Source organism: Cenococcum geophilum, assembly GCF_001692895.1.
Source record: "Cenococcum geophilum 1.58 unplaced genomic scaffold K441scaffold_7, whole genome shotgun sequence".
NCBI lineage: Eukaryota > Fungi > Ascomycota > Dothideomycetes > Gloniales > Gloniaceae > Cenococcum > Cenococcum geophilum.
The window spans coordinates 2,129,362-2,200,958 of record NW_027137565.1 but is presented as its reverse complement, the minus strand read 5'-3'; the positions used below and the strand labels follow the sequence as shown (position 1 = coordinate 2,200,958).

The following is a 71,597-nucleotide window of genomic DNA, read 5'->3' as shown; positions in this document are numbered from 1 at the left end:
GTATACTAAGGGTATAAATAATATGCGAGTAGACGCTCTAAGTTAAAAAGCTAAACTATAAAATAATGAAAAGTTATTAGGGGCTTTACTACGAAAAGACATAGATGGATTAATTAGGTATAACTATCCAAAAATTGTAGCAACTTAAGAAGGTAATAAACTAGAGAAAGTTTACAAGATACTAAAAAGCTTTTAGGTATAGAGAATTCTAAAAGCATAGCTAAAAGATCTATAGACGGATATATACGAAAATTGAGAAGTAAAGTATATCCTAAGAAGTATAGCAGAGTAGTTTATAGAGGACTTCTATAAGGGACTAACTTAAGGATATAATGGGGCTACGGGCTTAGTGTTAAGACTCTAGGAGGAGTATATTATTAATAGAATTTAGGGCTTAGCGCGAAAAGTTATAAAGGAATATTTAAATTGCTAAAGGAATAAACTAATAAGGTATAAGCTATATGGAGGGCTATAACCTATTAAAATACTAGAGAGACCATAGGAGGTTATATTATAGGACTTTATTATTAAGTTACTAAAGTTAAGAGATCCTATTACCAGATAAGATTATAATGTAATCTTAGTAATAGTAAATAAGCTTATAAAGTGGGGATACTTTATAGCATATATAGAAGAAATTTTAGCGGAAGATGTTGCTAGAATTTATATTAAAGAAGTGTTTGCAAGATATAGAGCACTAAGTAAAATTATATTGGATAGAGATCTAAGATTTATAGCAGTATTCTGGGAGGTATTTTTGGCGGAATAAGGAGTTTAAGTAGTAACTTTTACCGTATATTATTTATAGACAGACGGTTAAACGAAAAGATTAAATTAGACGCTAGAATAGTATTTAAGGCATTATATTAATTATGCATAGAATAATTAGGTATTGCTATTACTAGTTATATAGTTTATATATAATATAATACCTTAAGAAGAAACAGGCATATTACTATTTAAGGCAAATTATAGATATAAGCTAAGAATATCGTTGTTACTATAGTAAGTAAAGAAAATAAGTAGTATAGCTAAAGAAAGAATAAAGACGTTAATAAATCTTTATATAGACCTTATAGAATTAATAAAGAAATAATAAAAGAGAATAAAAAGGTACTATAATACTAGGAGATCTAAGGGACTAGATCTTAAGGAGGGAGATAAAGTATAGCTACTATATAAAAATCTTAAGAGTTAACGACTAAGTAAGAAGTTAGACTACGTTAGACTAGGACCTTTTAAAATTACGTAAAGGATTTCACCAGTTATATTTAAATTAAACCTACTAGCTAAAATAAAGATCTACCCTATATAGTATATTGTAATACTAGAGCTAGTATATAGGAATATTAAGCCACTAGTCTACAAAGCAGACATGTATAGAGGATAAGAAGAAAATAAATAGTAAGTTTTAAAGATTATTAGTTATAAGGACATTAATAATAAAATATAGTACGAGGTTAAGTAAATAGGCTATACTAAGACTACCTAGGAACTACTAGAAAATTTAAAGAACGCTATAAGAAAGGTATAGGAGTATTGGAAGAAATTAGGTTAGGCAGTATTAATAAAAAAGGATTACTAAAGAATAAGTTACCTAAGGGGGACCTAAGAAGAGCAGTTGCCGAACTACTTAGATCTATTTCCTTCTCTATTAGAAGAGAATCCGTTCTCTTATTACCAAGTTCCTATAAACCTTATTCTATAAGTTTCTACTCCTTAAAACGGACCTTTTTACGAACCTTCTTAAGATAGATTAACCAAGCGAATACCACAAGACGAGATTTAAGGGCCCGTTGTTAAGCATTGGCAGCCTCTTATTTAGTATTACGGAAATAGCGCAACTCCGCCAAAGTAACAGACAGTTTATTATCTAGCTACGTAGCAGTAGATTAAATATAAAACCCTAAAACAAATTAATTAGGGAACTAGACGGCTATTAAAAGTAATAGGTTGCGTATATTTAGTATTAGAAGTAGAGCGAACGTTATAGGACGAATAAATATTTACTTTAGTGCACTTTAAGTAAGAGAACGGTTGTCGCGAAGATAGACTTACTAACGTAATATAAACTAATTTCTTTTTTAAATAACGAGAATATGGAGACGGTATAATCTTACTAAGAGATAATATTATAGCAATAGTGTGAGCACGACGTTGGGCATATAAGAAAGAAATTACTTTAGGCATAATAAGTAATAATATTAACTAAATTAATTAGACGGATATTATACCTCTAGTAAATAACTTAGAGATATTTTAAATCTTTAAGGATAAAGATAAAGAGGAGGGAGATAGTATTATAGATGCTTTAAGTATAATATTATAACTACTTAGGGAAGAGTCGGAAGAAGCTAGTTAGTTAATTTAGGCACGGTCTAAGATGGAGCTAGTAAAACTATATAACGAGGAATAGTAACTAAGGTTATATAATATACTATATATTAAATAAGAGAAATAAAAGGAACTTACGTACCTTATATATAAGACGTATATTATATATAAGAAGGATTTTATAAGAGTATGGTTATATATTTAAGGACCCTTAGTCCCTACTTAGATAGTTCCTTCCTTATAGTAATTCTTAGAATATAATTAGAGTTAATCTATTAGGCAACTACTCCACTAGTTATTATTACGTTGTTAACTTTTATACTTACATTTCCTACACACCTAGCCTATTAATGAGCCTATCGTAGTTCCTGCTATAAGGTTCCGTTACAATACTCCTCCTAAAGTCTTAACACTAAACCCGTGGCTCTATTATATTCTTAAGTTATTCCTTTATAGAAATCTTCTATAAATTATTTTGCTATACTTCTTAGGATATACTTTACTTCTTAGTTTTTATATATATCCGTCTATAGATCTTTTAGCTATACTTTTAGAATTCTTTATACCTAAAAGCTTTTTAGTAACTTATAAACTCTTTCTAGTTCTTCCTAAGTTATTATAATTTTTAGATAATTATACCTAATCAATCCATCAGTGTCTTTTCGTAGTAAAGCCCCTAATAGCTTTTCATCGTTTTATAGTTTAGCCTTTTAACTTAGAGCGTCTACTTATATATTATCTATACCCTTAATATATTAAATCTCAAAATAGTATTCTATAAGCATCTCTGCCCATCTAACCTATCTTTAATTAAGTTTCTTTATTATTAGGAATCCCGTTAGGTTCTTATAATCTATCTTAACTATAAATAGTTTCTTTATACCTTATAAGAATGCTTTTTATTTCTTAAGTACTATAACTATACCTAATAACTCCTTGTTATAAATGTTATAGTTTAACTCTAATAGTATTATCTTTTAACTATAGTATGCCACTAGGTGCTATCTATTTTAATATTTTTATATAAAGCACGCCCCTAGTATAAAGTCTAATATATTTATTTCTATAACTATCTCTAATCCTAGTTAATAGATCTTAAGAACTAGCTCCTAGGTAAATAACTCTTTAACTTTTTTAAATAATTCCTACTGTTCCTTTCCCTATACCTATAGTTCTTCTTTCTTTATTAATCGCGTAAATAGTTTAATATCCTTTAACTATTGCGCTATAAACTTTCTATAGTAATTATAAAACCCTAAAAATAATCTTAACTGCGTAATGTTCTCTAGTTCTTACTAATTTACTATAACCTTAATCTTTTTCGGATCTATACTAAGTTAGCCTAGTTTAATAATAAATTTAATAAAATTAGTCTTCTTAGTAAAGAACTTATATTTTTTAATTGCTATTAGTATCTGTTCTTCTTATAGTCTCTTTAAAACCTATTTAACATATTCCTTATATTCTTCCTTAGTTATTAAATAGATAATAATATTATTAAAATATACCATAATAAATTTATCTAAGTGTTCTCTTAATATATTGTTAATACGCTTTTAAAATATTACTAGCGCGTTTATAAGCCTAAATTATATAACTAATAGTTTATATAGTCCTTTCTTTAACCTAAAGGCTACCTTTTATTTATTTCCTTCTTTAATTCTAATCTAATAGTACGCCTATCTTAGATCTATCTTCGTAAAGATTTATACGTTACCTATCCTATCTTAGATTTTGCTAATTAAGGGTAAAGGATATTTATCCTTTTAAGTAATGCTGTTTAACTGCCTATAGTTAATATATAGTTTTAGTTTACCATTTTTCTTTAGTATAAACAGTACTGGATAACCCGTTAATAACTATAATAGTCTAATATATCCCTTTTATAAGTTTTCTTAAACAAACTCTTTTAATACTCTACCTTCTTTTTTAGTAAGCTTATAGATTAGAAAGAACCTTAGACTTATTTCTAGTTCTAACTCTATTTTATAGTCCTATGCTATATAATTTAACAGCTTTTTACTTTTTAGTAACTATAGTTTCTTGCTATACTTATAGTATCTCTTTAGTACGTAACTTAGTCCTTTCTCTATTTCTTTATAGGTTGCTTCTACTTAGTACTATACTAACTTAGTTTATTGTTATATCTTATAGCATTAAGTATTTTTAATATCGACTTAACCTATAACCTAATTAATCTTTAGATTGTATTCCTGTAACTAAGGCATTCCTAGTACTGCCTTATTATTCCCTAATAGTAATATATTAAAAGACATTTTAATCTATCTCCTTTTAATAGTTAACTAAATAGGTCCTGTTTTAAGATTAATAATGCCTCCTCCGTAGGCTATCGGATCTCCTAAAATTATCACTAATAGGTAAGAGTACTCCTTTTTCCTATATAGTAATCCTATTCTTTTAACTGCTACTAGCAAGATATGGTTCCTTATTACTCCACTATTTATTAGTGCCTCGAACTATTAATCTTGCTATTTAATTTATAAATTTAAGTGTTATCCTTAAATTCCTTTAAGGGTTTAAGGCTCTACTACTAGTTCCCCCTAGTCCTATAGGCCTCTACTTTTCCTAACTATTAGCTGCTTAATCCTATTTATACTTAGTCTACCTTTAGCTAATACTTAGTTCGCTTTTTATCTTTAATATACTATAGACACGTGTTCTCTAGGCACTCCTACTACTATTATCCGTCTAAGTATTCTTCTATAAGGAATCTTCCTGGTTAAAGTATTAAGTCCCCTTAGCTTTATACTTCTATTAGGTGCTAACTATATATATACCTAGCGTTTCGATATTTCGCCTTATCTAATAACTAATGCATCCTTACTAGGTATTTTCGATGTTTATCCTTAGGTGCTCTATATATATTATATATATTATCCACGTACGCTATCTATACCAATATGTAGTATGCTTAGTGTTTTAGGTTAACTCTTAGCTTGTCTTCGTCCTTAAGTTTAAACCTTTCTTATATTAATCTAAGCGTTACAACTTTATTTACAGGTACTATAATTTGCCTCTTGCTTCTCTAGTCCTCTAATTACTCCTCTAGATTCTTTAATATTATAATTAAGGCCCCTTTAATATGACTTATAGCCTTTTCTATAATTAGGTGGTCTTAGATAACTTTTTCGTCTAACCACATATAGAAATCTTCCCACTTATTATTGTGTTATTGCCTATACTATTTTTAATACAGTTGCTGGAGTGTATACGGCTTATCTATAAGGAAGTATCTTCTTATTACTACGTCGTAACAGCCCTTTATATGTCGTTCTTCGAACCTAGTAGGGATCCCTAGATCCTCTTTGTTTTCCAGTTTAGTAAGCCACTTAGCTCTTAGTGTACCTATCCTAGGCCTATTAGTGATTCTTTATACAGGTGCTCTGTCCCTTATATAACCTAGTATACTAGATCTCTTATCTAGTTTCTAATCTTGCTATACAATAATTCTTTATCTAAATTCCTCTATAGTTTCTTTTAGTTTATATCTTACGCTTAGATCCTTAAAGTCTTCGTACTTCTTAATCTTAGTATTAATATTTTAATCTTTAGGCTAAACACTACGTTTTCCTAGTAAGTCTTCTAGGTCTATATATCTGTCTCCTAGTCTAACTACTATTTATATTACGGATTCTCTAATCCCTTGTCCTTTGTTTATAGGTGTCCTTATTTATACTCTAAATTCTTAGTCCCTTAGATTCTTTAATCCTAAGCCTACTTCTAACTTAAGCTTAGCTGTAGCCTTAGTCTAACTAGGCTTAGGTATTCTCATCTTATCTTAAGAGTCTTAAATCTTACTTATCTTATCTTAAGAGTCTTATGCCTGTAGGAAACTCTATCCCGAGCTTATTTATATATCTTTAAACTAGGCTACTACTCTATTCTATCGGTTTCTATCCGTTATGGGTCCTTAAGCTTACCTTATCTCGTCTTAAGAGTCTTAGTTATCTCTTATCTCATCTTAAGAATCTTAAGCCTTTAGCCTTTTGCCTTTATTAAGTGCCGAAGTAGTTCGCTGTCCTACTTCTCTTGCGTCTTATAAAGCGATAGATATCGTATCTAGTAGGGTCTTAATCCCTACTAATGTTCCCTATTCTATAGTGGAATTATCTTCTACCTCTTATGTAATATCTTTAAGGTCTATATGCTCCTAGTAAGCCGCCCTTATCGCCTTATCGTTATAGAATGTTTTGCCTATATTGAATTTATCGTCCTTAATATCCAATCTGCGAACTAGTTTGTTAGTTCCTTTATATTTTAAGGATTTTGGCTCCTATAGCTAATAGCTTACGCCGTACTTAGCGTCTTTATGAATTTGGTATATATTATTATAACAAAATGCAAAACTTCTAATTAAACACTCTTTTGTTCCTTGTAGTATACTATCGTCCCTCTATATATATATATCTTCTGCCGTTAGTCTAGTTCCCTTTATTACATAGTATCTCTAACTATCTTTATAATCCCTCGCGAAGTAATCTTGTTTCCCATAATTTATATAAGCTCCGTTTTTAAACCATTAACTTTACTATAGAGTCCGCCTAAACGTCTTCTGCTATTAAGATCCCTGGTTTAGTCTCTATTCCTTAGTCCTATAATTACTAGATCCTTAACCTTTAGGTTTTTATAGTTTCTTACTCTATCTCTTATAGGCTTCTTTAGTACTACTTAGGTCCATTAGCTCTACGCTATATTATAGTTTTTAACTTAGCTTTAGTCGTTATGTACTCTACGCCTTATATAACTATAGAACTCTATCCTAGCCTCTTTTAGCCTATTCCCTTTAGTAGATCCAATTATTAATCTTAATTACTTAATCTATTAGTTCCCGTAGGGTATCCGCATCTTCTATTAGAATAATTACGTCCTAGACTTTAGCCTTAAGTCCTTATTTATACTATACTATAAGCGCCCTATTATTCTACTCTACTTGCGTAGCTAGCGTTTAGAACTATATTGTATACTTAATTACTAAGGTTCATTGCGTAATATCTTAAAGTTTTCTTTCTGCCGTGGTTACTGCCTCTAGGTCTCCAAATATCTATATAAGTCGCTCTACGAACCCTTCCTAGCTTAAGAATATAAACCGCACCTCTTAATTAGTAGTTGTTATTCCGTTTGCCTGTATTTCCGTAAGGTAAAACTTAAACCATTTAAGTGCCTTACCTAATAGGAATAGTCCTATATAGGCTATTCGATCTATAGGTGTTAGTAGCTTTACCCCTTCTTATGTGACTTTAAAGTGCATTTGCGTAAGAAATCCTTTAAGCTTTAATCTTTCTCTTAAATACCTCTTAATTAATAGTAACTTAATCTTTACTACTCTAATCCCATTAACCCTTTCCTTTAACACTGCGTTGTTAGTTATTAACTGGTTAACTATCTCTTATAGTTATCTGACCGTTATAGGTTGCTATAAGTTAGTATCTGCTATACTAGTGTCACCTAACCTTAAAGTAGTTGCCGCCGTTAATGGCGTCGTAGTGGCTGCTTTTAGTGGCATATTGTTTAACTTTCTATACTTAATACTGTAACTAGGTAGTGATTGTGTAATAGAACCTTATAGTAGGAACTACGATAGGCTTATTATTAGGCTAGGTGTATAGGTAATGCAAGTTAAAGTTAATAATAAATAATAACTAGTGGAGTGGTTGCCTAATAGATTAACTTTAATTGTATTCTAAGAATTACTATAAGGAAGGAACTATCTAGGTAGGGACTAAGGGTCCTTAAATACACAATCGTACTCCTATGAAATCCTTCTTATATATAATGTACGTCTTATACATAAGGTACGTAAGTTCCTCTCATTCCCCTCGTTTAATACGTAGCATGTTATGTGACCTTAGTTACTATTCTTCGTCACATAGTTCTATCGGCTCTATCCTGGACCGTGCCTAAATTAACCAACTAGCTTCTTCCGACTCCTCTCCAAGTAGTCGTAACATTGTACTTAAAGCGTCCGTAATATAAGGGATATTATTGCGGACACCTTGGGTTGCCCTTAGGACAACCCCCAGACGCCCCTTGGATGGTCGCCGGTCACGTGACGGAGGCACGTGCCCGTAGTATATAGTCTCCACAATCCCAGAGGCCTTACCTCCTTAAGGATTCGTCTCTCTTACCAATCTATCCTATTCCACAATCGTGTCCTTATAGCCCCCTATCTATAAGATCCCCTTATAGTATCCTAGGTAGAAAATCTAATAGTAAGATTAATAGATTCCGTTAAACATTTCTCCTATAACCCCTCTTATCTCCTATATTTTCTAGTAACGATTAAATATATTCTATAAGCTAACTTATACTAAATATTAGGTGTAGTTACTCGCGTATATATAGACTTACTATTAAGTAAGCAAGCTAAGCTAGAAAGTCTTAGCTTGCTAGTATAAGGGGACTTTATATATAAGGGGCTATAAGGCACAATTGTAGAAATAGGATAAATTAGTAAGAGAGACAAATCCTTAAAAAGGTAAGGCCTTTAGAATTGTGGAGACTATATACTATAGGTATATGCCTCTAGTACGTAACCGGTAACCATCTAAAAGGCGTTTAGAGGTTATCCTAAGGGCAACCCAAGGTGTCCGCAATAATATCCCTTATATTACCCCCCCTTCTTATAGTCGGCCCCTAATTGCTATTACCTTATTGTAGGGAGATTATAAGGGCTTATCCCAGAAGGGGTTTAGAAAGATATTAGTATACCGCTATATATTATCTATCTATCTAACCCCTACTTTAAACTCCTAAAAAACCTTAATAAGGAAAAAACATAACTAGAGAAAAGACGTAAGGATTGCTAAGAGACCTATTAGAAGCCTATTAAAAGTATACTAGTAACTACCTAGGCTAATATAGGGATTTTTATACAACTCTACTTTTAAGCCTTTATACTAGTTTATAATTAATTATAAGTATTATAAGTAATTTAGTGTTTTAATATAGTTCTATAGAACCTTTTAGTATAGGATTTAACGTATAGAGCTTTAGCTTACCGTCGTCTTTAACTGCTAAGATATAGTCTATAATTCTTTCTTATAACCCCTTTCTTATAATCCCCTGCGTTACTAATATACTGCTTTTATATTTGCCCTTAGGTTATTAGATACGGTTAAGGTATTAATTAGTTAGTTAAAGAGACTTATCTCTTAAGATTTAGTGTATATACTTCCAAATCTAGTGGTCCTATACTATATATTTAGCGTAGCTCTACTACTTAGTAAATAGGGACACTTTATAATAATAACTATAACTATTATACAATTGTCAAAAACGTCTATAACGTTGATCTTTAATATTATAGTATTGTTTAGGTATAATTTAACCTATATACGTCTTTAATTTAACGTTTTAATTGCCTTCCCCTGGCCGCGTTATTAGTTTTTATAAGGAAGTAATAGCCAAATAGCTTATACGCGTGTTTCCTTTCTTTTAAATAGCGCTATTATAACAAAGTTATATTAGTAAGGTTACGGCTATTTACCGGAAGGGTATTAAAAGGTAAAGTATAAAGACACCTTGCTTATTAAGCTTAATCCTTTTCTTTAACACCTTACTTTCCATTATTAACCTTTATTTAATTTGGATGTATCTTTAATATATTATTAAGATTTTCTTTTTATTATTATTAATTTAATATACCTCTTTAATTTCCTACTAACTACTTTTTTAAACAAATTCTATAGTATATTCTAGCCCTACCTTTATATATAGAACCTTAACCCTTACTAATCCGTAACTAGTGCTAGTCCTACCTAAATAATTTTGCCTATANNTCTTTAAAAGACNANAAATCTAATAATAGGATTCNNGAGGCTTNTAATAAGACGTACTANNTTAGNTCTAATACCTTNAGTCCTTATAATTAATGTATATATACTAAGAGCGGTAGTTATATTAAAGTAAGCTTTTTTATTCTTAATAGATTTCTATTACTAACTTTAGGCTTTAATAGCCTAGGCCTAAGTAGCAATATTCCTTTAATGTCCTTAACTACTATATCGCCTAGGCTCTCTCCTATTTAAGCGCTAATACTAAATATCTAGGTTAAATTTAAGATTATACTATAGCTATTTATACCACCTATAACTCTTAGTAAGCTAGCCAGTAACGCTTAATATAAAAGTAAGGTTAGTATACTAAGGGTAGGATAAGAGATAGGGGTAATAAGAAGAAGGTTGCCGTCTATTATAGAAAGGATTTCGCGTATACGCGTTAAGTTTTAAAAGAGCATAATATAATGCGTTATTAGATAGGTTACTCTTTAGGTACCTAGCAGATAGGCAACTAACAATTACTATAGCAAGATCTTAGTGGTTCTAGACTATACCAGCCAGCCTATATCTCTGTTTATTCTAGGCTTAAGCGTATCTTTATTAACTATAAGCTTACGCCGCAGAAGCTTTATTAATATTAGTTTAGACCTAATATTAGTATTAAGCATTTAAGGATCTCTACCCTAGCTACACCTTATTATCCTGCCCCTATTTTTATGCCTACTTATATACCTATAAAGGGATCTCATTCCTATTAACCGTCCCTTAAAGGGCCAATAGATACTAATCCTAATCCTAAGGATAAGGCGTAGTGGCTTTTTAGATTAGGTATTTTAGATTTATTCTTATATATAATAGCAATTAAGGACCTTAATTAGGTGCTTAGAAAGGCCTTGTAAGGCTTTTAAAAAGGGCTTAAAAGCCCTAGGAATAATATTCTTAATATAGATAAATTAATAGGAATACAATTCTAGTAAAATGCCCTATTAACTCTATACTATATACGTAAAAAGGCTAAGGACCTATTCTACCTTAGGCTATAGCCCTAATCCTTATAGTTTCTGGAGCCTGTCCGTTCTATATCTTATTTAACCTATTTACTCTTTTTATAAGCTTTTTTTATAGGTCGCAATAATATTATAGTATTAGAGCGCTTTTTACAATTTGTGTCACAGCGACTCAGTCAATCGAGGCACGAGCGCCGTTTAGAACGTATGCAAGCCTGTACAATTGGAATGTCTATGGACCCGGATATCAAGATGAGGAGAAGAAGAAGGTCGTGGAAAGGACACGTCTATATACATGGAGCCAAGACGTAAGCGAACCCCCCTAACTAGGCCCTATCCAGGTTACGCGCGTCAGTGCCGTAACATTACCCCCCCCCTTCAAAAAAGCTTGCCCTTAAGCTTTATTCTTAGGTGCTTGTCTTCTACCTCTTGTACAGTTGTAGTTATTTACTGCAGGTGGGGCAGCAGTAGTCGATGAGATGCTGCAGGTAGAGCAGCGAGTGTCAGTTAGAATGCTGCAGGCAGAGCAGCGAGGGTCGATCGTAGTGCTACGGGCGTAGCAGCAGAAGTTAATTGTGGTACTGCAGGCAGGAGCAGTAGTGGTCGAATTAAGGTTTAGCTGCAGGTAGGAGCAGCTGTGTTCGGGTAGTAGTACGGTACTAGCGGCGGTAACGATAGTGGTCGAGCACAGAGCTCGTCTATCGGTTGTCTTGTAATAGCAGGTTAAACGTAGAGCTTAGGCTATCGATTGGTCTCGTCAACTGTGGCAGGGCAGTCGTTTGTTGTAGCAGTATGATGCAAGCGGAAGTCGTGGATCGCAGGCGTAACGGCACGATCGTACGGTCAGTAGGACTGTAGGCGTATCAGCACAGTTGTAGTCAGGTCGTAGTAGCAGGCGTATTGGCACTACCGTTGGTCTATAGGACTATAGGCAGAGCGGCATAGTCGGTGGGCAGTGGCAGAGTGGTGCCAGCGTTGATAGTCCTGGTAATTTCGTTCCTCGCAGCTCGTAAGTATACGTAGCTCAGTATCCATCAAAAAGGACTATTTAGGTAGCAGTACGGTGCAAGCGTCCGATAGAGAGACGTACGGTCGGTTGATCGGTCGATCGATCGGTAGGTAGGTAGGTAGGCACACGCGTTCGGTTAACAGATGTACGCGTTGCTCGGTCGGTCGACGAGTTCGTACGGTCGGAAAGAGGTTACTGCTCGGCACGTGCTTCCCCATAGCATAGGCGGCCGTTTGGTAGAGAGAAAAGAAAAAAAGAAGAGAATATAAGGGAGGGTACCTATAAGTGTAGGGATTCCATACCCAGCTACCACAGGACTACGGTAACAATGAGCATAAGGGGTGCCTGTATGGTGTAGGGATTCCATACCCAGCCACCACAGGACTTCAATAACAATAATTCCTGCTTTATCTCAGAGTATGCATCTCCTGCCTTCTTTATTATAGGAGTTAGGCTCTCCTTCCTTCCTTTGCCTACTAGTATATAGGGCTCCGTTACCTATTAACTACCCTAGGCCACAGGGCTTCTTTAACCTGGGATATAACAGCCTGCGATCGGTTAAGGGATCTTAATATAATGTCACAGCGACTCAGTCAATCGAGGCACGAGCGCCGTTTAGAACGTATGCAAGCCTATACAATTGGAATCAAGATAAGGAGAAGAAGAAGGTCGTAGAAAGGACACGTCTATATATATGGAGCCAAGACGTAAGCGAACCCCCCTGACTAGGCCCTATCCAGGTTACGCGCGTCAGTGCCGTAACAATTTGCAGATTATAGACCTTAGTCTTAATATTCTTTTAGAATATCTTTATAGTAATTAAGGTAATCCTCTAGTTCCTATATAAAGTCCTTAGCGGGCTAGCCTAGCTATTTAACTTTATATTAAAGCTTATTCTTAATAGACTTATAGCATAGTATAGCTCTAATAGGTTTATATAAAATACTAAATGCATATAAGCTATAGATAGGGGTAGTTAGAGATAGTAGGCTAACTTCCTAATTTATTTCTTAACTTAAAAGGGACCTAGGTATCTTATATTAAGCTTCTTTAATAGTTAACAGGTTTTAATATTCGTTAAACATAATAGAATCTCGTCGCCTACTTTAAAATGCTTATCTTAGTATTTACGGTTATACTAAAGTCTCTACTGCTTTTAGGCATCCTATAGGCTCTACTTTTACATACTTTTATTACTTCTTCTATTTCCGGAGGTATCTTTATACTCTTTAGCAGATATTCTTAAAATTCCTAGCAAGATCCTATAATTAATTATACGGCCTTAGCTAGTAATTGCTAGGTATACTATTAAACCTAAATAGTTAGACGCTATAGGCAATCTAAATTAGTGTATACTTATATAATGCGTATTACTTTAAATTATAAGCGTACTCTATATATGGAAGTAGCTTATACTAGTTATCTTATAAATGTATTTATAAGTAAGACTCTAGAGTCTTCTAAGCTTTATATTCGTCCTACGCGTTAATAGAGCTTTAAGCCACGTAGCTAATATTAGTACGAATATAATTCCCTCCTTAATGGTTTGTCTCTGTACTAGGGTATTACTATACCTACTCTTTACTATATCGTCCTCTTCTATCGACTCTCCTATAACTTATGCTCGGCTTACCTACTCCCTACTATAGTTTCTTTAAGGCTTTTAATAAATTAACTAACTTTATTAAGATTAATACCTCTTCCTTTATATTTAGGTAAGATTACTATAGGGAATAGAGGTAATTTATTCTATATAGCTTATAGTGTAGTTTATAGTATAGTTATTTACTATTTATTCTACGCTAATTGTAGTAGAGTAGTTTATGTCCTTTGCGACTGCTAGGCCTCTAGTACCTTCGCGCTTAGTTTTCTTATACGTTCTTTTAGTAGAGCTGCTGGCGGGTCCAGTGTTGCTAATACGCGTTTAGGGGTTAAAGCAGCTATCGGGGCTTCGGCGTTTCGTTCGGTAGGCCGCGGGGGCCGCCTTATAGCGCGGGAACTAGCTAAACGAAAGACCAGTATTCGATTAAAAGAATGTCCGAGATGAATAACCTCCTTTTTTAAAGGTTTCATAAGCATTCTACAAGGGGGTTGCCTCGCCAATATAAGGGGGTACACATACGGGACGGACGCCCCCTGCTAGTATGTTTTAAAAATACGCGAGCCACCTGCAAAATACACGGACTGTGTTACAGGTCGCTATTGTTGCCTTTGCAAAGTAACATTCTGTGCCACGGGCAAAAGTGCTGAAAAGTGCTATGACGCCGCGAGGGCGTCAACTAGACAGTTGGGAGCCTCAGAAAATATGGCATCGGATTGCCCTGGCGAAGAGCGCTTTCAGGCTCAGGCAGCCGAAAAAGGACTTCATCTGACCCAGTCGAATCATATCGAATGGTGTAAAGGACATTCAAGTCACCCTCGCAACTGGTCTGCTGTGTTCGAATACTCGAATTTCAAGTCGTCTTGGCCCACGAATGATATATAACAGGTTGAAAATGGAGCATTGATGCCACTAACTTTGAGCAATAGAAAGTCATCTACTTTGCGAATATATATCTTTACAGTCACCTTGAACAAGTTCATGGTGTTCGCTACGCAAGACCTCCAAGATAGTAGCAACCTCCAAAGGAGCACCATCCATGCAATCATGCATCCATCTGGTTTTACGAATCTAATTTCGCTTCTCAATAGGTTTTACACCTTTATGGATGGCCGCAATTCCTCCCGTCAAGTCCTCCCATCCCTTACCCGGCACCAGGAATCCAGCGTCCTTTATCATGTCTCTGAATTCAGTCTGGCTGGGAAATCTCTCGATACTCTCGACTAAGTACTGGTAACTATCCCTATCGCCAGCTACCAATTGTCCGATTAACGGAATAGCTCCGAAGCTCCAGTGCTTGTACAATGCGTCAAATAGTGAATTATTAACTTTGCTGAACTCGAGGCACGCAAACACACCACCCGGTTTTAGGACGCGGAATGCCTCGCGTAAAGCGGCGTCTTTATTGGTGAAGTTTCGAATGCCGAATGCGACGGTGTAGAGATCGACGGTGTTATCAGGGACTGTCGTGAGATCCTCTGCGTTGGCTTCCATGAATGTTAGGCGTGGTGAGCGGGCATATGGTGTTTCTAAAGCCCTTTTTCGACCCTCTGCTAGCATATCGGGGTTGATATCGGCAACAGTGACGCGGGTGTGGACGTCATTGTTGATATTTGAGGCATGATCAAGCATGCGGAAGGCGATGTCGCCAGTGCCACCAGCAATATCAAGAATATTCCAACCTTGGGCCATAGGCGAAGGGAATGTGAGGGGATTGGAGCCAGGGTTGAGGTTGCGGACGAAGTGATCTTTCCAAAGGCGATGGATTCCTAGCGACATGAGATCATTCATAGTATCGTAGGAAGAAGCGACTGAGGAGAAGACGGCGCCGACTGAGGTATTATTAGTCACTGTATAAGCAGAGATGGACTTATAAGCTACCCTTCTGCTCCTTCAAGGCCTCCGCTATTGTCTCGAATCCAAAGTGTGTTGTTTTCGGCGCATCTTGACCGGGTGGAGGCGAGGTGTTCTGCTGTTGGGCATTCTGTATTGAGGAAGAGAAGCACCGGTATGGTTCTCTCCTCGCGGTTGGCCATGCGCTCCGAAAGAATTGACGTCTCGCAAGAAGTTTCGCTGTGGCGCCACTCATATTGAAGCTGTTCGAGAGGTAGTTGGTAATGCTTGGCAGCGAGCAAGGAACGGCTGACATCAAGGTCCAAAGCGCCTCGATGGGCCGATGCCAACCGGGAACCGAGCTCTTCCATTGATGCTTTCCCCAAACTTTATACTCCACGCCTGCCTCACTTCCAACATGCAACTAGCTACACCATGTCTCTACGCTATGGAACCCGAAGAATACTAATCCGGAGGAATCTCTACCCTCCGACTTGCATTAACACGCCTCAATCGCCTTCATTAACACGGTCCTGGCAGCGATGGAGCTCTATAGCTGCGTCCCCGGCTTCCGAACGGTAGGCTGAAGGAGCTGCGCTTGTAGCGACTCTGACTAACAAGATTGCTAGGGTGCTCTTTCCCGGTGCGTTAAACAGTAAATTCACCAATATTCTTGAATTTACGCGCCCGTCGGCCACGGAGGCTATTCCAACCTACCGAGTGATGGACCAATATGGGGCTGTGATAGATGTAGAAAGCGGGGTGGACACAACCGATGAGGAAGCTCTGAAGTTATACTCAAACATGGTGATGTGTGAGTTATCATGCTTTTTAAGAGCCGTGTCTGAGGCTAAAAGAAGCTGACGGTGGTTAGTGAGCATCATGGACTTGATCATGTTCGAAGCTCAGAGACAGGGACGACTGAGTTTTTACATGGTATAGGCGTTCATAGCCTCACCTCAATTATTCTATACAACTCACATATCAATAGGTCTCAGCTGGAGAAGAAGGAATAACCGTTGGCTCCGCTAGTGCTCTCGATCCATCCGACGTAGTATTTGCCCAGTATCGCGAGACTGGTGTTTTTCTGCAACGCGGTTTCACACTCGACCAGTTCATGAGCCAGCTCTTCGCTAATTGTAAGGATTCGGGGAAGGGACGCAATATGCCCGTTCATTATGGGAGCCGGTCATTGAACATCGTGAGCATCCATTTTACACCTTATGTACGCTCTAAGATTTGAGCGACTACTGACGATTTTTTGCTAAAGCATACCATATCCTCCACCCTCGCAACTCAAATCCCTCACTCAGCCGGCGCTGCATATGCACTCAAACTTCAGAACCTGCAGCGTCCTGACCTACCACCTCGTATAACTTGTTGCTACTTTGGTGAAGGTGCTGCTAGCGAAGGAGATTTCCACGGTGCCCTTAACATTGCTGCGACGCGTGCATGCCCAGTTATATTCTTATGCCGGAACAATGGCTTCGCTATTTCCACCCCTACAGCAGACCAATATCGTGGAGACGGCATCGCGAGCCGCGGCGCAGGTTATGGCATCCCGACGATTCGCGTGGATGGGAATGATATTTTCGCTGTTAGGAAAGCCGTAAAAGAGGCGCGCCGCATGGCTCTTGAGGATGGCGGGAAACCTATCCTCATCGAAGCTATGGCATACCGTGTAGGCCATCACAGTACATCTGATGATAGCTATGCGTATCGGCAAAGGGTAGAAGTCGAGGATTGGAAGCGACGTGACAATCCTCTTACTCGGTTGCGCAAGTGGTTGGAGGGACGTGGGCTCTGGGATGAGAACAAAGAAAAAGAGCTGAGGGGTAAGGCTCGAAGGGATATACTGGTAGCATTCGACAAGGCCGAGAAGGAGAAGAAGCCAGCACTGAAGAATGCATTCACTGATGTGTGGGAAAAGCTCACGGAAGAACAAAAGGCGCATATGGAGGAACTCAGAAGTGTGATAGAAAGATATCCTGGAGAGTATAACTTAGATGAGTATGAGGGTGGCTTGGACGGTCTCATGGCCAAGGATATGAAATAGGCATTGATCAAGGTCGTTATTTCTGCATGGCTGGCTTGTGGGCGGGCATTTATGAAACGGAACTTGAACTTTCAGCGCTTGAAAGAGCTGCATTGGAGACTTATAGCGCGAGGTTAGATTTCTTTTCTCCTATAATTGTATACACCGAGAAAGTATATGATTTGTCCAAAGAATCTTTAATACATTACTATCGATTCTAGCCATCAGAGTAAACTCAGTCCCTTCGTCCATAAGGGAAAATAAATGTAGCTGGCCATAAAAATATACGGTTTGATTCAGTCTTAATCTCTAATGCCAGCCAAGAAAGCCAACTCCTCAAAAATTAGCCTGTGTACGGCGGAGGAGGAGTATCAGTTCTAGGGCCGTCGTATGCGTCAAGCGCAGACTGAGAATCCGAGTCTGGCAAGCCGGTCGACCAACCAACGCCAGAATTAGAGGTACCCGCTTCGGATACAGGACTTGTGACGATATGCTCCTTCATATCAGCAGCTGGTGAGATTTCCGATGTATGCGCGATGTTAATGCGCAGAGATTCAGGTGCATCAGGCTCCTAGTTTCTTATTAGCATCGACATATTCTCTTCTCGCACCATTTGAGCGCGAAAAAAAGGTAAGGTTCCCTTACTACTGTCTTTTCGTCCCTCAGGACCGGCCCAGGTTGCAAAGGCATCAATGGCTCTTGTAGCCTCTCCATCTCTTCCCTATCCCTCTCTCTCTTCTCCCAATCCTCCAATTTCTCAGCCACTACTTCCCCATCCCCCATCCTCCCCACCAGATTCCCACGCTCCCATTTCCCATTCATCAGCCGCATTCGTTCGAACACCGTCCTCTCAAGCCGGCAGTTAATCACCTCACAGCCGTCCAACCTACTTCTCTCCATCCAACTAGCTTCGACTTTACAATCCTTTAAGATGGAGCGTTCCGCCCGCGTCTTCTTCGCGATTGTGCACTCATTCACCTGAGACCGACCTAGGTAGCTCTTGTCTCGTACAATGCTGTCTGAAACAGTGCTGCGCTCGGCCGCGCTAGTGCCTGAAAAGGAGCAGTTGGAAACTCTAGAGCGGTCCAGCCGACTGCTCTCCACCACGCTCTCCGAGCCCTCTAAATTGCTCCTGTCCAGACGCGCGCGGGCTACCGTGGCGTTCTTCACGACTGATCTGTCGATGTGGGAGTCCGTGATGTGCGACTCGGAGAGGCTGCTGCGGTCGATGGACGACTTGCCCTGCTTGGCACCAGAGGCGGGAGCAGGATCCGGAGCGGATGAGGTTACAAGTGTGGTGTTGGAGAGCCTGGAGTGGCTGATCTGGGTGGAGTCGGTAAGAGACTCAAAGTGGCAATTGGAAATGACTGATTTCTCGACACGAGGGTGCGAGTCCCAGTTGTTGGGGACGACAGTAAGCGCGTTTATGGAAGAGCTTTTGGCTTTGGGGATCGTAGACATGGCTGCGGAATGGTACTGATATGCAATTTTATAGTAGATATCCTAAGTATGAAGTCTCGAATATAGGATCTATTAGTGGAGAGACTGTTAGTGAACAATATATCTCGATGCAGGTTGTTGCTGCCTTTATCAATCAGACTATGTGGTCATCAACGCCTTGTTAGCTTATGACACCCGTTGATGCCTTACGACGCTCTGTCGCATCCCTCGTATTCGTCAGAGCAGAGCGAGTTAAGTTGGTGGAGGGGCATTGGCTCGTGCAGAGCTGAAATCTCCCAGCAACGCCAGCTTCGTAACCCTAGTGCGTCAGCTCCAGAGCTGGTCGGAACCGCCGTCTTGGTTACAACTTAATTCGAACTCCCGTTGACTTGCCTACGTAGACTTGCCTACGTAGACTCTGACAGTCTTTCGATCGATTTTGGAAAATGATTCTTTCGAGTCAGGAGACATGGGGGAGTAAGCAGAATGGATAGTGTTAGGAATCTTAGGATGTAAGTAAGATACGGGCGCTTTGACTAGAGACACTGAGGGATGAACTCAGCGACAGTGTGTTGAAGAACTTGCAGCGTCTCTATACATGTAAATGGGATGCAGGTTAAGGGTGTGGGCGTGGCACAGTGATGGAAATAAGAAATTTTATTTAAAAATCATTGTAAAGGTTGCGATTTCGTCTACTCTACCTTTTCTGCTGAAGACCTCAGCCTTGTTAACTAGACCCGGAGACAGAAGTGAATTTATCCATTAGTAGCGTCCTACGATAATTGGACCGTGCGCAGAACACCAAAACACCCAGGGTCAGGCTTGCGGAGGATAAATTATCCTATCCGGTCGGGCGGATAATAATCCTATCCAAGGATAGCCCGGATATCGGATAATATCCGGATAATATCTAGATATCCGCAAAATTTTTAACTATAAAACTAAACCTTTACCCCCTATTATACGACGCTATAAATATAGCTAGTACTAGTAAAATTTACCCTAAAAACCTCAACGATAATAATTCCTTTAAAGTTAACACACTTTCTACCCTTTTAAGCGGCGTTAAGACTAAAGCTAATACTAGTTTAATCCTAACTACTTATATAACATAGATCTTAAGATAAGTCTCCTTAATTTATAAATATACTTATACGGCAATAAAGGAAGAAAAGGCTTATATAAAGAAACGCTACTTTTATAAATACTGTCCTCCTTAAGACCTAAAAGGATACTATTCCTTAACCGTTAAATTATAAGGCCATTTTAAAAAATATAATATTAAATGGAATCTAGTAAAAAATTAAGAGTGTACGATAGTAAAAGATTAGGGGAAGAGATCTCTTTTAGAACTATATTAAAAGCTTTTAGTAAGAGGAGAAGTTTAAGGTCTTAAGGGTAAGGTTCTAAAGCGTATAGTATATTAAAATACTATAAAGCAAGTACTTCTAGATCTAATTATTATACAACAGCTTCCCTTCTTATATGTGGAATAGCTAGAGTTTTATACTTTTATAAAAGCATTAAATTAAAAAGCACCCTTAATTATCCCTATACACTACTTAATAATTATAGCCTAGATTCTTAAATACTTTACTAAGAGTTAAGATATTATATAAAAAGTACTTTAATCTATAAAAATAAATATTTATCTTACTGTAGATATCTAGACCTCTCTAAGTTATTCCCTTCTTCTTAGAATCTATACTAGCTTTATTAATATCTAGAATAAATACCGGAACCCCTTAATTACCCTTTATATAGTATCTAGTTAGAGTAGTATAGATTAATAAAAGGCGCTTTATCCAGTTCTTATTAAGTACGGCATTAAAACAAAGATTAAAGCTCTTATTGGCGATAATACTAAATTAAATAATATTCTCTATTATACGATTAGCTAATAGCTTAGCCTTAAGTATAAAATTAACTAGATCGCAATATATTAAAGAATTTACTATTAGGGGCACGTTATTAATCTCATTGTTTAGGCCTTTTTATTTAATTTAAAAAAGGATAAGAAGCTTATAAACTTATATAAAAAAAAAATAAGGAACAGAATAAAAAAAAAAGGAAAAAAAAGAAGAAGTTATATAATAAGCACTACCGCTAGTTAAAAGAAAGAAAAAAAAGGATAAAGAATTAAAGCTAGTATTAGACAAAAAGCGTAAAAGAGGTTAAAATATTTAAAATATTATAGGGCCAATAAAAAAGCTTTATAACTATATTATTTATATCCGCAGCTTAGCTAACCGTATAATATAGTTTATTAAACATACTAGTAAAATGGTTCCTTTAGATAATTATATAAGATAGAATAGCTGGTTTCTTATACTATATATAGCTCTAAAGGATAAAGTAAAGGCTAGGCTTTAACTCTATATAAAGCACTATAAGGATAACTTAAAAGATAATATCCTCTTAACAAGCAAATAGATATATCTTTATACAATTTATAATTTCCTTTAGTCTTTCTATAAAGCAACTCTATTTCTTTAAGGAGATTATACAATACTAAAGAGGGTTCTAGAATTAGTTAATATCCTTAAGGATATAATATAGACCGTATTAGTAAATTATATAATACTCTTAACATTTCTTTAGCTAATTATTTCCTATAGGTAACAGCTACTAAGGCTAAGGATAAGTTTATAACTTCTTAACTCTAACATACTAAGGAAAAGCTTATAAAGTACGTTAAGAAGCTAGATAATTCTCCCTACTATCTAGCGGCACGAGTTCTTAACCTAAAGTGTTGTACGGCTTTCTTAAAAGATTAGAATAATTATATTACCACTAAAGGAGAAAAGAAGCTCTTTAGCGTACAAAAGCTCTAGGAAAAATTCCATAAGAAAGCAATACTTTCAGGTTTAACTATATTGTATACAACTAAGAAAGCTTAAAAGTCGCCTTTAGAGTCTAAAGAAAATCTCTCTGCCTTCTATAAGGCTCGTCTTTAGTATTATTTAAAACATACTTATCTATAGAGTCTAGATAAGTTCAATAACTATATTAACAAGAATCCAATTCCGCTTAATAGCCGTACAATAGCTATTTAATAGTAGAATTAGCCTCTTTAGTATATAAGATTTCCATAACTCTTACAGCTTATAATTAAAGTTCTCTTAATACCTAGAATAAGCGATAAGCTAGAGAGAGTATTTTTAGGTTCTTAACGCCGTATTCTATAGGATTATATAAAAACTACTTTATAAATACTTAAGGCATCAGAGTATATAAAGGACTGGGCAGCTTATAAGATTTTAAGTATTCCCTTATAGTTATATAAGGGAAAGTATATAAGGGGTATATTATATAACACTAAAGGGGGGAAGGGGGGCATATAAATAAAATAATTTTAGGTAAAAAGTAACTACTAAAGGCGTGTAGGTGGCGTAGGTAAATATATGCTAACTTTAAACTTAATAGATTATAAGTTTAAATCCCACCGACGTTGTCCTTTATTGAGAATTAGGAAATATAATTATCTAGTATACTTCCCGTCCTACTATATAATAGATTCTCTGGTAATATTGTTATACTATAAGTAAACTCTCCTCTCTATATAATATACCTATATAACTAACTACTCTTAGGATAAGTAGGAGAGGGTAGAAGCTTTACCGGCGATTAATATGGAGGCTTAGGTGGGGGGTATATTAAAGAGGTAGGTGCGGATAGGGAGGCCCTTATATATAAATACAATTCTAATTTAGAGCTATAGGTCTCTAAATATAACTATAAGTAACCTATATTACTTATACAAGGCAGAGAGCTAATTAATACTAGCCTTGCGAGGCTTATACGGCAACTCTACGTCGTCCAGTAGGCCCTCGCCCCTTCGCTAAATGTCAAAGTCTCCTAGGGTTCTATAGTAGGTGCTGTAGAAATTATAAGTAGCGGGATTATGGAGCTTAATGTTCGTTATACAATATAAATTCTTAGCCTATAGTAGTGGCAGCGGGGGCACTAAAGGGTAAGGATCGGATTGTAAAACTGGAGGATAATAAGAAGTAGAAAAAAGTTACTAAATTTAAACTGCTGGGTCTCCTCTCTTTTTTCCTATTTTTATTTTATTTTATAGTATTTTATATAAAGAGAAGTATAAATAAAAAGGTAGAAAGAAGATATCTAATTAGTAGGAAAGCTAAAGGTATTTGCTAAGGCTTTATATGAAGCTCTATATAAAGCTCTACACGAAGCTCTACACGAAGCTCTGCGGAGGCTTTACACGAAGCTCTGCACGAAGCTCTGTATACGGAGGCTCTGCATGATGGCTCTGCGTACGATGGTTTTGCGTACGACGGCTCTACTACGGAGGCTCTATATAAAAGCTTTGTGCAGAGCTTCGTACAGAGCTCCGTACGCGGCTCCCCGTAAGCCTTATCCCGCAGAGCTCTTATAAGCTTTATATCTATATAATATTACTTATCCTTAGGATATTTAGATAAAAGTGGTACTATTTTAAAGCGCTTTGCAAGCTCTATAAATCTATATTAATAGAAAAATTATTTATTTAATATTGGGGGTTGCATCGCAAGTATAAGTATATTAAGGTGATTTTGCCAAGACTATCCGGAGACTATCCGGATAGTCTCCGGATACTATCAGCTAATAGGTCTATTATCCGAGAGGCCTATCCGGCCTATCCTCCGCAACTCTGAACACCCAGAATTAAAAGTATGCGTACGGAATATTGCCTACATAGATTCAGATATTATACATCAATTAACCATGCCTTCCAATCGTACTTCTAATGATATAGGCTTTGTTCTACCAACTCAACATTCAATTCTACCGACTCGGAAGGCCAAAGAACCCCCGCAGCTGTAGCCTTTGCCCTCCTTCGAGCCTTTATATATCACGAATTTTAACAACCATAGCACCCTAAATATTCCTCTAAATTCGCTGCTTGCAAAATTCCGTTCTATAGAAACGATAAATATTAGTTACCTTATCTTAAACAACTTAACTCCAAGGACCGGGTGTATATAGCAATTGTATATGGAAATCAGCAGATTCTACGACCTCATATTTTTCATCACAGAGCCTTGATCCTATTGATCCTATTGGCTAGTTCTTATCGATAACGGTAGGACGAATTGTACCAAGGGATATGATGTGCCGGCTCTGTTTCTCAGCAAACATGATTAGAGGTCGAAATACTGCTTGGGGGTTGTTTATGCAAACTCAATGTCTTATCAAGCACAATGAAGAGTGCCGAGGTGCCTAGCGAGAAGCTTATATGTGTAGGACAGCTGGGATAGCAACGCCTTGGGTCGCTTTTCAAGCTGTATTAAGCCTACTTGGTTAACGATTTGGTACCTCACCAATTATGGCCAGGAATATACGAGGATTGAAAAATTGGATATTTCTAAACGCAAGCCATTTCTATAGCCGCAATACCACCATGAAGAAACAAATACGAGTAATTCGTCCGCCCCACCATGGGGCCGGAGGTCTTCCTGAATCTGCTACAGAACGCCGAGAATGCAGCCGTGCATTCTTTCCTACCCAGCCAAGCCGAAGGTAATCAATGAGAAATTTTTGAAATAAAAGAAAGCTATAAAAGCCGCCATGCTAAACAAAAAGGAGAAAACTCGCTGGTAGCACACCGATGTCTGTTAACATGAAAAATCCATGCAAACGCCCATTATGCCCAGCCGTTATCTCTTATACACAAACAAGCCTTTCGTAACAATAAGAACCCGGAAACTCACTGCCTAAACCCACATTTCCAACCCACAATTCTCAATACCTTCCTCCACTCGCCCTCTCACGCTCGTAAAATACTATATACGCTTGCTCGTTTTGCAACCTGTCATTTCTTCCCAGATTTGCGGGGTCAAAATCTGTGGCCCTTTCATCATTGAATTGCCTCCAGCACCCTCTAAACTTATCTTTCACCATCGCGATGTAGTGCCCGCTGCTCAACGTGCTTCCAATATGTCTCATGACCGCATACGCATTATAGATGTAAGGCCCATTCATCGCTGGGTCAGCTTTGAGTGCTTCCAATTGCACAGGCCCATCTTTCGCATGTGTAGTGATGTAATCTTCACCTTCCTGCGTTGTGGGTGGGAGCACGAAAGGTCCCAAGTCTAACCCGTGAAGTGGGAACTCGATTGGCGTGCGGACTTTCCTTGCCTTCTCAGTATGTGAGGCGCTGAAGCGTTTGAAATGAACGACCAAGAACTCAGGGGCACGTGTAATGGTGATTTTTTTAGTGGCCTCGCGCTCCACACGGCAACGTGGGCACCGCCACACCTCATCACCGGACAGCCGTTCAGAGGAGCAGTAAGAGCTGAGACAGTCCCTCAGATCTGCTGGCCGGTCACGGGGAATTTCAACGCTGATGCTCCAAAAAGCTTCATAGGTTGTACTAGTATTCCCACACGTCGTGCAATGTAGGCATGAGGCGTGTTGGCCCGCAAAGAGGTTGCCGATGACGGATTTTTCGCGGTGTGTATAACGGCCCCATTCAACTTTTGCGGCGTAAGCTCTAGGGAGGCGCTCACGAGCTTGTTCATCGGCCGCGGTAAGCTCGCGAAGAGGTGGTTTAGCCCATGTTGTGTTGAGGTCTTCGTGCAAGAGGTCGAGGAGAAATTCAAGAAACTCTTTAGCATCTTGTTGCCGGTCCATGCCCCATTCGGAGTTGAAGCGAGCGCATAGTCTCTGTAGCTGGGGGTCAGATGTGATGTAGTAAGAGGGACTGAATTTGAAGTTGGACCAATGGTGCTTGGTATTAAAGGGAGAATTGAACTTACTCTTAACGAACTGGGGCGGACAGATGTGACATCGTTCTTCCATAAATTCTGGATGAGAGTGGCGTAGTTCTCTGACATGAGACCTTTGGAACCCTTCCAGTTATCCCGTTGGATCTCTTTCAGGTATTGATTGCTAAGGAAGATGCCGGTTAGTGGTATAGTGGCATTCAGACACTGGATCGTGGAGTTCATGTAGCAAGTGACTCCAAAGTTAATCAAGCCGGTCCGAGGAAGTCTATTTTGAGGGTGGTGATTAGGAGAGACGTATGCGGGAAGTTGAAAGGTTCGTCCATGAGGAGTGATTTGCCGTTCGTGAACTCCACCATAACTCATCCGTGGCACAGAAGGTGGTGGCCGTGATGGGGCAGATGGAATAGCTGGAGCGACGTAGGCGTTTGGAACCGGAGGCCGAGACGGTGGATAAATCATAGATTGCTGCTCTATCTCAGATGGATCTGGATAGCGAAGTATGAAATCCTCAGTGGTTCGGTATATTGGTGAGACATCTTCATTCTCCCCTTTAAGCATGGGCCTTTCCCGTCGAGCTTCCTCCAACCATTTCCGTTCTTCTTCAGCATCCATAGGAGCATAATCGCGGAAACGTCTCCTTTGGAGATTGAGTCTGGCAGCATTACTGGCCACCGGGACTCTTCCGATGGCTCGTGATGGCTTCGCATATCCAGCAGCATAAGCGGCAGCTGTTGTCGAAGTTTTTAGAGACCTCGACCCTAGAATACGTGTCCATGCGTCAATACCACCCATCAAAAGAATCGGAGGTCGCTGTAGTGGCTTCTCCGAGTTGAACTCGTAAAGAGTATCGAAGAGACGCTGTAGGGCGATTTCACTCCCATTTCGATTTAGCTTGCTTCGAAAGTTTACACTTGTAGTTGATTGATCGTAGTACACCACCAAGTCATATTGGTCTCGACGATCGAACATGGTCTGCTCCTCATCTGGGGAGAGCACAAGCCGATCCGTTAATTGCTCTGCTGAGTAGCCATCCACTAGTGCAGTAGGCTCAACACAAATAATGGAGTCGACATAAATATGCCCTTCGTCAAACTCCTCGCGATTCCGAACGTCAATTAGAAGTATGTTATACATCGCAATGTAGTCGAAGAGCTTTTCAGCACTAATCTGGAGCTCCAGGGGCATGTGAATGGATTTCCGCCTGCTAGAAGCGGTCGTTTGGGAAGTATTGGAAGAGTTGGTGAGATATGAGTCTGTCTCGCCATTAGTGCTAGGTGGATGAGACGAGACACTCGAAGCTGCCATGGAATTGCTTCGACCACCAGTTCCTACTATGCTGCGAGCAGTACTCCTTGGTGGAGGAATACTGGCGGGAGTTGACAAATTTCGCGCTGGACTGTATGTTGGACTCGGTTCTTTCGGCATAGAAGCTGTAATTTGAGTGTTGAGGGGTAGTTTTGGCGGGTGTGGAGGCGGACCGGGTGGAGGGGGCGGCATGTCCCGGGGCCCTAACGGTCTGCTTGAAAGGTGAAAATCTGTAGGAGATGGCATCTTCACAGATAGATCTCCCGCCGAACCGCGGGGACCAGTATCAATAGGAGGTGTAGGTCTTAACTTTGCGAAGCGTTCCACAAGTACGTCAACTGGAGGTACTTCATTGGTGGGCATGCCATTTGGTGTTATAGCCCGTCCATGTAAACGTCTAGGTTTGGGTTGCACAGAAGGTCTCGATCTAGGTGATCCAGATAAGCTTGATGGAGATACGCGACCGGTTGACAACTCCCCCGTGCTATCCAAAGATGCGCGCGGGGGTAACATGAGCTCACTATCTCGTATCCCCTTTACAGGTCCGTCTGGCATAGAGTAACGCGGATTTTGGTATGTTGGTGTCATTGACCTGTGCTGAGCATCTCTTGATGATGGTTGAGATGAACGGGCATACTCGGGTTGTGCATTGCTTCTCTTGTTGTCATTTATTATTATATCCCTAACTTTAGAGAATCTGTCCTCGAAGGAACGGATCTCCTAGAGTGGTGTCAGCTAGTAGGACCAAGAAAGATGGTTTGAAATATTAACTCGTGTCTCGAGAACTTCAGGATGGCATTCAGTACCTTGACTAACTCCCTATTCTGTCTGTGCTTCTCGCCCCTATTTCCCTCAAGGTCTACATAATCTCTATGCCGTGGTATTCGATTGGCAATAATCTCAAACGCAATTAAGTAATCCAGATATGCACGGTCTGGTCGGCGGCCCTCTAGTAAAAATTTTGCCGACTTAAGCGATTTTTGGGCTTCTTCTACAAGGTGTCCAATCTAAAATGAGTTAGTGGGGTACATATATGGGGGAACGAGGCTCAACATACCGAGGCATGTTCCATTTGGTCGACTCTGCCCTGGGCAGCCACGAATATATCGCTGATATGTGCTATTGCACCTGCTGGGCCCCTTCCATCATCACCCACCCCTTCACTTGCTATCCAGCCTTCAGAGCCCATGCTAGGGCCGCCATGCCCGTAGCCGTTCATGGTTGGTCTCGGAGGAAGTCCTGGAGGTGGAGGGAGAGGTGCAGCAGCGCTCATATTCGCTGATTATGACCCGGGGGATTATACATTATAGGCGGGGGAAGCTGGCGACGACACTCAAACCCGTCCGCTGCTGGAAATTCAGGGTCTTATGTTGAAGCGGAGGGTGGTTGAGAAGTCGGAGAATGGTGTGAGCAGAGGAGATGTATCGCAAACAGAACAACGAGGAAACTAGTTAGGTGTCGCTGAAAAGTATTGAAGAGATTTTAGGGGTATTAAAGACGGCGGTTCTTTGAGGTGGGCGTCGTAGGCGGGCGTGCAATCAACAGCTTCTTAGTGAGGTGGGTGTTCTGTGGCGGAGTTGAGCCGCTGAGTGACGACGGAAGCCAAGCCTAGACGTTCAAACCTCGCCCGCCTCTAAGCTGCTACCTGGTCGTGAACCATAAGCAAAGCATCCTCGACACGCTTTGTAACAACCTTCTATTTGCCTCCACCACTCTCAAGCTTTCGACAAGCTAATATATCCTTTTCACCATCATCTCGCTATCTAGGATAACCATAACCGGACCTTAACCCTCCCCCAACAGCCACTATGGCGGGTTGGTTTGCATCCTCCAACAGCGCTCTTGATGAGCAGATCGAGCGCGCTACTGCCTCAAGCTTGTATGTTGATGAAGCCTGACGTGCTAACGATAATATTCCGAGGGCATAATGCAGGATTAACTTTACAACAGAGAAGACATTGCTTTGAATCTCGAAATATCCGACATCATTCGGTCCAAGACTGTCCAGCCTAAGGAAGCTATGCGGTCTCTGAAGCGGCGGATAGGGAACAAGAATCCAAACATCCAGCTTGCGGCACTGAACGTAAGCGCCCGTAGCCTGTCTCTCCTTGCCACGCAAGCTGTAGCTAATAACTCGCCCTCAAGCTTACGGATACATGTGTAAAGAACGGAGGTTCACATTTCATGGTCGAAGTAGCTTCACGGGAGTTTATGGATAACCTTACATCTCTATTAAAAGCTTACGGAGCGGCCGCGCCAAATCAAGACGTCAAGAATAAGATTTTAGAAATTATACAAAGTTGGGCCACAGCTGCCGAAGGTCGAAGCAATCTCATCTACATCAACGAGGTCTACCGAACATTGCAGAGAGAAGGTTTCAGGTTTCCACCAAAAGTTCAAGTAGCGAGCAGTATGTTCGATAGCAGTGCGGTAAGTCTTTGCTGTTATTCTGACCCTCCATTTCAGATCGAACTAATTGGTGCCTTGGGACCAGCCTCCAGAATGGACAGACTCGGATGTCTGTATGAGATGCCGAACTGCGTTTACTTTTACAAATAGGAAACACCATTGCAGGAATTGCGGAAATGTATTTTGCGGCTCATGTTCAGGCAAGACTCTTCCGTTGCCACACCTGGGTATTACGGATGCGGTGCGAGTTGACGACGGCTGCCACGCGAAGTTAACAGATAAGTCTCGCGGCATGCCTGTACCGAAGGGATTCGATGCAACGAAACCGACCAGAACATTATACCAAGGCTCGATGGAGCCGCGTAATGCTAGGGTGGAGGACAGCTTCGATACCGATCTGAAGAGAGCACTAGAGATGAGCTTGGAAGAAGTCAAGGGACATTCCGGCTCTGGATATGTTGTACAGTCTCAGGTACAGCCACAGTCCAAGGCTCCAGTTACAAATGGCAATTCCAAGCCATCACAACCACAAGCCCAGTCGGAGGAAGAGGATGACCCTGAACTAAAGGCTGCGATTGCCGCTTCGCTCGCAGATATGGAGGAGCAGAAGAAGAAACATGCTGCCACATTGAAGCAGCATGCATCCTCTTCAAATGGCGTACCAGCCATTGCGCCAAAAAATAACTATGAGCTCACTCCTGTCGAGGCAGAGAACATCAATTTGTTTTCCACTCTTGTCGATCGATTACAACATCAACCCCCAGGTACAATATTGAGGGAGCCACAGATACAAGAGTTGTATGAGAGCATTGGCAAGCTCAGGCCTAAGCTTGCAAGGACATACGGCGAGACGATGAGCAAGCATGGTATGTGTTGTCGTCTAGGCGTGTTTATACTTAGCTGACTTGCCTAGATACTCTTCTTGATCTGCATGCGAAACTATCAACTGTCGTCCGCTATTACGATCGTATGCTAGAAGAACGGTTGTCAAATACCTACACTCAACATGCAGCATCTTATGGCCTTCCTCCAAGCATGCAGCGCCCTGCCTCAACGCTTTATCCCACCATACAATCAGGCATACCAGATACACAGGCTGGAGAAGGCTTCTATACTGGCAAGGCTGTACCATCAGAGCCTTACGCACGACCCCAGTCCACGTATGCGAGATTTCAACCTCCACAACAGCTAGCGCAATCCTCGTATGCCCAATATGACAAGCGGGCATCTGTAGCACAGTTCAACTCTCCTCCAGCTGAGCAACAGTACCAGCAGCAGCCTCAACAGCCATATCCAAACTTGTCTTCACATAGCGGTGGACCCCTTGCCCAACAACAGCAGCGACCGCCTAGCACGATTTATCAGCAGCAGCAATCTACTGCAGAGGGCTCACCTCAGATACAACGTCGTGTTTCCGTACAGCAGTATCCCTCACAACCACCCTCCCAATATGCGCCATCCCAACCCCCGCAATCCTCCGTTCCTGATGACCAAAATTCCTATTATTACGGCGAACAAAATGCCTCCCAACCAACTGCACCTCCACAGCAGCCGTCAGAGCCACCTCAACAAGTACAAAACTATGGAGGTCAATCGCAACATCTCACACAACCCCCTTCCCCAGAGCTCTACCACCGCGCCCCACCGAACAGCATCTCGCAACAGACTCCTCTCTCCCCTCCACAGCAATCCCAACCGCTTCAAACACCGCAGAACACACCATACCCAACACAAGCCGTGCCACCAACACCATACTGGCAGCATGCGGAACCGGTGCCTGTACCACAACAGCAAACGCAGCCTCCGCAGCCGCAGCCGCAGCAGCAGACACAACCACAACCGCAACCACAACAACCGCCATCGCAGCGACAACAGCAGCAGCCGCCATACTGGCAGCAACCGCCTCAGCAGCGCGCACCGCCCGTCCAGACACAATGGCAGCCTCAACCGTTCGCCTCTGGGGGCTACGGGCCGGAAAGTTTCCCCGCCGCACCGCAGCACCAATTGCAAGCCACTCCCAAAATCGAGGAAGCACTGATTGAGTTGTAGCCGCAAACTCGCATAAATTTCCAGGCTAGGGAGGGTGTGTGAAGGACGGCATGNTAGGCTGTAGTTGTTTATTTTCGCGCCGGTCGTTGCATACTACCTTGCATTTGCGAGGCGTTCAGGACACCCCATTACTTTGTGCGTTGTGGGAGGGGAGGGAGGGATTTGTGACTATTTCCTTCTTTGTTTCGCGGGCTCTAACATTGATCGGGTCATCTGTGATTCCACTAGGCTTATTTGTAGGTAGCGGTTTGAAGGGCTGAAAGTCTTGTCGTGGGTCGGAGAGCAAACAGGGGATGAAGTGCGTGTATTTGTTCTAGCTAGTTGAGCTGCCGCTCATTGAGTGAAATAGACCATCCTATTATATCGTCCAATTGTGTGAAATAGCGTCACTGCATTGATTCGCCCGGAGTTCTTCCGTGTTGAACATTTCAATGATCTGATTTAATTCCACCGCCCCACCACCGCCTTACGCGGGGTGGACTACTTTCGATCTGGCCCAATCACATCTTCCCTGCAGTCATATACACCAGTAAGCCTTTTATCCACACAAACGCTCCACTTCCAGAACCGCCACAAAAAGCCGCGCGTACAGCAATAAAGCCGACATACAGTAGATGTTACGCCCAGCGGCAGCAAAAAGACGAACACGCACAGCTGAAGGAAGTTGAACACAGCAGAAGAGATAAACAACGGAAATAGAAAAAAAGACACAGAACGCGAAGTATGGTCCAGATAAAGTGACGTGTAGACAACTCCCGCTTTTTAAAAACATGTTAACCCGTACGCGCCATTCTATGGGGCGCGTGTGGGGAGTAGAGGTACATATGGGGCAATAAAACAGGATGATGAACTCCGACTCCGGGCGCCGTCCTATGAGCCGAATTCGTGGAAAAAGTCCCTAGGAATATGAGCGGTCAAAAAAGGGGTTTAAAGCGAAGAACGGCACGCGGCGGAGGCCACAGCAACATGATAAAACCCCACGCGCTCGCGCCCAGCTGGGTGCACGGAAGAAGAGCACCGTAAGCTGGCGGGCGAGCCAGCGGACAGGAGGCCGCCCCACAAGGCGAACCCTGGGTCGAGAAACGAGGAACGAGTGAGACCTCAGGCTCACACGAACTCCGGCCAGTAGTTGTAGGGCATGATGCCCGGACCAGCCCATTTCTCGCTATAGGGGTTGGAGCGCGTGCCTGCGAAGAAGCCGTCTTGGGCATGCTCGAGGACTGATATCCATGAGGAGGGTTCGGGGTGCTTTAGCCACTGAGATAAGGAGGATTAGCCAGCGATTTGTGTACTTGGTCGGATATAAAATCAGGGTCTATGTGGGGGAGCATCAGGCGTTCGCAGAGCGAGTTGCACAGAGCGATTTCCGCAATGCAAGCAGCGACGCAACGTGAAGGAGGGGAACTAGAAAATTATTTAGCGCTTACCTGATTGTGAATGTGGTATGTCCATGCTCCGCGGAAGAAATTCTCTAAAGTGCGGTTGTTTGGAGGGAATTTATCTTCTTCAAGCAAGTAGTCGGCGACAACGCCTGCTTTTCGCAATTCGGCCTCCTCGTCCATGGTGGCGCTGAAAGAATCGAGGGTTTCGGCGGCACGCGTTGGCGCTGCAGCAGATACTGGTGCGTTTTCGTCACGGCTTGTTCGCCTGCGGCGGGAGGGAATAGGAGCAGCCGTATAGATTTCAGCGGTACCCTCTTCTGCGTTCCGTATCCTCAGCTCCTTGACTTGAACTTGGGCTAGGTCCACGAGCTCCAATTGTGGGCCATCGTAGCTCTCCCATTCATCCCTGATAGCGCCTTTCCTACCCTTAAACGCCGCTCCATAGTCACGCAGGCATGGAACAGTGCATCTGCCTTCTCTATCCCAGTTGAATTCTGTCCAAATTGGGTCGAATGCCGCGGTTTCCAACATTAAGAACTCCTGATCGCGTCCATCCTTCCATGCCATCCTGCCTAGAACTCTTGGATGGAAGTTCAAGCCCATGCGAACGCCACCACGGAGGAGATAAGAGGAAAGGGAAGAGTTAGCAGTAAGTGACATGATGGCAGTGTTGTAGTCGCCAGGGTGGGGGTGCGCCGCCCATCGTTCTGCGAAAGAGTGCTCCTTTGGTAACAGCAATGGTCGCATGTCTCGTAACATGAGTACGTCCATGTCGAAATAAGCCCCGCCATGAATATGCAAGACGACGAATCGGACAGCATCTGATACAGCGACTGGTAGAAACGTCATTTGCTTCGGGGTAAGCACCAGCCATTGCTGACCATCCTTGTCCTCCACAATTCCGTCAGCGACAGCTCTTTCCCCCTTAGAGTTTGGTTTGCCGGGAGGGTTGTAGTAGCCGATACCATCAGTATTGTCTTCAGCCTTGGGTAGGGGAATTCTGGAAGGGAACTTCCATGCTTTGAGGACGATGTCGCCACGTTCGACTAAAGGAAGGAAGCGAGCGAAAAGAGCATCTTTGTTAAGCATATCATGAACAGCCTTAGGGTTTCGATCGCTGTCAAGCCATATCCAGAGGCGTGAACAAGCAAGGTTTTGCGTATAAAGATAGCTCTTGACGAAGACTTCGACGCGCCACGTTGCCGGTCCAGTCCAGTACACGTGATAGGGAATGATAGGTCCTGGGCAAGTTCCAATGCTAGATTTGTTGGCCGGTGCTGCTTCTGAAACTGGAACGTATCTGCTCAAAGAGTTGTCATGGCCATCCGCACTCTTATACTCCGCTTGGCGAGGATCTTGTGCACTGGCCCGATTCTCTTCATCCGGCAATTGGTAGTACCGGCCCTCGTCGTTTGCGAAGAACTGTAAGCAGTCGAAGACGTTTCTCATCTTTTCTATCCCAGAATATGTTCCTCTGCACTGTTCCACCAAGAGATGGAGATCTGCCTCAGTATCCACATGAGGTCGAGGTCCCATGTAGTCGTCCTTCGCCTTGACAGCACTGATTGGTCGGTTGAACACATTTGCGTGAGGGTTCATGGTAACGGTCGTGGGCGAGCTAGCGAATTTGACTTTAATACCCGCTTTTGTGGTTTTAATGAGTTCTGCCGGGCCGGTCTTGTCAAGGAAGGCGGGTATGCCCAGCCTGCCCTTTGCAGCAACATTAGGATTTCGAGCAATCGTGATTATGCCGTAAATAGTTGCGTATAGTAAAGATGCTAGAAAGAGGTTCTTGATTAGGGCCAAGAACCCTCTTGTCCGCCGTCCTTCAGCCATGTCGAGTCCTTGCTAAGGGGTGTTATTCCCCGCCGCCGGTGCTCGTAGAGTATATTATAACCTGCCCTCCAGGTCTACCCGTGTTCCTATCCCTATGCTAAAGGTTAAGCCGAACTTGTTCGGTCGCAAAGGAGCGCTTGCTCTCCCGATGTCGCGTGAAACGGCGCCTAGACCGAAAAGGAGAGAAGCCCGTTGGCGGCGTATGTACTGTGACCTTTGGTTGGCGTCCTACGATTTCGGGGCTGGAGTAATCAATTGGCAAGAGCCGTCTCAGAGTCGCAAGGCAGAGTCGTTATCGTGTGCCAAATATGTACGTGGAATCGAAGTGGTGGATAAGGAGCGACAGAGGGAGGCTGTGCAAACTGAGTTTACAAAGGTATACTGTTGAAGGGCTGTGAAGGTGATAAGGATAGCAAGAAGGTGAAAGAGGAGAAAGCAGGCTGGGCGAGCTGAAGGAAAGGCTTGGAGAGGCGGCTCGAGCTGTAGGATTGGCAGGTCCAAATTAGAGAGTACGACGGGCGGGTTTGGCAGGATTTTGGTGGCTGAGGGGCTAGACGGGCTTAGACTACTGTACTTTCCAGGGGCTGAGTCCGTGAGCAGAGAGACCTGACTTAACAGGGGAACCCGCTAAAGTTTGGGGCTGACACCTGCGCATTTCAGTCCGCTTCACTAGTATTTATGGGGGCATATACGCGATACGCCAACTCCCACACTCCACGGACATTTCACTCGCACTAGGCGCATCAAACGCACTTCAACCCTCCGAAGCGCACATTGCATCACCGAACGACCTCCGCAGCACGTCTACGTACTCCCTCTACCTCACACACATGCTGTCGCCCTCGCCATATGCATGTGTAAAGGCGATTCTAACTAATAACCCGCTCCTGCGGAGCACCAGAGCCGCCCTCTCTACTCCAAAGTCCAGATTCTACTCTACCATCAGCCCGGCCAGATCCGAGGAAGTCAGGGTATCGTGTCGGTCCAGCGGCTCTATCACACTCACGTATGCAGCATTTTTCCTTTGTATCGAGCCTATCAATGAAATCATAATTGCTGTGGGATTCTTGGAGTCTGCCCAACACCGAAGATCGCATGTACGATGAAGTCACAAAAATGCCTCATTCGCATTGATCCTGGCGATTTTCTAGACCTCGCAAATTTACGCTTCTTGGCCTAATTCTTTAAGGTTACATTGAAGCTTTTTTTTGGAATTTCCTTTACTTTTCATTCTAAGTTATCATATCTAATTAGAATATTCCTGTGTATCCATTGCCCGAAATTTCATCTTTAGCAGTAACATCAAAGAGCGAAGCCGATGCAGTACAGCGGGGAGCTTCAAAGAACCAGGGGTCTTCAATAATGTTATTCGGGATATTGCACAAACTCAAATGACCTCGCCGTATTCTATCAAGCCACTCGGGAACTCGTTGAAATATTTCAAAGAGATTGCCGGTGTGGGTGACGAGGTTGACTCAATTACATCTTTCCAGCCCATATTCTTATACCTTTTCTTTTCGACTCGGACCCAAAATAGTCTAATACAATAATGATTCACTCTAGACTCCACTTACCCACACATTTCCGTCTCCAAAGCGTGTCGGACTAATATGTTCCACAGGATATACCATCCCTCAACCGCTCTCCAACCCTCGCCCGTACTTATCTACCTTCCGTCTGGTCCCTTCTTTCCAGACCGCCCAGTTCACAATGAAGATCACTTCATCTCTGCACTCTCTGGCTCCTCCCATTGCACTGTCGTACGCATTAACTACCGGCTATCCCAGAAACATCAATTCCCAACTCCAGTTTATGACGTTTTGACAGGCTACGACTGGATACTAGAGAACTTGGTCTCTAAATTGGCATCAGCATCTTACCATGGCCGAACTAGCCACACAATTGCCCGTTTGGGTGTCTGCGGCGAGCTAGCCGGAGGTGGACTTGCTACAATGCTTGCCCTAACAGAATGCAAGGCTGGAAGTAAGAGGCTGGTAGCCGCAGCCGTGAACAACCCCATCTTAGACTGGGCCTTTCCTTTCGGGCTCCCTGCCACAGAAGAAGAGGCTGCACTTGAGGGCGAAGACATTTTCCAAACTGGCAACGACCTGCTGAACTGGTGGAACCAGCTTGAAGCCAAGGAAGCAAATTCGACACCGAAGAAGACGACACCAGTCCGAGCGTCATCCTGGGAAGCATATGCTGATAGTCCCATCCTACCCACAACAACCCTCCTCCGCGCACGGGAAGCCTTCTTTCGCAAACCGGAAGACTACTTCGATCATTTCGCATCTCCCATCTGCTTCTTCCGCTCACCAAGTGCCGAAATCATATATCCTACAGACGAAGACAAACTAGCATCCTTGTCGCCCTCTTCAGACCCAGACTCGGTTATACCACCAGATCTCTACTCCGACACGGATTCCATCTTCACGCACAATCCTCCGCACCACCAACAGTCTCCCCAAAACCCTGCAGACCTCCCAACCCTAATAAAACGCCAGACCTACCACCGCGTATACCCACCCTCAAACTCCGGCCTTCTGCTCCCTCACATGTACATTACTTCCGGCAGCGAAAGCCCCCTTCTCGACCAAGCATCTGAGCTTACGCGGCTGACGAAACGCAGCGTTATGCGCCAGACCCGCACGATCTACCGCGCTGAGGACGACGAGATAGTCCGACAGCTAGAGGAGCAGGATAAGGAAAGGGAACGGCAAGAGTCTGATCGGAAAGTTAGGATGAATGTTGACGCTGGCGTTGGGCTCTGGAGCAGGGCAGCTGAGGAGGAGTGGAAGCCACGGGTTGAAGATGTTGGTATGTGGTTGAGGGGAGTGATGCGGTGAGAGACACAGTTTCAGCAGTGTATCGATATGTATTTCCATACCTATACCAGCTTTTTCGCCCTTTTCTCGTACTCAAAATTAAATGGCATTACCCACTAAACCTCCTCAACTCCGCACCCTCGAGCAACTTCTCCACCACATCCCTCCTCGCGGATACCAAAACATCAACCCCGCAATCCACCCAATGCCGCCTCCTCCCTCCCCCGTGTCCACATCTTCATCCCCCTCCAGTCCCCTCTCCCACAACACCACCAGCCCATCCATCGCCGGCATCACCGGCTCCACATGCCTCAGCACCTTGCTACCGAAGAAGTCGACCTCGTATACCCCCGCCCGCACCCACGTCGTCACAATCGTGTTGCACACCCCCAAAAAGCGTCCCAGCAGCGCTGCGGCTACGACACGAACGCCGCCTCGCGCAGGAGCGCGGCAACCTTCTCAGGAGTAAACGGTGCGATGAACGCGGAGAGGGATGCCGCGGCTGCAGGTAGGTCTATGGCCGGCATCGGTGTTTCTGCGGGAGTAGCAGAGGTACGGGTTGGGAATGATGGCGGCAGGCGCGCTGCGGTGTGCATGATTGGCGAGCCGAGGAAGGAGGCCGGGAGGGGTGACCGCATGTGAAGGGAGAGGGAGAGGGTTATGTGCGCGGGGGNGGAGGGGGAGAGGGGGACGCGGCGTGTGGGGAGGCCGTGCCAGATGCGGGCGAGGAGGGCGGTGTGGGGGGGTTATTTGGGTCATTGAGGAAGAGGAGGGATGAGGGGTTGCGCGGCGGCGTGGATGGCATGGATCTAGGTTGTTAGGAGTGCTCGGTTACAGGAGGAGTGGAAAGGAAAGGGGGCAGGTGCATACCTCGGAGCGGGTGAAATGGAGCAGAATTTTTCTGCACTAGCACGCCTTGGTCCCAGAGCTCCCAGGGTATAGGGGTCTTAGGAGGCTCGATTGTTGTTGGATCGATTTCTGGGGAGATTTCCGTGGCTTTTTGAGCCCATAATGGGCATTTGCTGCTGGGGCCCAGTAGTCGTATCGGGTGGGGAACGGATTGGGCGATGGCGAGGATAGAAGGGCTAGGCTTAGCAATATTAATATTGCCGGAGGCATGGCAGGGAGGGATTGAAGATAGGCAAAAGTGTTGGCATAGGGGTGTCGGAGAGAAGACTGGCGAGGGAGTGTAAGCAGTATTCAGAGATACCAAGCAGCGATGCTTCATAATATGCTGCATGGACAACAATGGCAAAAGAAAGTTCATTAGAATACTCACCTCTAATTTACAGACGACCAGTCTTGCATAAAAGTCACCATTGATTGCGCATTGGCAAGTGCGTGCGCTATCTTAACCCCAGCAACAATTCCTCCACATGCAAACGTAGTAAGCTGCATCCTTGGTAGCATCTCATAATCGACAGAATTCAATAGAGGTAGCTTAGTAGGGGGAAATAGGTCTTTTGAGGGGAGCTCTGCGATAAACCACCGTTTCGTGAACCTTTTGGATGCCTCTAGCCCATTGAGGGTAAGCATCGAGAGTTTTCCGGAAACTCATTCTGAGATGAGGGATTGAGTAAGAGTCCTATCTAAGTGCATCATAGATTTAAGATGCACCAGTAGGAGAAAAACAAACGATGGAAGCATCGACTACTGATAGAGGAGTAACGACGGGCCCGACATTGAACTGCTCAGAGAAGACACGTTCTTGAGAGACGGTCTCGAGATTAAGGCATTAAACAGACGTGATTGTAAAATAAGGAAGAATTTAGCTACTCAAAAACAGGAAGGAAACTATTATATATCAAAGCAATACATAAAGGGCATACCCCGAGAATAAATGCAAAGCATCAGGAATTGCTTGTATGAAAGTACGTAGTTGTGAAAACGTACGTCTCCTACTGTTCTCATCACCTGCCTGATCGGAAATCACTTTTAACTCATCTAAATACAGCATTTCAACTAGATCGATGTTTTTTTGCGCAAGCCTCACTGCTAACCTGTTATGCACCGCTCCTCTGATCCGATGGTACTCATTATAGAGGCTTTACCAACTCATACAGGAAACTTTCATGCACCTATGCGGACAAAGAAACCATTTTTATTGAGAGCCATTTGGGATGGTGACCCGAATATTAAAGGTTAACATTATTCCACCCGAGTCATGAAGTCTTGGCATGATTGTCTCCATGATTCAGCTCCTAAGTATCGACATCGCATCAGATCACCGCAAAAGACCAGGGCATCCATTTCATCATCTTCTTTTCGCCTTTAGTTTTTCCTGGATGAGCTGTAAAAATGACCAGCCCCTCAGCTCTGCCCCTAAAAATTGACATTCCGGCCGCAGAACATCCTCTCCTCTCCGCAGCCCGCTCCAATCCTTCCACAATCGATTCCCTCCTCTCATCCCGCCTCCGCTCTGCCACTCTACCCACAGAGCTTGCAAATCTAATCGAAGGCCAAATTAGCCTCGCTATAACCCCGTCACTTTACGGTACCGGGTCGCCGCATCGACCGCCATGGTATTACGCAACTTGCCTCGTTCATGCAACGTTGTTAGGGCGTGCCTACGCTTTACTTTCCACCCCAACCCGGCCTCCAAACGAGCTGTCTAACCTCAAAGACTTTCCATTTCCGCTTCTCCCTGCCGAACTACGTCTACAAATCTATGAACACTACCTTGAAGACCTGGAGCAACGAGAAAAGTACTGGAAAGTTATGACGACGGTATTCATCAAAGCACTCTGGTCGGGCCGTGACCCTGAAGAAGGATCGCGCTACATTACAGGAATCCTTCTCTTGACCTGCGGGAATGCGCTCGCACCGACTCCCAATCTTCAAGGCCGTGGCAAGGGATGGGTATGGTGGGACGACAGAATCAGCGAACCCGAGGACATCTGGAGTTGGGAAGATTTAAAACAGGCAGTGATGAATACGGAAAAGCTACCGCGTGGGAATACGAACATTATTGCGTTGCGAGAGCGCTGGGAACGGGTACACGAGGAATACTATAAACGACGGCAGGAGACGGGCAGCAGCGATGACTTTTTTGAGGAGCATAGGAATTGGGATGAGCAGGCAGAGTACGTATCTGCACAGGTGCTAGAGGTATTAGATGTAGCGCGCGAGCATTTGAGGGCTGGTGAGAGGGATTGGACACCCGCAGAGATTATGGCCAAATTCTTGAATCAACTATTTGAAGGCAGAGAAGACGCGAGAACTAATTGGGAAGCCGCTGGGGAATCTTTCCCGAATCGGTGGGATGAAAATGATGTTGGATGGTTCAGTAGAACATGGTGGTAAAGCAGGACGGTAAAACATCTTTGTAACAATGCACATGTCTGAGCACAGTACAAGAGTTCCATTTTGGATGGCAATACTGAAAGTGAGTTGCAGATTGTATCACTCCAACTCTGACAATAGTATATTCGCTTAATCAAGGTTACACTACTTGGACGGAGCCATTTATTTTGCCTGACCTCACCAACAACTCCTCCAAAATGGGCGCAACTAACCAGGCTAGCTTGATCAACCGGGAATCCGAAAGTAAAACCCGTTTTTTAAAAGGGGAGCTAGGCCAATAAAATCAACTTGGCTAGTTATTTTAGTGTATAATAGATAGGGTGCAATTGATGTCGACATTTAGTGTTGATTCGTCTTATATAAGTCTTATAGTTTATAGCTTAGATATGTGGAGTTTGACACCAGCAGGGATACTGGCTGGCGTTTGTAGGCTGCGAGTTCAAAATAAGGCTTAGTTCCGTTGAGACGGCTGGAAATCTCCGGCAGGCGAGCATAGCCTTTCTTAGTCCTTCCCCAGACACTTTGTTGTCCTTAAGTCGCCATCGAAATCTCTTTTTTACCTTGGCTGTAAGTATGGAACGCTATGCGCTATCTCCGCTGTAACGTGGGACCCCAGGAAGCGAGACACCCCCCTAGCGAACCATTCACGCCTATGCCTCCCCTTCTTCTTCCCCTGCCAAATTAGGGGTCACAGCTCGGCGTGGTCCGGAAAAAACTCGCCGTGGTCCGAAAGTTCAACGTGGTCCAAACTTTAAATTTAACTTTAGACCATGCTTAGCTTTGGACCACGCTTAGCCTCCGCATATACAATATATATACAATTTAAATAAAATAGAAAATATAAAGTTATTAATCTATAAATCGCGAATATTGTAGTATATGTGTAGGGCATATACGTAGTATATGCCCTAAGGTGGCTATATAAGGTAATAGTAGTTAGTTATTAAAATATAGCCTATATACACACGTAGTATATCCACAATAATAGTCGCACTATAACTTCTTTTCTATAATATTACTGTATATGCCACAAGTATATATAGCGCAATATAGGTATAGGTCTTATATATACTAACAGAAAGGCTAAGGCGAATTCTTAATACTAAATTTAACTATTGCATACGCCGCGTATACGCTAACTATAAGCAATTTAATAATTGCGGATTTTAATAACCTATAGGTGGCCTCCGCTACTAACCCTTTCCCCTTTAGCTATTACTATAGTAAGCGTATACTCCGTATATACTTATACCCACTTATAAGCCTTATAGGTCCAATCCTAAATCTAAATCCTAATTAGGTAACTTCTAGTAAGTTATAATATTACATATATATAGTATATACTTATAATAACTATAGCTTATACTACTGCAGCTCTCGCTAGAAGAAGACGTAAATGTATATAGTTGTATATTTAGTGCATATACTAACTATATATAGCCCTAGCTATTACGGTTTAAGATAATATAAGTATATACAGCTCTATATACTGCGGAGGTATATATTAAGCGTATACTAGACCTACCTAATACCGCCTTAAGGGGCTCGATGAAATCGGCCTCTGTACCTCCACGCGGTGGAGCCCGGGAACCTGGCAGCTACTATTGATGTTCCATTTGGATCGTGTCAATAGACTACCAGAGCAAACGCAGAGACGTGTGTACGGCTGCGCAGCGCCTGCGCAGCGACGTGGTGGTGGTAGTGTAAAAAATTTTCACTAGGGGGTGAGCCCCAGCAAAAAGTTTGAACACAGCTACTACGTTTATCGTACACGTTCGGTCATTCAAATTAACAAGTAATCATCCCTCCGGCGTACCCCCTCCCTCCTATAAATACTATATACACCGCACAGCAACCACATACATACGCAAATAATCCGCGCCCTAAGCGTAGCAGAAGCCCCCTATTTTAACATTACCTAGTAACCTAGGTATCTAGTTATAGGGACTAGTCACCCCTATTAAATACTAGAGCGTCCTCCTATACCTCACGAATAGGTATAAGGGCCTAGGGTTAGGACCTAGGGCAAAAGCAATACTAAGTTATATACACCCCGTTGTAGAAACCTTTTAATAAAGGAATGGATAAGAGACCTTAGCATGCAGGCCCAGGCGGAGCGCAAGCGTTATTATTATTAAGAGATATTCATAGGAGACTTAGAAAAGAAGCTAGGGACAGGCACATAACTTTATATAGGCAATACACAGTGTAACGGAACCTTGTAGCAAGAACTACGATGGGCTCGTTATTGGGCTAGGTGTGTAGGAAATGCAAGTACAAAAGTCAACAACGTAATAACAACTGGTGGAGTGGTTGCCCAACAGATTAACTCTAATTATATTCTAAGAATCACTACAAAGAAGGAACCATCTAGGTAGGGACTAAGGGTCCTTAAATACATAACCGTACTCCTATAAAATCCTTCTTATATATAATATACGTCTTATCTATATTAAACGTAGCATTTCTTATATTTAACGCAGCTAATACGTTTAATTATTATATAACTTGCTTACCATTTCTTATTATATAGTTCTACGGGTTCCATTCTAGATTATACTTATATTAACTAACTAGCTTCTTCTAACTCCTCTCTAAGTAGTCGTAATATTATACTTAAAGCGTCCATAATACTATCCCCCTCCTCTTTATCTTTGTCCTTAAAGATACCTAGCATCTTTAGGTTATTTACTAGAGGTATAATATCCATCTAATTAACTTAGTTAATATTATTACTTATTATACCTAAAGCAATTTCTTCTCTCTCTTAAGTTAAGCGTTGCCTTCGTACCATCTCCTTAATACTATTATTAGGTAAAGTAATAGCAATCCCTTACTCTTGTTGTGCGAAAGAGGGGTTAAGTTATATTGCAATCGCGAGTTCTTTTAGTTACTAACCTTCCTTTTATTTTAAATGCACTTATACTAATATACGTTTATTATATAACGTTTATTCTATATCTAATACTAAATATACACAACCTATTATTCTTAATAGTCGTTTAATTCCCTAATTAATTTGTCTTAGGGTCTTATATTTAATCTACTACTATAAAACTTAATAGTAAGCTAGCCTCTATATTGCTTAAGGTTTAGTATACCTTAAAAGAGTCCGCGCGTATCCTTAAAGCTTAATGTCTAGCTTATGCTTATCTTTAACGTTTAGAATATATTTATAAGAAAGTTCGTTTAAAGGAGTAGAAACTTATTTAATAAGGCCTCTAGAAACTAGGTAATAAAAGAACGGATTCTCCTCTAATAGAGAAGGAAATAGATCTAAATAGTTTAGCAACTGCTCTTCTTAGGTCCCCCTTAGGTAACTTATTCTTTAGCGATCCTTCTTTATTAATACTACCTAACCTAATCTCTTCCAATACTCTTATACCTTTCCTATAGCGTTCTTTAAATTCTCTAGTAGCTCCTAGGTAGTCTTAGTATAACCTATCTACTTAACCTTATACTATATTTTATTGTTAATATCCTTATAATTAACGATCCTTAAAACTTGCTATTCGTCTTCTTCCTACCCTCTATACGTGTTTGCTTTATAAACTAGTGGCTTAATATTCCTATATACTAGCTCTAGCATTGCGATATACTATACAGGGTAGATCTTCATTTTGGCTAGTAGGTTTAACTTAAACGTAACTAGTAAAATTTTTTATATAATTTCGAAAGGTCCTAGTCTAATATAGTCTAACTTCTTACTTAGTTGTTAACTCTTAAAATTTTTATATAGTAACTATACTTTATCTCCCTCCTTAAGATTTAGTCCCTTAGATCTCCTAGTATTATAGTACTTTTTTATTCTCTCTTATACTTTCTTCGCTAATTCTATAAGGTCTATATAAAGATTTATTAACGTCTTTATTCTCTCTTTAGCTATACTACTTATTTTCTTTACTTACCGTGGTAATAATGATGTTCTTAGCTTATATCCGTAATTTGCCTTAAATAGTAATATGCCTATTCCTTCTTAAGGTGTTGCATTATATGCAAACTGTATAACTAATAATAGTAATACCCAATTGTTCTATATATAATTGATATAATGCCTTAGATACTGCTCTAGCGTTTAATTTAATCTTTCTGTTTAACCGTCTATTTGCGGATAATATACGGTAGAAGTTGCTGCTTAAACTCCTTGCTCCGCTAAGAACACTTCTTAAAATGCTACTATAAATCTTAGATCTCTATCCAATATAATCTTACTTAGTGCTCCGTGTCTTATAAATACTTCCTTAATATAGATTCTAGTAACATCTTCTGCTGAGATTTCCTCTATATATGCTATAAAGTATCCCCACTTTATAAGCTTGTCTACTATTACTAAAATTACGTTATAATCTTGTCCGGTAATAGGATCTCTTAACTTTAGTAACTTAATAATAAAGTCCCATAATATGACCTCCTATAGTTTTTCTAGTATTTTAATAGGTTGTAGCCCTCTATATAGCTTATGCCTCATTAGTTTATTCCTTTAGTAATCTAAATATTCCTTTATAACCTTTCTAGCTATCCTCTAAATTCCGTTAATGATATACTCCTTCTAGAGTCTTAATACTAAGCCTATAGCTCCATTGTGTCCTTAAGTTAGTCCCTTATAGAAGTCTTCCACGAACTACTCTGCTATGCTTCTTAGGATATACTTTACTTCTCGATTTTCGTATATATCTATCTATAGATCTTTTAGCTATGCTTTTAGAATTCTTTATACCTAAAAGCTTTCTAGTGTCTTGTAGACTTTCTTTAGTTTATCGTTTTCTTAAGTTGCTATAATTTTCGGATAATTATACCTAATTAATCCGTCTATATCTTTTCGTAATAAAGCCCCTAATGGCTTTTCCTTATTTTATAGTTTAGCTTTACGGCTTAGAGCATCTGCCCGCGTATTATCTGTACCTTTAGTATACTAAATCTTAAAATGGTATTCCGTAAGTATCTCCGCCTATCTAACCTATCTCTAGTTAAGTTCCTTTATTATTAAGAATCCTATTAGGTTCTTATAATCCGTTTTAACTATAAATAGTTTCTCTATACCTTGCAAGAATGCTCTCTATTCCTTTAATGCTGTAACTATACCTAATAACTCCTTATTGTAGATATTATAGTTTAACTCCAGTAGTGTTATCTTCTAACTATAGTATGCCACTAGGTGCTATCTATTTTAATATCTTTATATAAAGCACGCCCCTAGTATATAGTCTAATACATCCGTCTCTATAACCGTCTCTAGTCCTAGTTAATAGATCTTAAGAACTAGCTCTTAGGTAAACAACTTTTTAACTCTTTTAAAGAGTTCCCTTTACTCCTCTCCCTATACCTATAGTTCTTCTTTCTTTGTTAACCTTATAAATAGCTTAATATCCTTTAACCACTGCGCTATAAACCTTCTATAGTAATTGCAAAACCCTAAGAACAATCTTAACTATATAACGTTCTCTGGTTCCTACCAATTTACTATAGCCTCAATCTTCTTTAAATCTATACTAAGTTAGCCTAGTTTAATAATAAATCTAACAAAATCGGTCTTCCTAGTAAAGAACTCGCATTTCTTAATTACTACTAGTATCTATTCTTCTTATAGTCTCTTTAAGACCTATTTAACATATTCCCTATATTCTTCCTTAGTTATTAAGTAGATAATAATATTATTAAAATATACCATAACAAATTCATCCAAGTATTCTCCTAATATATTGTTAATACGCTTTTAGAACGTTGCTAGTATATTTATAAGCCCAAATTACATAACTAATGGTTTATACAGTCCTTCCTTTAATCTAAAGGCTGCCTTTTATTTATCGCCTTCCTTAATCCTAATCTAATAGTACGCCTATCTTAGATCTATCTTTATAAAGATTTACGCATTGCCTATCCTATCTTAAATTTTGCTAATTAAGGGTAAAGGATACCTATCCTTTCTAGTAATACTGTTTAACTATCTATAGTTAATACACAGCCTTAGTTTGCCATTCTTCTTTAATACGAATAGTACTAAATAACCCGCTAATAACTGTAATGGTCTAATGTATCCCTTTTATAAGTTCTCTTAGATAAACTCTTTTAATGCTTTACCTTCTTCTTTAATAAGCTTATAGATTAGAAAGAACCTTAGACTTATTCCTAGTTCTAATTCTATTTTATAGTCCTATGCTATATATTCTAATAGCTTTTTACTTTCCAGTAACCATAGTTTCTTGCCGTACTTATAGTATCTCTTTAGTACATGGCTTAGCCCTTTTTCTATTTCTTCGTAGGTCGCTCCTACTTAATACTATACTAACTTAGCTTATTATTGCATCTTGCAGCGTTAAGTATTTCTAATATTAACCTGACCTATAATCCAATCGATCCTTAGATTGTATTTCTATAACTAAGGCATACCTAATACTGCCTTATCCCGTCCTAATGGTAGGATATTAAAAGACATCTTAATTTATCTTCCTTTAATAGTTATCTAAATAGGTCCTATTTCAAGATTGATAATCCCTCCTCCGTAGGTTATTGGATCTTCTAAAATTATTACTAATAAGTAAGGTTACTCCTTTTATCTATAAGGTAGTCCCATTCTCTTAACTGCTATTAGTAAGATATAGTTTCGCGTTACTCCACTATCTATTAGCGCTTTAAACTACTAATCTTACTAATTAACTTATAAATTTAGGTGTTGTCCTTAAATTCCTTTAAGGGTCTAAGGCTCTACTACTAGCTCCCTCTGGTCCTATAGGCCTCTACTTTTCCCAACTATTAGCTGCTTAATCCTAGTGCACTTGGCTTACTCTTTAGCCAATATCTAGTTCGCTTTTTATCTTTAATATACCATAGACACGTGTTCTCTAGGCATTCCTACCACTATTATCCGTCTAAGTATTCTTCCGTAAGAAATCTTTCTAGTTAAAGTACTAAACTTCCTTCCTCTTAAACCTCTGCTGGATGCTATCTATATATATATTTAGCATTTCTGTACTATTACTCGTCCGTTATCTAGTATATCCTTATAGGGTATTTCTAATTCTTTTCCTTTAGATTCTTATATATGTTGTATATATTGTCCATATACGCAATCTATAATAATATATAGTGTACTAGGTGCTTTAGGTTAACTCTTGGCTTATTTTCGTCCCTAAGTTTAAACCTTTATTATGCTAATCTAAATGTTATAACTTTATTTATAGGTACTAAGATGTGTTTCTTACTTCTCTAGTCCTCTAAACGTTCCTCTAGATCCTTTAACGTTATAATTAAGGCTCCTTTAATATGCGTTATAGCCTTTTCTATAATTAGGTGGTCCTAGATAACTTTTTCATCTAACTATATATAGAAATCTTCCCACTTATTATTGTGTCTTTATTTATACCACTTTTAGTACAGCTGCTAAAGTATATACGGTCTATCCGTAAGGAAGTATCTTTTTATTACTATATTGTAATAGCCCTTTATATGTCGTTCCTTGAACCTAATTAGAATCCCTAAATCCTCTTCTTATTCCAGTTTAGTAAGCCACTTAGCTCTTAGTATGCCTACTCTCAGCCTATTAGTAATTCTTTATACTAGTGCTCTATCCTTTATACGTCCTAATATACTAGATCTCTTATCTAGTTTCTATTCTTGCTATAAGGTAATTCTTGCTCTAAATTCCTCCATAGTTTCTTTTACGTCGCGTCTTACAAGTAGATTCTTAAAGTCTCTTTGCTTCTTAATCTTGGTATTAACTTTTTAATCTTTAGTTTAAACACTTCGTTTAACTAGTAAATCTTCTAGGTCTATATATTCGTCTCCTAGTCTAATTGCTGTTTATGCCGCAGATTCTCTAATCTATAAGGAAGCTCCTTACCTTTTATCTATGGGTGTCCTGATTTATACTCCAAATTCTTAACCCCTTAGGTTCTTTAATCCCAAGCTTGCTTCTAACTTAAGCTTAGCTCCAGCCTTAGTCCAACTAGGCTTAACTAGTGTCCTTATCTCATCTTAAGAGTTTTAGATCTTACTTATCTCGTCTTAAAAATCTTATACCGTTAGGAATTCTTATCCCAAGCTTATTTATATATCTTTAAACTAAGCTACTACTCTGCTCCATCGGTTATCGTCTATTATAGGTCCTTAAGCTTACCTTATCTTATTTTAAGAATCTTAGTTATCTCTTATCTTGCTATAAGAATCTTAAGCCTTTAGCCTTTTGCCTTTATTAAGTGCCAAAGTGGTTTACTATCCTACTTCTCTTGCGTCTTATAAGGCGATAGACATTATATCTAGTGGGGTCTTAATCCCTACTAATATTCCCTATTCTATAGTGGAATTATCCTCTACCTCTAGTATAACATCTCTAAGGTCTACTTGCTCCTAGTAAGCGGCCCTTATTGCCTTATCGTCACGGAATATTTCGCCTAGGTTAAATTTATCATCCTTAATATCTAATCTGCGAACTAGTTTATTAGTTCCTCTATATCCTGTAGGTACTAGCTCTTATAGCTAATAGCTTACGCCGTACTTAGCGTCCTTATAAATTTGGTATACGTTGTTATAATAAAACGCAAAACTTCTAATTAAACATTCTTTTATTCCTCGCAGTATATTATCGTCCCTTTATATATATATATCGTCTACTAGTCTTATACCCTTTACTATATAGTAACTCTGCCCACTTTTACAGTCTCTAATATAATAACCCTATTTTCCATAATTTATGTAAGCTCCTTCTTTAAACTATTTCTCTTATTATAGAGTCCGCCTAAATATCTTCTGCTATTAAGATCCCTAATTCGGCCTCTTCTCCTTAGACCTTTAATTACTTAATCCTTATCCTCTAGGTTTCTATAGTTTGCTCTATCTCTTATAGGCTTCTTTAGTACCACTTAGGTCTATTAGCTCTACGCTATACTATAGTTTCTAACTTNGCTTTTGTTATTGCGTACTCTGCGCCTTATATAACTATAGAACTCTATCCTAGCCCCTCTTAGCCTGTTCCCTTTAGTAGATCCAATTATTAATCTTAATTACCTAATCTATTAGTTCCCTTAGGGTATCTACATCTTCCATTAGAATAATTGCGTCCTAGACTTTAGCCTTAAGTCCCTATTTATACTATACTATAAGCGCCCTATTATTCCACTCTACTTATATTACTAGTGTCTAGAACTATATTATATACTTAATTACTAAAGTTTGTTGCACGAGGTTCTGAAGTTTTCTTTCCGCTATAGTTATTTTTTCTAGGTCTCCAAATATCTGTATAAGTTACTCTGCGAATCCTTCCCAACTTAAGAACATAAATCGCATATCTTAGTTAGTGGTCGTTATTCCGTTTGCCTATATCTCCATAAAATAAGGTTTAAACTACTTAAGTGCTTTTCCTAACAAGAATAGTCCTACGTAGGCTATCCGATCTACGGGTATAGGTAACTTTACTCCCTCTTGCGAGACCTTAAAGTGTATCTGCATAAGGAATCCTTTAAGCTTTAACCTCTCTCCTATAAATCTCTTAATTGATAGTAGCTTAATCTTTACTACTTCTATCCCGTTAAGTCTTTCTTCTAATACTATATTATTAGCTATTAGCTAGTTAACTATTTCCTATAGCTGTCTAACCGTTACAGGTTACTATAAGTTAGTATCTGCTATACTGGTATTACCTTCTATCCTTAAAGTAGTTGCTACCGTTAATGGCGTCATAGTGGCTGCTTTTAGTGGCATGTTATTCGACTTCTTATATTAATACTGTAACTAGGTAGTAATTGTGTAACGGAACCTTATAGCAAGAACTACGATAGGCTCATTATTGGGCTAGGTATGTAGGAAATATAAGTATAAAAGTTAACAACATAATAACAACTGGTGGAGTAGTTGCCTAATAGATTAACTTTAATTATATTCTAAGAATTACTACAAAGAAAGAACTATCTAGGTAGGGACTAAGGGTCCTTAAATACATAACCGTACTCCTATGAAATCCTTCTTATACGTAATGTACGTCTTATCTGTATTAAACGTGGCGTTCCTTACGTTTAACGCAGCCAATACGTTTAATCATCATGTGACTCGCTTATTATTCCTCATTACATGGTTCCACGGGTTCTATCCTAGACCGTGCTTATATTAACTAACTAGCTTCTTCCGACTCCTCTCCAAGTAGTCATAACATTGTACTTAAAGCGTCCGTAATATATAGACGTAGTAAAAATGGTTTAAATGGCAGATAAGGGCAAGATAGGCATTTTAGACACTCTCGCGTAAGGGGAGTCTTAAAGCAGCAACCTAATAGTGTTTTTCTCCTCCCGTTAATGTAGTACGGATGCTATCTAGAAGTATTACCTCTTACGTTTCCCTTGGAGGTTTTTTGTTCACCTAAAAAAATGGGTTTTCTTAGTATAATATAAGCTTTTCCTATAGGAATTAGTCTGCGTGGACCTATTAGGGGGACTAGGTCGGACGGTAAATTAAATCTACTACTAATACCGCCTTAATACTCTTCTTAGTTAATACTATAGTATATATTACTTATCTGTGCCCTATATATAGCATATACTAAGACAAAGTTTAGGTATAATATTGCAGTTAATAGTACGTAGATATACGGTTATGTCTTTACTGCCTAGCTAAGTATACGTTTTGTATATATATAGCACCTATAACTATACTAATATAGCTATAGTATCGCCGGCATATCTGTAATAAGCACAGCGGTGCCTATATATACTACTATATTATTATAGTAGCTTTAGCATATACTTACTATATATAGTAACTAACCTAACCACTAATAATACGCTAGTTGGAGAGCTAATTACGGGTAAGAAGTATATGCTATATATATATAGCGTATATACAAGGCTAATATATTATAGCTTTCTAAAACTATTTGTTCTCTTTAGTGCCTAGTAAGATATTAAATACCTATATAAGCCCGGGTATATCTATACCTATATATTGTATATACATTACTAATAGTATCTATAGTTATAGCCCTTTAGGGTCTAGGATTTTAGAGTATATAGATACTTATATACTCTTTATATATATCCACTTTATACTATATATACACTTAGCCTAAGCTAATTAGACATAGTGCCTAGGACTAGGGGTTTACGGCCTAGTTTAGTAGGCAATTTTACCGTAAGGTAAGAGCACTAGTGTTACTTCTATATATACGCACCATACCCTAATATATATATCTATCTATCTATATACTTATTCCTCCTAAGTTTAATTTTAGACCTAAAGGTACTTATAGGCCTAAGGGTAGTATATATAAGGAATAAGTACGGCTACTACTAAGGCTACTACCTAATTCCGAAACTAATGCACGACTCTATATTTAGGAGACTAAAAAGGTCTAATTTAGCGTATCCCCTATATATACATTACTAAAACTACTATTTAGTTATATTGCTAGCTTATACGCGTATATACTACGCATATATAAACCCCTAATGTCTTTTACTAACTATAGGCTAATACGCGCTTATACTAGGCGTATGCTAATATAAGGAAAACAGCGTATTAGCCCTACTACTCCCTCTACTGGCTTAAAGCGTAAAGTTAGTATTTTACCCGTATATATTTAGTATATGCTAATTATATATATAGTGCGGCCTAACCCCCCTAGGCGACCGCAAGGAATCCCCCTCACCGTCTATACGCCGTTAAAGCGGTATATTTGCATTACATATGTCCTATATATATACTACTAATATTTAATATAGGGAGTAAAAGAATAACAGGCCGCTGCCGCGGTAGTAGTAAGAGCTTTAGTAAGTTTAGTTCATTCTATTGCATATATTATGCTTATACTCTATATAAGCAACTCCTACCCTAGGTGGAACCTACCGCTCGTCTTACCTTATAGGTTAAGTCCTAGTATATACTAGGCCTGTACACTACATATATAATATATAGTATATATATTTAGAGTTTTGGTAGAGTTTATAGGGTAAATAGGTTAGGTATATACCCAATATAGGGCTTGGGGGCTATAGGCCTATATTAATTAATTCTTTATTTATAGTAATAAAACTCTATAATACTTACTCTCTATATATTATATATATACGCCCTATATACTAACACTATACTCCTACGCCCACTTCTTAAGCTCTACTAGTTCCTTTGCTTTATTATATACATCTTTAACCTATTTTAATTTATTAATTTATTACTTTATATTTTTTATATATAGTATATATACCTCCTTTTTTATCTCCTCTATAGATAGGTTAGACCTATACCTCTTACCTATAATCCGGGGTGTTTAACTTTAAGATAGTATGGGCAGTATCTACGTTATATATACAGTAGATACGTAAGACGTATCCAATACTAATATAATATTATTATCTGCTATACTTATCTGCGATATAATCTGCCTATTATATATAGTAGGCTTAGAAGTATTAAATAGGTTCTAGGGATTCTAGAAAAGATTTAGCTTAGAATTTCTAGCTCGCCGCTTAACTAATTTCTGCTGTTTTTAGGCTCCTTAAGCTTAGTATATACTTTATATTTATAGCGTATATATATATTGTTTCTATAGCTATACTGCTATCCGCTTTAAGTTACTATAATTTCTCTATATATTATTTATTCCCGTCTTTTTATATAGCTCTTAGAGGTTAAACATTTCTTATATATAGAGTTTAAGCCTATATTAAAATATTAGAATATGCTGTGCATATATAGAGCGTATACACTATCTTAGTACTATAATAAGTATGCTTAAATTTCGTCCTGTAAAGTTATTGTCTTAAAAGTGACTACTTTTACTAATTTTAGTATGCTTCCGTATATATACCCACCACTTATAAGGGACTTTTAACTTTTTCTTTATAAGCCTAGCTAATATCTATATTTTCTTTTTATTATTTATCTAAGACGCAAGCTTCGGATGTAGTATATATATACTTTATATACGCGCAGTAAGTTTCTGCTTTATTTCTGCTTCTTATATCTACTTTATAATATATCTTGCTTTATAAAGTTCCGTTTAATATATACTATATAGAATACAAGTATATACTAAAGGTATTTATCCTATTTATGGGATAGGTTAATTATATATAGGTAATCTCTAAAACCTATATATTGTTAGCATATGCTTGGTATATATAATATATATAGTATATATACTTACTACTAGCTTATTTCTTATACATATTAACTATAGCCGTATAAAGTCTGGTTCCGTAAATATATACAAATTATATAAATAATTGGGCAGTATTACCTAAAACCTTAAATACCAGCTTAAATATTGTTATATATGCAGCATATATTTCTAGGTTAAAAAAGGCGTATACCTATACCTTAATTCTTATTATAAGTATTAGCTTATATACAGTATATATATAGTATAGGGCGCATATATATTTAGAATTCTTATCCTATTTAGTAATTAAGAACAGATTTGTTTTACCTTATACCATTTTAAATAATAGGTCTATTTTAATATATATTATATATTAGAATGCCTTAGCTTATATATATAATAAGGAAATACTTATTATTAAAGTTATAAATTACCCGGATCTATTACTTAGTATTCTCTTTATATTAGTCTATAGAGAATTTGCGTAGCACACTTGCTACGCTTAAGCTCTATATATACTTAGCGTGTATTAAATTTATACTTACCTATATATGCCGTTCCCTTTAGGAATTATAGCATCCTCTCCTTTTAAATTAAAGTAGTAATTTAATCCTTAATATTAAGACTCCTATATACTGCACGTAGTGTCTACGTTCTATACTTCCTATATAAAGTATAATATTCTAGTAATAGGATAAATTGACCTATACTATAGTAAGTAGTTTTATTAGTATATACTATATATATATACGGGGTATACATATAGTAAGGCTTAGAACTTCCACCTACCTTATTACTTTAACTACATTATTAGTAAGGTTAATTAGTAGCTTTATTAGGTATAGTGGATAATATATATAAGAATTTCGTATAATAAGGCAAATGTAAAAATACCGTGCTATATTAATAGGAATATAGCAATTTAGCTATGCACCGTATATTTGGCCTACTAATTTACCTTAGCTTTATAGGTGGTTAAACCCTATATAGAGTTAATATATGCCTAGCGTATACACGATATAATATTATATACCGCAATATTTTCGCTTTAATGTTAAATGTCTAATATAGGTATATTCTTATTTTAGTTCTTAAACTTTATTATTATAGGACGGGGGTAGTTGTTACGGCTCGTATAAATGCCTCTAAACCGAAGCTTGTAGAATGCTATATTACGAAGATACTAAGCTGAGGAGCAGAAGAAGGTCGAGGAAAGGATAGGTCTATATACACGAGCCAAGTCTCTAAGCGAGCCCCTGACTAGGCTGCATGTAGACGTCGTAGGGGCGGTGCCCCAGCGCCGTCACAGTAGTGGCTATAGAGCGTATATATTTGAGGAGTCTATAAAACGTTACGCGATCGATTATAAGGGTTAAGGGCGTAAGGAGGTAATATACCTACGCGTAGCTAATATAAGCTATATATAAGGTATACGCGAGAGCACGGGGCTCTCCTATAAAGGCCCCTATAGTGGGGTTCTATAATACTACCCCCCCTTTTTATAGAGGCGGAGCTCCGGCGACGCTGTAGTTACTATATATATAAAAGGGATACTTAAGGTATAAAAAAGAAGAAAAGGGGGGGTATTGCTAAAGGCTTAAAATAACGTTATATAATAAGGCTTGGCATTTAAGAATCTAACTAATTAGATAACTTTAACCGCCGGTTAAAGTTCCTAAATATTTTAACGATATTCCGGTTATATAATCGCAATTTACCGCAATCTAACGGTAATTTAACGGTAATTTGCCCTTACGTAGTAATGTATAACGGTTTAACTCTATAAGGGCTCCTATAAAGGATTAGGTATAAAATCTCTGCTTAGGCCCGGTTTTTATAGGTTTGCGTAGTAAAAGTCGCTAATTAGATCCTTTACTATTACGGAACCCCACTATAGGGGCCTCTATAGTAGAGCCCCGTGCTTTTATATACACCTCGCGTATAGCTTATATTAGCTACGCGTAGGTATATTACCTCCTTACGCCCTTAACCCTTATGATTAATTATATAACGTCTTGCAGACTCCTTAAATACATACGCTCTATAGCCACTACCTCTATTCTATAATATTATATTACGCCTTTTTACTACTAACGCTTAGCCTATAACTAATTCTACGTCTCTATAATACTATAGGCGCTGCTAAAAGCAGTGTATTTATAAATTACCTTACTTTATACTTCTAAGAAACCTATAATAGTAAGATAATATTCCTTACTAGCTACTATATTAAACCTAAAGAATAATCTAATACCTATACTTAACCTATAACGCTAATTAATCCTAGAAGAATTTAATTTATTAGCCCTAGCCTTAACCCTTAAGAAGATAGACACTAATAATATCTTATCTTTTATTAACTATATAACTACGGATAAGTAAATAAAAGGGCTACTACCTATTAAAATTAAAATATAAGACGCCAAGACGTTTATAAAAATGGTAGTAATAATAATTCATTACTTAACGTCCGATTCGGATCCCTATTAGGCCCACGCGGACTACTCCTTATATACATATGGGGAGAAAACTCTATTTAAGAAAACCCTATAATCCATCTCCCCGCCTTTTGGGACTCGCCTATAAGGCGCCTATAGGGCGCCTGCGAGTTACCTATAGTGCTCCTACTACCTTACTTTTTAACCTCCTTAGGAACCACTGCTGCCGTAACAAGCCTACAGACGCGCTAGTATCGCATACTTTACTCTACTACTGTAGAGTTATCAGGGGGCGCCCATTGCTCGCCCCCCTACCCTTTATTACCATTTCCCTTATAACCCGGAACTGGTTTAGTATATTTTGGCTAATAAGCCACTAGGTAACCGCCTTAAGGCCTTTTTATATCGAGAGCAGTATATTATAGTTCTCTGTGCTAGCTACTAAGAGTATTACTTCTCGGTTAGTGCGTAAGGGGCATAACAGTATTACGTGTTTTGGTGTCTGTCTTAGCTAGCCACATTTACATCTTAGGCTACCTACTAGAATACCCACCTAGTAGAGCCAGTCTTTTAGTCCTATTATTTCTGTTCTTAAGAGTGTTGCTATTATATTTTTTACCTTCATTAGGCCTTCTTGGAGCCCTAGAGTATTTACCCCCTATAGCGTTAACTATGCTACAGCTTAAGTTCCTCTTACCTTAGTCAGCCTCTATACCTTTAACTCCTATACACCTCTCCAGCGTTGGTCTAACTAGTATTATATTACGGTAGATAGTTTCCTAGCGTTCTTTTATGCTCTACTTTAGCTCCTTTCTCTCTCTTACTATTATCTTTACTGGCCTCTTGCGCGTTTCCCTTCCTCCTCTATATAGGCCTAGGCCCTAAAGCAGCACTATTCTTCTTCTACTTTCTTTACTTGTTTCTCTAATATATCTTCCCTACTTTAAGGTTATTAGTTTATTCTCCTATAGGGCGCCCTAAGGTCCCTCTATAGTTTATTTAGGCGCGTCTTAATATACTTTATAATATTAGAGTTACGTTTATTTTACGCCCTTTATATTATAGCGGCTTTAATATATAGTTATAGGGGGGGAATATTAGCTTCCTTCTTAAGCAGTGCTGTAGCCGTTCGCTTATATGCGCCTATTATACTCTAGAGGCAGGCTATTTAGACCTTTTAAAGTGGTTTAAGAAGCGACTTAGGGGGGCCTTTCTTAGATTCTCTAATGGCCTAAATACTAGACCTATACGTTATAGTTGGCCAAACAACTGCTGTATATAGTAGGCGTAACCTCTAGAAGTATGGACCCCATATAGAATTAACGATCCTGGATAATACGATATACTATACTTAGCCCTTACGGGCCGCTTATGCCGCATATACGCTCCACCGGAGCTTACTATCTACCTATACTTCTAATACTCTTAGGCCCTAAACTGGTTAACCCCTAAAGCCTTAAATGCGGATTATGTGCTAGAGATCTATAAATTGGTTGCGTTTTCTTATAAAATAGATTAGCTGGTATTTCTCTAGTAAGAATTAAACTCTATATCGTCTTACCTATTCTATATAGGTATTATAAGCTTTCTCTAGTATTCTGCAATTCTTTACGGCTGTTGGCCCGTATATAATTAGGTTTATATCATTAACAAAGCCTATCCCTTAGGTCGCCCCTTTTTTAAAGGAGTTAAGTAGGTTGCTTATAAAGAAAAGGAAGAGTATAGGCGAAAGGGGTAATTCTTATAGTATTCCTGTTATAACTGCAATAAGGGGGCTCTAATATCCGCTAAAGATTAGTAATATTTCTTTTTAACCTATAAACCCTTAAATAAATTATATAATCCATTCTAGGAAGCCTTTTACCCTAAGGATATATAAGAGACGCTTATGGGGTACGTTATTATAGGCGCTACTAATATCTAAGCTGAGCATTAATACTATAAAGTCCCTTTGCATCGCCCATACAGATTTAATAGTAGCAGCGAGTAGCGTAAGTGCTAATAGTATTAAGCGGTTCTTTCTTGCCCCTATTTAGCTCTGTAGTAATAGGGCGTATTCCTTAGCCGTGTCTGCTATATGGTCCGCTATTACCTTTTCTAAGATCTTACTAAGGGTGTTTTCTAAGGCAATAGGGCGGTAGCTTCCTGGGATTAAGTAATCTGCTTTACCTTCTTTTTATAGGATAACCGTTGTTATAGATCTTTTAAGTCGCGGGTAGTAGCCTATAGTAAAGTATACTCTAGCTATATCTGCAAGCTAAAAAGCTATAAGTGGTCTATAGGTCTTTAGGGCCTTATTTAGAATCCTATCTAGTCCTAGTGCTATATTATTTAAAAGGCAGCTAATAGTTCTAGCCATTTCCTCTATTATTATATCGCTGTTAACCCGTAGGCAAGTTACCGGTATTTCACCTATAATATTACTGAGGTCTACTAGAGCTAGTTAGGGGAAGAACCTTTCTATAAGGATCTTTACCTTCTTATCGTTATTATTAGTGGCCTATAATTCCCCTACTCTTTATAGGGGTAGTAGGTATAGGTCTTCTGCTAATCGCCCTACCTTTTTCTTTACCTATTTTGCTATAGCCCACAGGCCCTTATTATAGGGGAGGCTTAGGTTAGACGTATACTTGTTTATAAATCGTCTTCAGTTATTCCTTGCTTCTTTTTTTAGGGTATTCTTTAACTAGTTTCTTGTGTCTTTATATTATCTCTTATCTTTAGGGTTATAGCTACTTAAGTATTTCCTTCTTACTTATTATTAGCTAGCTATAAGAACCGCGTATTATGCGGACCATGCGTATTGCGTATAGGGGCCCGGTCTTAAGACCGGACAGTGCTCTTTTAACCCGTTTTTAATCGCTGCCTAGATCCTTTCTAGTCTTTAGTTAATTTCCTTAGGGGTGGCTAATAAGCCTCGCTCGTTTAGTATCTGGTGGATTTCTTCTAGGTCTTAGAGTTATTATTTAACTGTATTAAGGAAGCTGTCTGCCTTAAGCATCCTTATTGCGTATCTTTTGCTATTTAGATGCGCCTTAATGTCCAAATCTAGCTATATCTAGATGGGGATATGGTCTAAAGTGAGTGCCTATTCTTCTTCGGGATTGCACCTTTTAAGTCTCTGGTATAGGCCTTCGTCCATAAATATAAGGTCAATTATACTTCTGGCGGATCCTCGTAAAAATAGTAGTATAAGACCCTAATAAATACTACCGCCTTTTATAGAACTACTACCTAAAGCTTATACGAGCTAAAATGCGTACTGCCTAAGATTATAATATTATTTAAGACCTATAAGCTTATAAGGCGCTCGCCAATAATATACGTTAAGAAACTAAAGATAACTTCTATATATCTAAATGCGACGTTTAACAGTTAAAGAAGAATAAAATTATACTAATTACTATAGTTACTAAAAAAGAAGGCATAATTAAATACTTATAATCTTAGCTTAATAAGCATATTTATAATAACGCTAGATACCTCTTTACTATATATAATGCCACCTAAGTCTTTACGCCCCTGGTAACTTTACCTACTTAATACTTAATAGAGGGTTAGCGCTAAGTAGTTTTACCTAATAAAAACCCTTACTAAAGTAGTAATAATAAAAGCTATAATAATTAGACCTAAACTATTACTATAGGGTTTAATATATGCTACCTTAATCCCCTAGTCTTTTAAGGAGACCGTAAGGAATATAGCCACTAGAAGATATAAATCTATAAAAAAAACTAACTTAGAGCGCCTACCTTTTTCCTATAGAAGATACTAAAATTAGCTATATTATTAGGTAAATAAAGGGTATACTATTTAATAGACTCTTCGCCTAATAGGAGATTAGTAGCCCCTAGAAGTAGTAGTCTTACTAAAAAGTTCTTAATAATCTTAACCTAATATACCGCGACTATAACCTACTAGCTACTAACTAAGCTAAATTATATACTCTAAAAATAAGCCCTATTAAATTATTTAATAAGTTTTATATTAAATTCTAGGAATATACTAGAGCCCTCACTTAAGACAACACTAAAGACTAAAAAGATCTCCTTAAAAAAGTTATTTATTGCCTTAGTTACGCAGCTACTAGCTATAACTATAATAATATTTATAATATAGTAGCAGCCCTATAGAAGATTAAACGATAACTAAATTAGATTACTACTATTAACTTTTACCTAAAGACCTCTTTATAGAAGCCCTCTAGACCTATTAAACCTATATATACTAAGCCACTAACACCTACTACTTTTAATACCACTAGAGCTAATATTAACCTCTTTATACTAACCTTTCCGTAAAAACTTCTAAATAGAGAGCGTAAGCTACTCTAGAAACTAGGACACTACTATAAATACTATTAAAAAGGCTGCTATTATAATAACCTAAACTACCTAATAGCTAGGTTTAGTAGCTACCGCCTAATACCTAGCTTAATACCCTAAATGTAACGGAACCTTGTAGCAAGAACTACAATAAGCTCGTTATTAGGCTAGGTGTATAGGTGATATAAGTTAAAGTTAATAACGTAATAATAACTGGTAGAGTGGTTGCCTAATAGATTAACTCTAATTATATTCTGAGAATTACTATAAGGAAGGAACTATCTAGGTAGGGACTGTGGTCCTTTAAATATACAACCGTACTCCTATAAAATCCTTCTTATACGTAATATACGTGTGCTCTATCTACTCTGTCGCGGATTATATAGATTACACAGATCATACAGATCACGTCATGTGACCTTAGTTACCATTCCTCGTTACATAGCTCTACTGGCTCCATCCTAAACCGTGCCTGAATTAACCAACTAGCTTCTTCCGACTCTTCCCCAAGTAGTTATAACATCGTACTTAAAGCGTCCGTAATACTAAATACTAAATATATTATTATATACTACTACTATATAAAATAAAGACGTAGTAATAGCAGTAAAGTTAGATAAAGAAGTAAAAAAACGCTAAGTCCTAACTTTAAGTTATAGGTTAAAACGCCTTAATAATAGAGGGATCTATATATCGGCTTACTTAATAAATAACTTAGTAAAGATAAATAGATAGAAATAGATAGTTTTATCTATAATAGAAACTACTACTAAAAAATAATATAAAAGCCGTTTTATAATTAATTGCGGAGCTATTAATAAATTTATAGATACCTAGTTTATATATACTTATAACCTACCTACCTTGCCCCTTATTAAAGCCCGCGCCCTATAACTTACTAATAGTAGTTATACTATATAGAAGATTACCTATATAGTATAACTCTACCTAGATATAAATAGGCACTAGAAAGAACTTTAGGCCTATATTATACTACTTACTAACTACTCTATTATCCTTATAATAAACTAGCTTAAATAATATAATCTTACTATTAACTAGAAGAAGAGAAAAGTAACCTTTAATTTTAAATACTATAAAAAGACTTACCTAGGATATAGCCTAACCGCCTTTATTTACTCCCTAGGATATTAACCTAAGAAACCCCTTATTACCCTACCTATAACTAACTACTACTATATAAGTGCTCTAGCCTTCTACTATATAGTATATAAGAAAGGCTAGACCGTTATTATAGCTTCCTAATTATAATTATATAAGCTTAATAAAGAATAAAACTACGTCCTTTATAATAATAGAATAAATATAATTAACCTTTTAAAAAATAATGCCTTTACGGAACTTTATAGACTTTTACCTTTAGACTTTAAAAAGGTTATAAAGTTTAAAAAAGGACTTACTAATAAAAAACTCCATAAGCTTCTCCCTAAGAGGTATTATAACTTTACTAATATATACTTATAAAAGGGCGTAGATATACTCCCCCTATATTAACCTAATAACTATACTATTAATATTAAATAAGGAAAAATGCTACTTTATAAAAGACTCTACCTAATATTAAAAAATAAACTTTTAGTTATAAAAAAGTATATTAACAAGCACCTTAATAAAGGATTTATTTGTCCCAGTATATTACTAGTAGCTACCCCTATTCTTCTTATTAAGAAGCTAAAAGGAGGTATTTAATTCTATATTAACTATAGAGGACTTAACGCTATTATAATTAAAAACTAATACCTAGTACCGCTTATACGTAAGACCCTTAAGCGGCTTAGTTAAGCCAAAATCTATACTAAGCTNNANATTATNNCNGCCTTTAACTANCTCTAAATANANAAAGGTAATAAATAGAAAACTGTATTTATATTACGCTTTAGCCAATTTAAATATACTATTATACCCTTTAGTGTATATAACGGCCTAGGCACCTTCTAATACTATATTAATAACGCCTTATAGGACTACCTTAATAATTTCTGCTCTACGTATCTAGATAATATACTTATTTATAGTAATAACCCTTTTAAGTATACTAAATATATTTAAAAGGTCCTATAACGCCTTAAGAACGTAGGACTTTATATTAATTTAAAAAATATATATATAATTTTAGTTATAGAAGTAAAATACCTTAAACTAATTATTACTACTAAGGGTATCTATATAGACCCTAAAAAGGTATATATAATTACTAAATAGTAAGCCCCTAACTGTATTAAGGATGTATAAGCCTTTCTTAGTTTTACTAACTTCTATTAGAAATTTATATATAACTTCTTAGACGTAGTAGTATTAGTTATAGTAATAATATAAATAAATGGCCTTTTTATAAAAGGAAAAAAACGCACCTATGCTTTACCTAGACGTNTAAATATAAGAAGGCGTTCTAAGACCTTAAAAATGCCTTTACTAAAGCACCTATTCTAGCTTACTTTATACTAGGATAATAACTCTATCTTAAAACTAACTCCTTAGACTACGTTATTATAGGTATTTTTCCTAAATGGGTAATAACGGTTTTCTTTACCTAGTTGTATTTTACTCGTCTAAGCTTATACTATAAAAGTATAACTATAAGATCTATAATAAAGAACTCCTTATAATTATATAAGCGTTTAAAGAATTCTAATTAGAACTTCCCTTAGTANAGCCTAACTAGCTAACTAAAGTCCTTATGGACCATTATAACCTTAAGTACTTTATAACTATAAAGTAGCTAAACTAATACTAAGTATATTAGAACGAGTTCCTCTCTAGTTTTAACTTTAAAATTATATATAANCTAGGAGTATAAGGTACTAAACCTAATAGCCTAATACGCCGCTTATAAGACCTTCCTTAGTTTAAAGNTAACCCCTATAATTAGTTCTAATAATAAATAATCCTAAAAGTATAAAATTTAGCTTTAGGTATACTACCTATAATAAAGCTAACTATACCTTAGCTTTATACTATAGGACTAAAGTTACCTTTTAAAATTAATAAGCTTATTACTACGGTATATAACAACTCTATTAACCTATTATTATATTAACTTATTACTATAAAGACCGCTAGCGCCTATATACTACCTACTAACCTCTAAAGCTTAGGCTAGATTAATATAGCAGTTTTAAAAGTAAAAGAGAATAGGCTCTATTATAGAGGCCGCCTATTTATCCCTAACTTAGAAAATTTATAACAGCAACTAATTTAAATAGCCTATAACCTCTAATTAAGCGGCTACTTAGGTAAAAAAGGAACGCATAAGCTTCTTAGTCAATACCACTTTTAGCTAAAAATAATAGACTTAGTTAAATACTTTATAGATACCTACTATAGTTATAAGCGCGCTAAGGCCTTTAATATAAAGTACTAAGGACTACTATACCCTCTATTAGTACCTATATAATAATAGGTAGATATCGCTATAAATTTCGTTATTAACCTACTACCCTATAAATAATACGGCCGTACCTATAAGAATATTTTTATAATAATATACCGACTTATAAAAGAGCGCCACTACGTCCTAACTAAAGGTATAACCGTTAGCAATATTACTAATACCTTTCTTTATAAAGTTTATTAACTATATAGGTTACCTAACTTAATTACGTCTAACTAAGGTATATAATTTAACTTTAATATATAAAGACAAATCTACTAACGCCTTAGTATCTTTATTAAGATATCTATATTCTTTTATTATAAAACTACTAGGTAACTAGAAAACACTAATGCTAATATAAAGCGTACCTACGATAGGTAGTTGCCTATAGTTAAGATAACTAGGTAAATTACCTCCTACTAGGTAAATTTATAGCGAATAATTACGTCTTAACTACTATAGGACTTACTGTAAGGGATATTATTGCGGACACCTTGGGTTGCCCTTAGGACAACCCCTAGACGCCCCTTAGATGGTCGCCAGTTACGTGCTAGAGGCACGTGCCCGTAGTATATAGTCTCCACAATCCTAGAGGCCTTACCTCCTTAAGGATTTGTCTCTCTTACTAATCTATCCTATTCTACAATCATGTCCTTATAGCCCCCTATCTATAAGATCCCCTTATATTTAAATCCTTCCTACTCTTTTTTAGAAGGGTAGTTGGCTTTAAGGACTAGATTGTTTATTTATATCTTTTATTTACAACTACCATCTTCCCTTAAAATCTCGCGATAATTTAAACGGAAACTCTATAGATACCTTATGGAAAGCCGTCGCGCAAAGGCAGGAAGGCTCCTCCAATAGCGAGAGATTGCGATAATATAACCCTCTAGGTAAGATAGCTGAACGAGCCCTAATACCTAGATGCTCTAGGAGCTCAAAAACTCTTATATACCTACGGTTACTAGCAATGCTAAGGAAAATATAAACACCCTCTATAACGGTTATAATGCTACTAAGAAGTAACCGGAACCCCTTTAGCCCTACCTAGGCCAATTAGAAGATTAAGCGCTAGAGGCAACTCTAAGATCTTCCCTTAAGCCAGAAATACTAGAGGAATATACTAACGTGTCTAATTAGGGAACCAACCGAAACCCTTCCGGAAGACTATCAGCCTATAATTAGTATAGTGGTAATATATAGACTACTTACGAGCTAAGTAGGCCTACCCCTTTAGGTAATCTAAGCTAATTACTAACTTAAGACCCAAGCCTTGTTAGGAAGCCTATACTAGCTACTAATACTAACACTACCTCTATAATAGGAGCTTCCCTAGGCCCAAGTTTAAAAGGTTAAGAGCCCTATACTAATCTCCTTTAAGATAAATATTAGGAAGCTATTATAAGGCTTTTAAAAGCTATTAATAAATATATTAGAACCCTTTAAGGGTAAATTTAGATCTAATAGGGTCTAATCTAAGCCAGGTAAATTCTTTTATAACTTAGTTAAGGCTAAGGGCTTCCTAGGAGCTACCTAGTACCTACCTAAGGAGGTATAGAAGACTTAGAGAGTTATCTATACTATAAATAGGAAAAGAATATAAATCAACTAGCTAAGGCCTTTAGTAGTTTAGAACTCCGCTATAGACCTAACGCCTAGTAGTTAAACAATTAGGTTTATAGGGTAGACAACTTCTTTAAAATGCTAATAATACGAGATAATACTAAAGAGCGTATACGCTAGATTATTAATAAGATTAAAGACCAATTACTAAACTAGATCGCACTTAATTAGCTTAATAAAGAGTAAATTACTATATAGCTATAGCTGTAAACCTTTCTAAAGAAATGGACTTAAGATCCGTATATTATATAATACGATAATGCAAAGCTATTTTAGAATGGGATATAGCTAGACCGCCATAACTTCCGTTAGTTTATAAACTTTATAAAAACTTATACTTAGCAGATAGATCTAAAGCCCTTTAAAAATAAGGACAGTAGCATCTATAAAAAGGAGAAGATTAGGTTTATCTAGGCTAGAATTAAGCTAGTAATTTATAACGAAATAAAGTATATAGGAGCCCTATCGCGGATTATTATATATACGGATTTTAAATAAGCAGTTCTAAACGCTAAAGATATAATAAGGAACTAGACCTCTTCTAGTAGGAAGCTAAGAGGTTACTAAAAGCGTAGGCACTCTAGTAGTAATATAGGGCAGATCTAACCTTTAAAGAAGCCGTTCTTAAAGAGAACTTTAAAAGGGTTAAAGTTAGGAACCTGAAATAATAGGAAAGACTCCTGTAGCTAACCTAACACCTATCCAGCACCTTTACGGAAATACTCTAAGAAGTTAAGAGAAAACTCTAGAGGTAGATTCTATTAGAAAAATAAGTAGGGCGATAATCGCACTAATAATTTAAAAAAAGAAAAGCCCTAGTTATAGACTTCTCCTAGCTATAACTAGGGCAAGATACAAAAGGAGAGACTCTCTATATTGCTATTAAGCTGGAAATAATACTCCCTATAGGTAAGGTATAATAGTTCTAAGCACTATATAACAGCGGCACCGAAATTAATCTTATATAATATAATTTAGTAAAAGAGTATAAACTTATCCTATTATAAAGGTAGCGGAAACCTATTATAAGCTTTTTAGATAAGTATTAGATTAAACTATATAATACCTATAAGCTTATAGTATTAGTGGCTAATATACACAACCGTACTAAGGTAGTCAGCCCGCAACCCTTTTAGGTAGCTAACTTTATAGGTTATAACCTTATCCTTAGATACCCTTAGCTTGCAGAAGTAAATCCTAAGATACGCTTTAAGACTAGAGCCTTTAAATAGTGGAATAATAAAGATTTAGAAGGGCGTATATTACTAATAAGCTTAAAAGATATCCTAGAGAATATAGCCCTAAGTAAAATAGTATACGCTCTATACCTAAAGAAGTATTAGATCTAACCCCTATTTAATAGCAAGATAGATATAAAGCCTAGTATAGGTAATAACCCCTTTATAATAGAGACCCTATAGAGAACTACTAGATAGGTCGCGGAGATATTATAGGGAGGCAGCGATCTTAAGGATCTTATAAGATACTTTAACCATTATAGGTTACTCTAGCTTAAGTAATATACGAAGAGTATACTACAGCATCTTAAGCGCTACGTTAAGGATTTCCCTATCCTCTACTAGCTACTATATAAAACGGTATAATATACGGTAGCAACTATATATAAGCAACCACTATAGCGTATAACGCTGCTCGTTAGCATTTTAAGGGAGCTCCTGGACTTATCTAATAATAACGCAGAGGACAAACGCGACCCTAATTTATTAAATATTCTAGTAGGCCTAAGGGACTTACTAAGGGTATTTTTGGGTAGGAAAGTAAAATTCCTACCATAGAACTCGGAGTATAATTATATAATTAATCTAGAAGAAGGCAAATAACCGCCAAACCTTCCTATTTATAACCTCTTGCGCAAAGAGCTTAAGATTCTACAAGAGTACCTTAATAGGTCACTAGAAAAGGGGTAAATCCGGCCTAATAAGTCGCCGTTAGGCGTACCGATCCTCTTTATTTTAAAACTAAATAGAACTATAAGGCTATATATAGACTATCGCGGTCTTAACAAGATTATAATTAAGAACCGTTACCTACTACTACTAGTTAGTAAAATGCTGGATTAACTATCTAGGGCGAAGATCTTCACGAAGCTAGATCTATAAGACGCCTACCATAGGCTCCGTATTAAAGAAGGGGATAAGTAGAAGACCGCTTTTAAGACCCGATACGGCCACTTTAAATATTTAGTAATACTTTTCGGGATAGCCAATACGTCTATAATATTCTAATCGTATATTTATAGAGCCTTAGGGGGACTAGTTGACCGCATATACGTTATCTATTTAGATAATATCTTAATCTACTTAGAAGATAAGGATTAACACAAGNAANANNTCCGCGAAGTGCTANAANNTTTAGATAATTAGGGCCTNTACGCCAAGGCGTTAAAGTATATCTTTAATACTAAGTAGGTTGAGTTCCTAGGTTACATTATAACGCCTATAGGTATAGTTATAAACCTAGTACAGGTGTAGATAATTTAGGAGTGGCTAGAGCTAGAGAGCTATTAGGATATTTAAGTGTTCCTAGGCTTTACCAATTTCTATAGGCACTTTATCTATAACTACTTAGACGTTGCTTAATACCTATCTAACTATATTATAGAAGCTTCCTAAGACCTAACTTAAGAAGTAAAAAGCTTAAAGGCGGTAAGGAAGAAAACTAAAAAGGGACTAACTAAATAGTATAAGCTATAGTTATAGCCTAGAAAGGTTTAGGAGGCCTTTTAGGAACTTTACGTAAAGTTTATAAAAGCTCTATTACTGCGGCATTTTAACCTAGATTAGCTATTAATAATAATTACTAATATATTAAATTTTGCCCTTATTAGTATCCTACTATAATCTAATAGGTATCCGGACGCTACCCAGCTCTATTAGAGACTAGTAGCATTTTATAATAGAAAATTCTAGGGACCTAAAGTTAGGTATTATACCCACAATAAGGAACTACTGGCTATAGTTAACTGCTTTAAATAGTAGCGACACTACCTTAAGCACGCGAGCTATACCACTTATATACTCTTAGATTACTATAATCTACACTACTTTATAACTATAAAGGAGCTTATACCTTAATAAGCTAGATAGGCAAAGAAGCTTACGTGATTTAATTTTAAAATTAAATATAAGCTAGGGGAAAACAACCCTGCCAATAAACCGTTACGACGGCTAGACTATACTAAAGGCTTTAAAACGGGAGAAGGAAAACAAATAATAGATATCTTACTCCCTATATTATAGAATAAGCTCTAGGTATAGGATACTTAAGCACCTATAGCTCTATACACCAAGTCTTAGGTGGTATAAGCCCTATTAATTTCTACTAACGTTCTAGCTAATACCCGGTCCGTTACTAATAAGGGTCTAAATATACCTAGATAGGATGTCCCTAATTATTAAGCTATTCCCTTAAGCTAATAGCGAAGCTATAGAGTAATCGGAACTCGGAGCCCTATAATAACTAAAGGACTTTAACCTTATAGCGGCCTTCCTAATATATACGTATTAAAGAGTTATAAGATCTATGGTACTATCTAGTCTTATACTTAAAGCAGTACAGGACGAAATAGCTTTTACTTAAAAACCATCTAAAAGGTTAACGGATTTCATCCGTAAGGTATAATAGAGGGACGCTTTTTATGCTATCCTTAATACGGAAGTAAACTAGAAACGTAACGGAAAGAAAGCTACTAGGCGCTATTATTAGGAACTAGACCTAATGGGCCTACTATATAGAGGTGGTAAGGTTTAGGTGCTATAAGAAGTAAATCTATAACAAAAGATTCTTATAAAGAATTACGATAATTTTCTAGGCGGCCACTATAGTTAAGTAAAGATAGTGGAATTACTTTAGCGCAAATACTATTGGCTAAGGCTTAATTAGAAAGTAAAGGAGTATATTAGCTATTGTGAGAAGTATTATATTACGGACGCTTTAAGTATAATGTTACGACTACTTAGGGAAGAGTTGAAAGAAGCTAGTTGGTTGATTTAGGCACGGTCTAGGATGGAGCCGATAGAGCTATATAACGAGGAATGGTAACTAAGGTCACATAACGTGATCTGTATAATCTGTATAATCTATATAATCCGCAATAAAGTAGATAGAGTACACGTATATTACGTATAAGAAGGATTTTATAGGAGTACGGTTGTGTATTTAAAGGACTATAGTCCCTACCTAGATAGTTCCTTCCTTATAGTAATTCTTAGAATATAATTAGAGTTAATCTATTAGGTAACCACTCCACCAGTTATTATTATATTATTAACTTTAACTTGCATTACCTATACACCTAGCCTATTAATGAGCCTATCGTAGTTCTTGCTATAAGGTTCCGTTATATAATTACTACCTAGTTACGGTATTAAGTATAGAAAGTTAAATAATATACCACTAAAAGCAGCCACCATGACGCCATTAACGGCGGCAACTACTTTAAGGTTAGGGGGAGACACCAGTATAGCGGACACTAACTTACAGTAACCTGTAACGGTTGAACAGCTACAAGAGATAGTTAACTAGTTAATAGAAAATAATATAACGTTAGAAAATAAGATTAATGGGATAGGGATAGCAAAGATTAAGCTACTATTAATTAAAAGGTACTTAGGGGAAAGGTCTAAACTTAAAGGATTCCTTATGTAAATGCATTTTAAGGTTATATAGGAAGGGGTAAAACTACCAATACCTATGGATCGAATAGCCTACGCAGGACTATTCCTGTTAGGGAGAGTACTTAAATAGTTTAAACCTTACCTTACGGAAATACAGGTAAATGGAATAACGACCACTAGTTAAGATATATGGTTTATATTCTTAAGCTAGGAAGGATTTATAGAACGACTTATATAGATATTCGGAGACCTAAAGGCAGTAACCATAGCAGAAAGAAAACTCTAAGATATTACGTAACGAACCTTAGCGATTAAGTATATAATATAGTTCTAAACGTTAGCAACACAAGTAGAGTGGAATAATAGGGCGCTTATAGTATAGTATAAATAAGGACTTAAGGCTAAAGTCTAGGACGTAATTATCCTAATAGAAGATGTGGACACCCTAAGGGAACTAATAGATTAAGCGATTAAGATTAATAATTGGATCTACTAAAGGGAATAGACTAAGAGAGGTTAGGATAGAGTTCTATAGTTGTATAAGGCGTAGAGTACGCATTAACTAAAGCTAAGTTAAAAACTATAGTATAGCGCAGAGTTAATGGACCTAAGTGGTACTAAAGAAGCCTATAAGAGATAGAGTAAGAAACTATAGAAACCTAGAGGTTAAGGATTTAGTGATTATAGGACTAAGGAGTAGAGGCTAAACTAGGGATCTTAGCAGTAAAAGATGTTTAGGCGGACTCTATAGTAAAGTTAATAGTTTAAAGATAGAGCTTATATAAATTATGGGAAACAAGGTTATTTTATAAGGGATTATAAAGATAGTTAGAGTTACTATATAATAAAGGGAACTAGACTAGTAGCAGAAGATATATATGTATAGAGGGACAATAGTATACTATGAGGAATAAAAGAGTATTTAATTAGAAGTTTTGCGTTTTGTTATAATAATGTATACCAAATTTATAAGAACGCTAAGTATAGCGTAAGCTATTAGCTATAGGAGCTATATTTAGCGGAATACAAAGAAACTAATAAACTAGTTTATAGATCAGATATTAAGGACGATAAATTTAATATAGGCGAAACATTTCATAATAATAAGGCAATAAGGGCCGCTTACTAGGAGCGAGCAGACCTTAGAGATATTATACCAGAGGTAGAGGATAATTCCACTATAGAATAGGGAACATTAG

The 71,597-nt window shown here is 38.4% G+C and overlaps 9 protein-coding genes across 9 annotated transcripts; 4 read left to right on the top strand and 5 right to left on the bottom strand.

The window, feature by feature from the left end:
* Window positions 1–14,578: 14,578 nt before the first annotated feature.
* Window positions 14,579–15,838, bottom strand: K441DRAFT_703401 (uncharacterized protein; the record flags this gene model as incomplete). Its single annotated transcript, XM_067653471.1, has 2 exons — window positions 14,579–15,581; window positions 15,631–15,838. The coding sequence occupies 2 exons, from the start codon at window positions 15,836–15,838 to the stop codon at window positions 14,821–14,823; spliced, it is 969 nt and encodes a 322-aa protein (XP_067507842.1). The 3' UTR covers window positions 14,579–14,820.
* A 179-nt stretch (window positions 15,839–16,017) lies between these two features.
* Window positions 16,018–17,638, top strand: K441DRAFT_674450 (2-oxoisovalerate dehydrogenase subunit alpha mitochondrial precursor; the record flags this gene model as incomplete). The annotated part of the gene is made up of 5 exons (XM_067650757.1): window positions 16,018–16,160; window positions 16,212–16,396; window positions 16,457–16,518; window positions 16,574–16,807; window positions 16,853–17,638. 5 exons carry the CDS (start codon window positions 16,018–16,020, stop codon window positions 17,636–17,638), a joined length of 1,410 nt encoding a protein of 469 aa, XP_067507841.1.
* A 322-nt stretch (window positions 17,639–17,960) lies between these two features.
* Window positions 17,961–19,078, bottom strand: K441DRAFT_693639 (uncharacterized protein; the record flags this gene model as incomplete). Its single annotated transcript, XM_067652663.1, has 2 exons — window positions 17,961–18,188; window positions 18,263–19,078. 2 exons carry the CDS (start codon window positions 19,076–19,078, stop codon window positions 17,961–17,963), a joined length of 1,044 nt encoding a protein of 347 aa, XP_067507840.1.
* A 5,325-nt stretch (window positions 19,079–24,403) lies between these two features.
* On the bottom strand, window positions 24,404–28,664 carry K441DRAFT_604225 (ubiquitin carboxyl-terminal hydrolase 2). The gene is made up of 4 exons (XM_067645333.1): window positions 28,154–28,664; window positions 27,903–28,103; window positions 25,822–27,816; window positions 24,404–25,729 (listed from the first exon to the last, which is right to left on the bottom strand). Exons 1-4 carry the CDS (start codon window positions 28,367–28,369, stop codon window positions 24,806–24,808), a joined length of 3,336 nt encoding a protein of 1,111 aa, XP_067507839.1. The 5' UTR covers window positions 28,370–28,664; the 3' UTR covers window positions 24,404–24,805.
* Window positions 28,665–28,749: 85 nt separating this feature from the next.
* On the top strand, window positions 28,750–31,928 carry K441DRAFT_629331 (ubiquitin binding protein). Its single transcript, XM_067646225.1, has 5 exons — window positions 28,750–28,975; window positions 29,047–29,179; window positions 29,242–29,526; window positions 29,591–30,371; window positions 30,419–31,928. Exons 1-5 carry the CDS (start codon window positions 28,905–28,907, stop codon window positions 31,552–31,554), a joined length of 2,406 nt encoding a protein of 801 aa, XP_067507838.1. The 5' UTR covers window positions 28,750–28,904; the 3' UTR covers window positions 31,555–31,928.
* A 733-nt stretch (window positions 31,929–32,661) lies between these two features.
* Window positions 32,662–34,772, bottom strand: K441DRAFT_684868 (uncharacterized protein; the record flags this gene model as incomplete). The annotated part of the gene is made up of 2 exons (XM_067651826.1): window positions 32,662–32,811; window positions 32,982–34,772. The coding sequence occupies 2 exons, from the start codon at window positions 34,770–34,772 to the stop codon at window positions 32,662–32,664; spliced, it is 1,941 nt and encodes a 646-aa protein (XP_067507837.1).
* Window positions 34,773–36,382: 1,610 nt separating this feature from the next.
* K441DRAFT_674445 (alpha/beta-hydrolase) lies at window positions 36,383–37,618 on the top strand (the record flags this gene model as incomplete). Its single annotated transcript, XM_067650756.1, has 1 exon — window positions 36,383–37,618. One exon carries the CDS (start codon window positions 36,383–36,385, stop codon window positions 37,616–37,618), a length of 1,236 nt encoding a protein of 411 aa, XP_067507836.1.
* Window positions 37,619–38,327: 709 nt separating this feature from the next.
* Window positions 38,328–38,896, bottom strand: K441DRAFT_319534 (uncharacterized protein). Its single transcript, XM_067641159.1, has one exon. It carries the CDS (start codon window positions 38,862–38,864, stop codon window positions 38,415–38,417), a length of 450 nt encoding a protein of 149 aa, XP_067507835.1. The 5' UTR covers window positions 38,865–38,896; the 3' UTR covers window positions 38,328–38,414.
* A 928-nt stretch (window positions 38,897–39,824) lies between these two features.
* Window positions 39,825–40,972, top strand: K441DRAFT_654444 (uncharacterized protein). The gene has a single exon (XM_067647682.1). It carries the CDS (start codon window positions 39,896–39,898, stop codon window positions 40,898–40,900), a length of 1,005 nt encoding a protein of 334 aa, XP_067507834.1. The 5' UTR covers window positions 39,825–39,895; the 3' UTR covers window positions 40,901–40,972.
* The last annotated feature ends 30,625 nt before the right edge of the window (window positions 40,973–71,597 follow it).

Excerpts from the sequence above, each read along its gene's own strand:
- K441DRAFT_604225 (XM_067645333.1), bottom strand. The coding sequence starts at position 28,369 with ATGAGCGCTGCTGCACCTCTCCCTCCACCTCCAGGACTTCCTCCGAGA. Across the intron at positions 28,104-28,153 it reads ACCAAATGGAACATGCCTCG|ATTGGACACCTTGTAGAAGA; the intron begins GTATGTTGAGCC and ends AACTCATTTTAG. Across the intron at positions 27,817-27,902 it reads AGAATAGGGAGTTAGTCAAG|GAGATCCGTTCCTTCGAGGA; the intron begins GTACTGAATGCC and ends ACACCACTCTAG.
- K441DRAFT_654444 (XM_067647682.1), top strand. The coding sequence starts at position 39,896 with ATGACCAGCCCCTCAGCTCTGCCCCTAAAAATTGACATTCCGGCCGCA.
- K441DRAFT_629331 (XM_067646225.1), top strand. The coding sequence starts at position 28,905 with ATGGCGGGTTGGTTTGCATCCTCCAACAGCGCTCTTGATGAGCAGATC. Across the intron at positions 29,180-29,241 it reads TCCAGCTTGCGGCACTGAAC|CTTACGGATACATGTGTAAA; the intron begins GTAAGCGCCCGT and ends CTCGCCCTCAAG. Across the intron at positions 30,372-30,418 it reads CGAGACGATGAGCAAGCATG|ATACTCTTCTTGATCTGCAT; the intron begins GTATGTGTTGTC and ends TGACTTGCCTAG.
- K441DRAFT_319534 (XM_067641159.1), bottom strand. The coding sequence starts at position 38,864 with ATGAACTTTCTTTTGCCATTGTTGTCCATGCAGCATATTATGAAGCAT.